Below are 71,222 nucleotides of genomic sequence, written 5' to 3'. Positions count from 1 at the left end.
ACACAGCTCAATCATTTCGGAGTATTTTGGTAGAACTCAGAAAGCAAAGGGGCCAGGATTCGCTTGCAAAGGCAAGGTGGCAGGAGGAGATCCCCAGACCAGCCTGAGTATGAAACTATGCAGCTGTGCTGCCTCTCAGAGCAGGAGATGACTTTATCTGGTGCTATTGATAACATCTCTGCTTCAGTGCCGCTCTACTTCTCTGTCATCCTTCCTCTTCAGCTCTTCAAACAGATTATGGGGTCGAAGCCAAGCCTGAAGGAAACAGCTTCAGCAATTTACTATTAATAAACTACTGTTATGTAGGGACTGACTGACTATGTCAGGCTGCAGATGTAGCATTCAATGGTGTCTCAAGGAGGACCCTGAAGAGAACATCCCAAAGGAGCCTGTGGGAGACTTCAGTAGGCAGACACACTGCCTTCTCTTCCCTATCCAACCTCTGGCTGAAAAATTGGCATCCCTGAAGAAGATATATCTCTTTTGCCTTATCTTTTCCAAAACACCCATTATCAGAGAATCAGAGAAACACAGAATCACAAAATGATTTGGGTGGGACCTTGTAAAGTCTTCTAGTTCCAACCCCTCTGCCATGGGCAGGGACACCTTCCACTACTCCTAGCTGCACAAAGCTCAATCCAACCTGGCCTTGAACACTTCCAGGGACGGGCCATCCACACTGTATTACAACCTGTTCCAGTGTGTCCCTCACAAAAGCATTATTAATAACTATAATCCTTGATAATCTTATTACCCATAATCAGCCCCTCAGTTTCACACAGGCCATAATGAGACAAAAATGGCAGCTTATGTCCAGTGAGGACTATTTGAAAAGTGTTTAGAAATGTCTGGACTCAGAAAACAAATCCACATGTATTACATATTTAAGTAGAGTAACTTTTGTCTTAGGGGTCTGTTCTTTCACATTTCAGTATGTTGGTAGTATTACTAACATCACTATTGTTACTGTCATTAGTTTGAATGAGGGTGCATATCCTTGCAGAGCACATATCTGCCAACAATGCAACCCAGTCTGCTTTTGCTCATTTGAAAGAGGTCTGCAGCTTTGGTTTGAAGAGCTAGACCTAATCCTAAACTTCAGAGATGTCCAAGTGGGATATATCTACTGGCTGAGTCTGTTGACTGAAGCAGGAGTAGTCCTGATGACTGGCTAACGATGCTTTTAACCAGATTATCCAGGTACAATTAGCTTTATTGACTGACTTTACCCCATGTTCTTTGCCAGTGAGTTGAATGCACACAGTGCTATTTGCTATCTTATCACTTTGTTGAGTGAGGCTATAAAATAAAAGGAAACTATAATGAATGCATGTCTTTAACCATCTTTACAGCTAAGAAGGGGGTCCAGCACCTGGACACTCCTTCAGTAAATCTCTGGAGATGCCTGTTTTGAAGAGGAAGGCAAGCCTGGCAAGTAGTCAGTCTGAAATATTCTTTGACCAGTGTTAATCAACTTCAGCAAAGTTCTCTTTCTGCCTACACAATATGCTTCCACTGGCTATCATAAACCAAACATATTTATTATCTTACTTGCCTGATTTCCATCACACTTCTGTATCTTGCTAATATTAACATACTTAGCATATTTCCACTTGGTAAACAAAACTTGTAGGAGCAGCAAAAGGATAGTAAAAAGCCAATAATTAGTAATCTATTTATTTGTGACAATTCTCTGCTGAGGGTGGACAATGTTTCTTTGGTTAATAATCTCTCAGATGTAAGTAGGGTTCGCAATAGAACAAGTAACAAAAAACCGAGGGGGAACATCACATCCTGTTAAAATTTCAGGGTGATTTATATTGGAACACTGTTTATATCCTACAGAGGATTTATTTTCTACTGGTAAATAAAAAAGCAACAGGAAAAAATCAGCCTAGATTTTGAGACTACAACCTCAAAACCACACCTTCAGCAGCTCCATTAACTTGAGCAAGATGTGATAGTCCACATGGAAGGAGAAAACTCTGTCCCTTTGGACAAAAGATCACTCTTAGCAGCAGAATAGTTTATCAGCCTGCAAATGTCTAATCTCCAACAGCTAGATATCACCATGGGTTATGGTCAGTCTTCCCCAGTTATTCCCTCAAAATGAAGGGCCCTCACTAATGTGGGAATAGTTTATAGCTTTGCTACAACAAGCACAGTGTTTTGCACTCACCTTCAATGTCTCCCCCTAAAGCCTCCCTGGAAGGAAAGGGGAGCTTACTTGCCAGGCTTACTTTCAGAGCCTGGCAAGTAGTCAGTCTAAAATATTCTTTGAGCAGTGTTAATCAACTTCAGCAAGCATTCTGGTGCTGCAGTGTGCAATGCCAAGGCAGTTCTTCTCCTTATCGATCCCATAAGGATTTAGACCAGGATGCAGAAACAAAGGAGCAGGGAACAAGGAGGTGGAGCTGGGAGCTGGGTGGACCCCTGAGGACAGCAGTATTCGAACGCTGTTTAGAAAGGGATTAGCAATATCAGCTCCTGGAGAGGAAAAGCCACAAAAATGCCAGGCATTAAAGGTTTTGAAAAAGATTTTTTCATAGCTTCCCTGCCACCTCTCCCAGTCAATCTACTGTAGACTTTGCAACTCTAATCTAGTGAGTGGCTTACCTCCAAGTCTCTTGACTGTGATCAGGCCTCTCTCTGTAAAACACTGGATTCCATTGTTCCTTACACATTGTTGCAACTCTTATTCCTTGGCCCAACTTTTAGAAATATAAATCAGCCAGAGATGAAGGGTGATTGAAACAATCATCGTTGTACAGTAGTGACAGCTTTTTTTTATTTACCATAATGAAGTGTCAGAGAGAACAGACTGAGAATAATGAAACTATGGGAGGAATATACCCAAATCAAAAATCCTGGAAAGCTTCTAAAACAAGAGAACCCAGACACGGAGGCAGACGTGCATGTTTATGGGACTCAGACTGACTGCACGGTGCATCCATCCTTAGAAGCATTGTAGGAAAAAGTGACACTTTGTGCAGAAAGTGTGTTAATGCTTTGGAATGCTTTGACATATTTCATGTGCCTTTATTATCAAAATAGCAAAAATATTAATGGAGGACAAGCAAAAGAGGTATGGAAGAGGAAAAAGGATTAAGAGACAGTAAATTACCTTTGATTCTCATGGAGGCGATTATCACAGAGAGAAAAAGTGAGAGCAATACTTTGCCCCACTCTGCCTATCAGCTACTTTTCTAGTCAAGGCCTGTTAGCCTTAGCTATTCTCACCAGCAGTACCAATAGGTGGGCAGACATGCACAGACCACATGGCATTGATAGATAATTGCTGAGTCTTTGTTATTTGGCTGAGTTCTAAACAAGAGCAATGAAAGGTGAAAAAAGACCATGAGATAGCAGAGCTGGGTGGATATAGCTGCAGTTCTCAGCTGCAGTCCCACAGCACAGAGAGTGCCTGATCAGCTGTCATTCAACACCATGTGTCCTCCCAAGCAGTGTACAACATGCTCCTTCTCCCTTTCTTGCCACAAGGTCTCATTCCTGCAGATTTGTTGGCGGTAGGAGGTAAGCAAGCTGAAGGTGTCAACTGGATGCATACAATACCCTTAGCCAGTTTCTTGGCCTCTAGCTATGTTGTAAATACTGTAGCAGCACAGCCACGTGATGCTTGGAGCTCTGCCAGTAGCTGAGGCTCTTACTGCTGACCACCCATTATGGACAGCTTAAGATACAGCTAAGAACATTAACCAGGAAATGACATCCAGAGCAAGTAATCCCTCCCACTCTTCTAGTTTTTGTGTAAATGTGGTAAAAGATGCCAACTGGAAAACTGCAGAGATATTTCTGAGACAGCAACTAGGCACACTGAAGAGTATATAAATTAATAGCCATTTTAAAATAACTGAAGCCAAGTTTTCTTAACATGCAGTGGTGTTTGGAGAGCACACCTCTACTCTACATAATGCTTTGCTATCTCAGTCAGGTTTAGACCCAGTAGAAATTCTATCTTTTTAGGTTTACCAACGAACAACTCCTAGCAATAACTACATACAATCCCCCTTTTGGGAGTAGAAGTGAGCTAGAACAATCATTTAGCATTTCTGTGAGAAATTATCAATTCCATCAAAGCCAGTTATTTATGACTTATGAATAAGACCTCTGTTTGCAAAAAAAAAAAAAAAGAAACAAAAAAAACCCACCAAAAAACCAACAACCCTAGCTTGTCTGGCAACAAGCCTGTAATTATTCAGAGCTTCGTGTGGGTGTGGTGAATCAGTGAAGCATACTCGCTGTATTTATTTAACAAATAAATATACCTCTAGTGTATTTGGCCGCCAACTCATGATAATAATGAAGTTTGCTTCTGAACTAACTCATCTTGCCTAAGGAAGGGCAAAAATCAAATCAAACATACTGAATTAAGCTACCCTTGCACATTTTCCAATTTGCTCTTATTTCAAACTTTGAGTTACAGCCATCTTTGGGAAAAACACCTCACACCATTCTGCATGTAAAGATGTAATCTTTGAGCAAATCTGCTGGGTTTAGTTCCAGGTGAGTTACTTTTAACACCAAGTAACTGGAACCCATGATTAGAGCCCTCTGGGCAGTAGCCACATGGCTCTGGAAGGCACACCATAGAGATTTTGCCATTGCAACAAAGTGAAGAGCATTAGCTTTTGTATTCTGGAGGTCAATAACAACTCTCTTTGTCTCCTAAAAATTCCTCTTTCAACATACCTACTTTTAGTCACTCAGCTTCAGTCATGGAGGTGGGAGGTAATGTTTTAATGTTCCTGGTCAACCTTATTCCATTATGAATCAGAGATGTTCTTCTTAAGACACAAAAAGCATGAGCAAAATATAATTACACTCAGATATAGAAAAGAGCTGCCTTATTTTTTTACCAAGCCAGACATGTAATTTGCAGAATGTGCTCACACAGTAGCTGTACATGTATGTTGACAGGTTGTACAGAAATTGTCAGATAGGTGAACTGGGGACATGAGTGCAAGTATTTCTTCAGCAGATGTTCTGTGCCTCAAAACATGTGTTGTTGCAGTTCATTAAATTCTGGACCCATGACATTTGATAGGGAGAATTTCCACATAGATCATCAAATCACAGAATTGCCTAGGTTGGAAAGGACCTTGAGGATCATCTAGTTCCCAACTCACTTCCCCTGGGCAAGGACAACCAGACCAGGTTGCTCAGAGCTCCAGCCAACTTGGCCTTGAAAACTTCCAGGGATGGGGCATCCACAACTTTTCTGGGCAACCTGTTCCAGTGCCTCACCAACCCCACAGCAAAGAATTCCTTCTGTATAAATAATCTAAACCTGCTTTCTTTCAATTAAAACCATCCCCCCCTGTATGTCACTATGTGCCCTTGATAAGGATAGAACTTTTCTTCAGACTACTGGTAATGCCTACACAGGTGTGAGGGGAGGAGTTCTGGAAAAGTTGCCCACAAGTTGCCCACATTGTGGCAATACCTCCTCCAGAGCCCCAAGGTTTTGGTGGTTTGTTTTTTTTTTTTTTTTTTTTTTTGGTATATTTTGAGAAGGAAAGTCTTTTGAAACACTTAGAAGTCACACCTCTTGAGTCTTACCCTTATCTCAGGTAACACCTATGGTAAAAAATGCATTACTTGTAGTGGGAATTACAGCTCAGATTTGCAGTCATTGTCAGATAAGGTTTATAAAGTTCAAGAATGTAACCACCTGTAGTTGTTTCTCTGCCCCATTGTTCTGATCACACATAAAGACCAATGCTGTTCACAGTGGCTTGATCAGAGAGTTTGACCTCTGCTTCAGAAAGTTATGATTGGATATGATGATACGAACGGCTGGAGCCTGTCCCAATCTCATAGCAATCAGTGTTTCCACAGAAGGAGAGTTGGCAGAACAGGTATCGTGTTCTCTTGCTGAACTGCCCCATCTACCACTCAAAGTTCAGTCAATCATTATTGACACAGACTGAGCAAGGCTAGCTGAGGAGCAAGCACAGCATCTGTCCTCCCACTGCCCTGGAGGGAGAGATGCTCCACAGCGAAGGTGAGAGCAGGCAGCTGAAGTTAGGGCCAGCTTCAACAGGGGACATTGCTTGTGCTCACGGGAGTGATGAATTTGGGCTCCCAAGGTCATACCCAGCCCGGATATCACAGAGGGGACTGCTGGCTCTATGGTTGCAACAGATTGTTTTTCCTGGCACAGCAGTGTGCTGGCTTTCCTGTCTAATCTTTTCCATTGTTTTTCTTAAAGTTTGTTACTGGAATAGGTAAGCTCACAACGTATTATCAGACACAGAGAAGACTTGAGCATTATTTGTAAGCTAGAGAATGTGTTCTGTATCAGAATGAATCTTGGGGAAGTCTGAGTCTATGTCTATTAAACGTCTCCTTTTTGTGGCTTTTTTTGTCTTGACGTATATACATATGTTTTGCTCTCAAAGGCTGACAAGTGTTGGTCTCAGACTGCTCTATCTGTTGCCAGCATGCCAACACCATAAGAGAATCCTTCATTCTAACCTACTGCTGCTCATAGTATTGTTGGAAATATATGGCTACAAAGTCACCTAGAGACATATATTATTGCCTAGCCATGTTCAGTTTGAGTTTTAATACAAACAGGGCTTTAGTTCTGCTTTTAAGAGCTGATTTCAAATTAGGACTTTAGTTCTCTAACTATTTCAGTTTACGTGTCTCCAAGGGATCCATCATTGTGAGAAAGCTGCTAAAAGTATTTAAAGACAAGATTTATTGTACCCAAGGCAGCTATGCTTTCCTTGTTCTCTTTCTGTACTGTGCCTGTCTGGCATTTTATTACACTTCTTTATTTCTTATTATCTTCTTCCTTTACTCCATCTCCAATAACTGAAATGGATATCAGGTACAGCACAGACAGCAAAGGCAGTGCAGAGTAGCTGGGATTTCTGGAATTTCTTTCTCCTCTTGCCTGTCCACCAGTTATTTCAACATGGAACAGCATTCAGAGTGCCACTGAGAGGCACGTTTGCTCCAATGCTCATCCTCACAGACCCCAGTTGTGCCATGGTCATTGCCAAGGCTGGAGCACAGCTTCAAGACAACTCTGCCAACTTCAGCACTGCAGCACAGCCCATCTGCTCATTCAAAGCTGGGAAGTTTGTTGTGGACAGGGTTGCTGGAACCAGAGCTGGGCTGTCCAGTCCCATAGATGAATGGGTTAAGTGACTCCAAATCTTCCTTTTTTTCAAGTTTGCCTCTTCTCTTTTTTCCTGAGATACTGCAGATAGTAGATACATTTGAGAGGTGATGTGATAAAAATACTAATAAGATAAACCCACTGAACAATACCGTCCTGAGTGGAAAACAACTGGCCATTGTTCAGCCTCCTCCTCTGCTTTCTTATCTTGTGTGAAAAATACCTGTGGTTCTCAGAGCACAAACATGAAGGATAGAGTGAGGCCAGGTCTACAGCAGAGACTTCTGCCAAAGGTGTGAAGAACAGTGTTCTCTGACAGACACAACTGTGCTGGTCAAGAGCTCCTACACAGGTATGGCCAATCTGCAACTTCTCTGATTTTAACCACAGAGTTTCTGACCAAATTTGGTGTGTATGAGTGCTTTAAAGTACTGGTATTATGGCTGGATTTACCAGGATTACTTGGGAGGCTGTCACCCCAGTGTAGTGCCATCAGGACATGAGGCTGTTGACTCCTACACCAGGCCCAGGAACGAACCTGGGGGGGAGGTGGGGTCTTCAGCTCCCCTACTTCTCTCTTTGAGTCTTTGGAAAGAAAGCCTTTGTGTCTGTCCTGTGTAAACATCTGTGGGAGAGAAGACAGATGAGACCTGTGTGAGAAACAGGGTGTGATTCTGGATCTGTACATCCTCCTCCTTGACAGACTGCACAGGCACATGTGTGGGGCCACACATTAACGTTAGGGTGACTGGCTCACAGGTTTACAAAGCCTAGTCCTTGATCTCACAGATCTCACCAGCTGCCAGCAATGTTCCTTCATTCCACAGAAGCTACATTTTTATCTCCTTCTCTTCCACTGCAGCCCAAAGTTCAGCATGAAATGCATCAGTTCTGTGCCAGGCACAAATCCCAGACATCTGTCGAGAGAAGCAGAACAGAAAAGCCTTCAGTGAAGGCACCGGAAAAAAATATTTATATCTTTAGCTGTACTGTAAAAAAAGAGGGAAAAAAAGACTACAGTTATGAAAAAATTCAGGTCTGAGCTTCTTGCTCAGACGTCTTGCACACCTTTCTGAACTCCTAGGACTACAGCTGAAGTCTGTGAGTGAACTTATCTTTCACATGTAAGACTTCCAGACAGATTTGGTAGCATAGTTACCTCAGCAGCCAAAAATTAAAGAGCCCTATCTCTTGTTTCTAAATTGTGTCATTTCCATAACATCTTGAAACACAATATTTTTAGGTTACCTTTATGTCAGTTATGTCCTGCAGCTGCATTCAGGAAGAGGCCATGTGTAACCAAGGAGGGAATTTATAGGGAATAGAAATATATGGAGAATTCATTTACACCTGTACACAGCGTACACCCTGTACATTCACAGTGTACACAGATGGGAGAGCTGTGTATGCTGAGAAGCTGCTATAAGGTGTAACCTGGAGCGCCTGCAATGACCACTGCAGTGGCTTTTCAGTGTTTTCTTCACCATCTGCCAAGAAGGACTGAGGGGCTGCTGGTTTCAGGGATGCAGAGCTGTAGCCCTGCCAGTTGTACCTGTCCCAGTCAGACCTCATTTCAGCCTCCTCAGCACTTCCCACTCTGCCAGTGGCACACGACCCCATTTCAGTCCCTTATAGTCCCTGCAGCAGGACTGGTCTCCACTTCCCCACAGCCCTGCCCTGCCTGGCCATGGACCTCAGACATCCCTAGGTAAAACAGGACAGTCAAAACTCAAAGCCAAGTTTCACACTTCATTTGGCTCCTCTTGACAAGCACATTCAGATTCTGCTCTCACCTTCCTCTTGCTCCCGACTGAGCATCTTCACCACCTCAAATGCTGGATTCACAGCATGTGGTGCACAAACCCTGGAACCGAACTGGTTCAGAAACTGTTCTGACTACAGCCTCATCATTTTTATACAGTTTGGCATCTGAAAAGTTATCACAATGTGGCTAACAGGAGCTTTCACACCTCTCAGATGACAAGGAGCTGAGGTAACACCAATCCAAATAATTGTCATTTTAACAAATATATAAATTCAGTGAGGCTCAAAGGATTTAGATTTAAATACCCAGAGGATTGAAAATTGTGTGCTTCAATACACTGTGTAGGTCTGGGAAGGCTCTTCGGAAGCATCACAGATAACAAGAGTTCAATTCTAGGCAAAGGGAACCAAAGTTTCAGTATGACAAATTAGTTATCATGTCTATTATTTAATTATCTGCAGGAAAAATTGGAAAGTTCTTGGGATCTTTTTATTATATGTTGTTTTGTCTGCTTTGTTACAAAATTTCAGCTTCAGTTGTTCTGCATCAACACTGGTGCAGAGCTTCAGCTCAGCTGCCTGCACCGTGAGCCTATGAGCACTCTCCCAGGCACATTCTGAGCCCAGCATGCATGCAGTTGGGTATCTCCAGACTGTGCCAGTCAGTTCCAGGGCAGAGAACAGCCCTGAGCATCCCTAATTTGCAAGAAAAGCCATAGCCCTTGAGTCTTCATTGGCCCGTCTGCCACCAGCGAGATTTTCCACAGGCTGAGCAAGGCAGGATTTCACCCAGGGGATATCGCACAGTTGTGCCAAGGGCGCTCACACTCGGCTCACTTAGGATGCATCTGTTTTCTGCTGGCAGGATATCAGTGCCAAGAGTGCTGCTCCCGACCACACACAGCCCTGACCTCACCAAACAGGTACCGAGGCTGTGAACAGCAGGAAATTTGCACTGGAGGCTTTCGTCTTAGGCTTTGAAGAACAAACAAAAGAAGGAGAACAGAAAATCATGAAACTTCTCCATTAAATAGGATCCATAGCTTAAGACTTACCTTTTGCTGTGAGGCAAGAAGAGGTTCTGTGTTGAATGCAAAGAGGGTTTGGGACAGGAGTGTTGCTTACAGGTATTTGCCATGTTCCCAGTGGTCAAACCACAGGTATTTCTTTAATTCATTACAGCTTACTTACAACTCTACTTAAAGTGTGTGAATACATAAATAATGTGCAGACCATAGCCTGGGCTCAGCAAAACAGATTTTCTCTCCAGCACAGCCAGAAACACTCATGACCCTCTTCAGCTTCACTGATAAAGTATGAATCACAATGAAGCAGCAAAAAATATCTACCTTGCTGGTTTCGAGGTTTGTGACTGTTCTATTCCACCTCTGCAGAATCTAAACTTTATACAAAAATCTTTAAAAAACAACTGAGTGACATTGACTTTTAAAACTTCATAATATTTTTAAAACATAACTTGATAAAGTTTTCAAAAATACTAAACACAAGGCACAAAAGAAATATTTTATTTATATATTTTATTAAACCAAGGTGAAATCCTTGGTTTAAAGTCCTATCATATCCCCAAGCATCCTCCAGCTCCAGGTCAGTAACAATTGCTCCACACATCTTATCCTCCATGCATTTCCTTCCTGGAATACAGCACAGCGGCATCCCTGGTCCAATCGTGTGGAGCAGGGCCAGCTGCAAGCTGATTGCCATCCTCTTGCACCTCATTTTTCCTTTTCAGCCCTCCAGTGTGGCATATGATGGAATACTCATACTGTAGTACCATCCCTGTGTCATGAGAGACCCGGCCACTGACTGAGCCTGAAAATGCCCAGCCCTGGACTGTGGTACTCGTCAGGCTCCTGGAAAGCCTTCCACCTTCTCTGTAACACCTCTTCTATCCTCACAAAAGCCCAGGAAAGTGTCGTGTACAAAACGACTGAAGGAGAGTCTTTTTGCTTTCTCAGTCAGTAAAAAAGAAAGCAGCTTTACCCATCTTCTAGGCATCAACAGTTCTTTAGCCATCTAAAATTGTGGTGTTAATCTAGTTATCTGAGTATCATCTACAGTTAGTGGAGACATTAAAATCACTTCAAAAGGACAGTTCTTCCTATATATGCTAGACATCTTTTTTTAACAGGATCAGTTGCCCTCTGGAAGGGGTTTTTGTCTTCATTGATTAAAAAGTAGCACAGACCAAGTGCTTAACTTACGGAGGACAAAAGTTAAGTAGATCTTATCCCCGATCACATATTTTCCTACCTGAAGGAAGAAGCAGAGAAGACTCCCTATAAAGAGGGACAGATTAAAACTCTGAGGAGTAAAAAAAGCAAAATTGCAAAGATGAATCTGTTTGATGACAGTGGTGGGCCAACCAAATCACTAGCAGGCATAGCTAGGTTGTACCAGGTGGGGATAGAGCAAGTCCCGGCCCTATGATAGTATCACAAACCCTGGAAGGGAAGTCTGAGAGGTAGGTGATTACATCAGGATTGCTGGGATGATTTACAAGCAAGGTAACAAGAGCATTCTCTCATTACATCATTTTTTATGGCAATCATATACAACTTCTTACATTAATCATTACAAAAAAAAATTGGAAAAGCAATTCTGTGATGTAGGAAAGGCTTTTAAGCTGGCACAGACAATTCATCACAAACTGGTATGACAGCAGTGAAATGGGAGAAGCAGGACAGAGATCACTGCAAGTCATATTGCAAGAGCTCACTACCACATCAGCTGGGATTGCTGTAGCTGCTACATTGTCAATATTCTGGCATTGGTGATGACGGCCTCTCACGCATGGATGAGGATGTGTAAGAACAAAATTTGCTTTTTAGAGATATGTTGAGGAATCTGGTCAGATGTTCCTACTCCAGGAGGGCAATTATTTTGTGCCAACAAACCCTACATGCCTTGCAGTCCTAGACAGAAATTCTGGACTGCAGAATAAGGACTTTGGCAATAGTCACAAAATCCACCATTCGTGTAGGATATTTGCCAAGAGGACAGATCACACTTATTCACACAGGTGAGGAACAAATAGTCTGAAACAAGCCTGTGATGGATCCCCACTTTCCTCCTCAGCACCATGAGAACCCTTCGCAATCTCTTCACAAAAGCTTGGTACAGGGGAAGGGATGCCTGGAATTCCTGCAGCGGGGCCAAGGTGTTCATTGCCTTTTCATCCCTTACAGGAGGTAAACACAAATGGGATATGACAGTAGAATAATGATGACAGTAGAATCATTTGCAGTCCTTGGTATTTGAATCAGTATAGCAAATTCACTGAAAATAAAAATTTGCAAGAGAAAGAGGGTTGTGGGTGCCCATCACTGTCAGGAGGAGATCTTTTTCCTGCCCTTTACTGTTCCCAAATACCACATAAACTTTTTACTCTACAGTAGAAATTCTGGAGTAACCTTTTCAAAGTGCTGCTTGGACATTTTACTGAGTATTCTTATATCATACAAGGAGGAGTAAATGCTCATCTGTACAAGGAGAGATGAATTCCAGCTATACCTTCACTCTTTGCATACCTTCCTTTCGTGCTGCATTTTTTCCCCACTGTTTGGCCATTCCCTGGAAAAAAATAATTTCTTTATCTCTCAGTCTCACTTCACATATGCTTCCCCATGCATGACTGGATTTCAGCAGTGGGGGCTGTGGTAGGGACTTGTGTGGTGGGGACCCACGTACCAGTCGCAGCTGGGTCCAGCCATTTCTGAAACCAGTTTGGGCAACCACCACACACCAGAGCTGCAGCCAGGTAGGTAGAGGATCCTACAGCATCCCAGTTCAGACGTATTTCAGGAAGACTAGCAGTCATTGCAAGCAGGAGATACACAGAGAACACTTTTAGGGAGACAAATGAAGACAGAGGTAACTGTGGAGACATGGAGCTGGGAACACACTCTTGGAAAGAAGAGCACCATGTTAAAGGGAGGCAGCCTGTGGCTTACAGGAGACTCAGAGTGGGCAGGGACAACCCTATGGGACTGTGGCAATGGGTGATCAACACTGTGGCCAACAGGCAAAACTGGAAGAGGCATGAAGGACAGAGAAAAACCAGTAAGAAGGACAGATGGCCAAAGGAATACCAGAAAGGAGCATGGAAAGGCAGCAGACTAAGCCTATTGTGTATATGGCCCCAACCTCCAGGATTATTCAGTGTAACCCACATCAAAAATATGTGGAGCTGAGACTAGGAAGGAGGGAGGAAAGGTGTTTTGCTGAATAGAGCCTGGGCAAGAAGAGTCAAGAAAGCTGGTTATCCAAGTGTTTGCTTAATGGTTCATAGTTTCTTTTTCTCAATACCCAAATTAGTGATTAGAAGCTTCTGTTAATTGGCAATAAACTAAAGTAAGTAAAAATTCCCTGAGCTGAGCCTGTTTTGCCAGTAACACCACACACTCGGCACTTCCTTCCTTTGCCTCTTTCACCTTTTGCAAATAATCTTGCTCACAAGGCCCTGGTGGCACCAGAGGACCAGGTTTTTCACAGATCCACCTCTTTTCTACCCTCTCTTGCATCTTGTCACTTCATCCATATTTAGTCTTTGTTCTGCCTGGCCTGATCAGCTCAGCCTTGTGAGAGCCTGGGCTTCCAGCTAACAAAAGACCCAAGTCACAGCAGGAGTCTGGTGAGCAAAGAGTACCTGGACATGCTCAGCTAAAGAAGGTAGCTTCATCTCTGTGCCCACGTTGTGAAGCCAGCCAGCTCCAACAAAGAACAATTTGGGACTGAGGGTAGCTTGTGGCTTCCTGTGTAATGACTGACAGCCTATTGGAGCCCAGGAGAAAGTCAGCATGATGCTTTCTTCTGAACTGAGGTATAACATTCAAAAAATACAAACAGTACTAAATACAAATAGGAAGGAAATGGTTTGCAATAATGTTTGCCTATGGCATCTCTTCTTACATTTTTCGCAAACAATTTCAGTATATTAGACTCCTGCTAACCTTAAGAAACTCCTGAACAATTTTGATCCTTCTGCTCCAGAAATATTTCATAGCTTTACCCTGAAGATGCTTGAATGTTCAAACATGCTCTTTATTTCCCATTTGAATTTATCTGCCTGCATCTTCCATTGCGGCTCACCTACCACTCTGTTCAGAAACTGGGGAAAAAATTTCACATGGTGTAAAATGCAGAATTATCTCCTTGCTGTTTAGCCAGAGAAAAGCATTACACTGCACTGTTGTCATTCAGACAAGAAACAGAACAAGCAAGAAGCTGTGGATTGGAATAAAGGGCAAGGAATGGATTTCACTAATATGCAGAAGGCTAGCAGAAGCCTAATATATAATTACATGCTGGTTGAGAAAGAGTTGGAAATCTGTTTGGGATCCAGGCAGCTTTGTACTGACTTTTACACTAGACCGTGAGTTTTACCCTCACAGCCTCTGCCCTTGAAAAGAGTGACCCCTTCCTTGTGAAAGGCCACGGGTTCCCCCTGCCTGGTGAGCGTGGTGGGTGCCCAGCCCTGCTGGGATCTGCATGGAAAGGCAGGGAACAAGGAGCAGAGTTGCTGAGTCCAGTAGTGAGATCTGTTGAAAGATATGAGAAGCCTGAGGGTAAGGAGACGCTGAGAGAGACAAGAAAACTCCTAGGGAGTGGTCGAGCTAAACTAACAAAATTCTTTCCCATGCACATGCCTAATACTTAAAATAATAAAAACACCTTTTGGGGACTACTGAGCCATGGGAAAGCCAAACAAAATCTGTTTTGGATTTACTTAAGTCAGCAGCTCAGGAATATCAGAGACCCTGCTACATGAACTGGATATTTAAATACTACAAAATTCCAGAGAGTGCGATAAAGATGGACTTTTATTTGCCAAGAGGGGATGTGCTTCTGCAATGTTCTCAGCAGCAGTGCGTTTACTCTCACCAACAGGGTAGTGCTTTTCCCAGCACCAGTGGGATTGTCTCCTTTACTCAGCCCTTCAGCCCAGTGCCGAATCCCCTAGTAAGAACTTGGCCATGAAGCAAACAGCTCAGCTATGGCCTAGCCCAGTCTCTCCATGCAGAGAAATGCTGTGACATTTACACACGCATTTAAGCAAAGCAGCTTGTAAATTTTGCATTAAATTTTGTTTCTAAATTTTGATGGGCTTTCTCCAGGCTGTCCCTACTCCCTGCAGGACTGCAGTCAAAACTGGACTTCAGAAATGCACCAGCTGCAGCAGCCAGCAGCTCCCACTCTGGGGTGGACTGCATAGTTGGACCAGCTCTGAACAGCAGTAGCTGTTTTTGCAGCAATGCATAGGCAAAAAGGCCATGGTGAGCAGAAGGGCCTCGAGCTGAAAACCCCAGTGTGTCTTCCCAGTCACTGGGGAAGATTGCTCATCAGAAAGGAACTTTGTGTAGAAAAGGTTCTCTTCAGTATGTTTGTCTCTCATTTGGCCTAGGATTAGATTTTGCCTGATGGTAACACTCAGGAAGATGTCTTCAGGCATTCCTTTTCCTTCATGCAAATATATGCTGGTTCTTTGAAAGACACCACATTTTTGCTGATTGTGGCTTAGGTGGTGGCATGGAAACATCCCTATCGAGACACGGTGTGGGACTGGCAGATGGATACGTTGGTCTCTGCCTGCACTTCGAACAGGATAAATTCTTGAGGGTGAGGGTGAAGGTGACAGGGCAGACAATCTGAGGACTGGGTTCCCTTCCCTTCTATTTGTCCTTTTGCTTTGGAGAGTGCCATGAACACTGCAAGATACTCTTTGCGTCTGCCTTCGCCCGTGGGAACAGAATCAGACACAGTGGGGAACACGATATGGGGACATCTGAAACTGTTAATTCAAATTCAGTATGGTGTAAATATCTCAGGGCTGCTTCCAGACTTGTTGTGGGACATCTGTGTACTGCTGCACACAGCCAGGCTTGGTCTCTCACTGCTCAGGAATCTTGCCATCACGGGGAAGGCAGCCTGCAAAGATGTGCAACCACTCAGCTGAGGATCAACTGGATGAAGAGATGTGTCAGAAGGCGAGGAACAATAGCAGTATTTAGTCATGATCAACATGGTTTGAAAGCACTGAACTAGAGGTGGAAGGGATTTGCTACAGATGTGTCCCCAGATTCTTCAGGGCCCCAAGAAGAATGCAGGCCATAGCTTGATGATGTTGTAAATACAGCTTTAGCACTCTGATTAGGTAAAAAATGCTGCATCTTCATGCCAAAAAAAGTTATTTTAAAAAAAGGGTGAAGTAGAAGTAAGCACTGTATCTAGTACCCAGCCTACTTATTAAGTGTAACAGATTTACAGACATATGGCACAGCGATTTCCCTCCTCAGATGCTGTGCAAAAACAAGATATAAAGAATCTCCAGAAGAAGACAGCGGGGGAGGGCAGAAATAGCTGAACTGACAGTGCATAACATCATGTTTACAAAGTAAACAAACTGGGAAGACAAAAGCAAACCTTCTCTCAAATCTTTAGTTAAAAGAGCCTTGTATACAGCATGCAGCTATTAGCACCAGCACAGCACAGATGAGACATAGAGATTTGAAACTGATGTTTCTTTAAAGAGTTTGCCATGTGGTGCTGCAGCATCAGCTGTCTCTTAAAATCCTGATTTAGGAGCAGACACTATTTACTGGATTACCACCAAGCAAAGGCCTGTCACCAAATTTATTTCCAGTAGTGGCATCAATGGGCACTGAGTTGCAGGATCTGAGAACCACTGTCAGTGGTAGACTGAACCTGCATCCCCAACAGCCAACAACTGCAAACCAGCCACCCCCCACCCCCCATGACTTCTCCTAAAGGTCTTTTTTGAACCAGCCACAGAGGGGATTTGGAATACTTCCGTGCAAAAGGATGAGAGCTGCCTTGTGCAACTGCAGCTTGCCTTATACAGGGAATGATGCAAATTTTTCTGAGTGCAGAAGAAAAAAATCCACAAATAACTGCTGCACATGGGCACCTTGAATAATTAGAGGTCCATGAGCAGGGTAAAAACCGGGCTCACTAACGCATCCTGCTAAGAGGATCTCTGCATCACTGTTCCTTCTGTTACACCAATGTGCTACAGAGACAAGGAGGCTGTGCCTTGAATTACTTACTCAGTCAAGTTCAGCTTCTTCTTAAAAAAAAATGAGTCAGGTTTGCCTTTGCTGAAGCCAGCTCTGCCCATAAGGGGGGGCTAAGGTGAGAACTCTGCACAGTCCCATACTGACGCACTCTCACTTAGTGAATCCTGAAGTAGGAAATTGTCCTCACGCCATTTTGCCTTCCTTGTTCTCACTCTTTCTTTACCCCCACAAAAGCCTTGTGATGACATCCAGAGCTACTACCTTGTAGTAAATAATCAGGCTGCTTCACTGTGGATAGGGGCTCTCGGGGCAGCCGAGCTGTGTTTTGGTGCTCTTGTTGCAGGCAGTAATCTGTCTGTGCAGGAAAAACAAAAAGGAGGCTTGAGAAAGGCAGCTGGCTGATCATGGCCAGTCAGTGTCCCAGCTGTCCCAGGTGATAACCTTCCACAGGAGGGCCTGGCCAAAGATGCCTGGGTGCCCTGGCCGAAAAGACTGTAGGAAATTACACTACAGGCATTCAACACTAAGGCCATTCTTCTCCCAAGACGTGGAAAATTCACTCCTGGATCAGAACATACCCTTGGTTCATTTCATTGGCAAAATACCCTGGAAATGAACCCCCTAGCTCGCACACAAAGGTCCGGAGAGCTTTGGTTTCAGAGGGGTGGGTGAAGGCGGTGGGGCGAGGGGTGGGGGGGGATTATGCCTGGCTGTTGTTCTGTTGAAAGTCGGTTTGTTTCTTTCTCATAAAGTATGCAAGAATGTTCCCATGCTCTGCCCGGGCCAGCCCCCAGCAGCATGCTTTGCACATTAGCAGCTGATACTGGAATGCGGCGTTCCCAGGGCAACTGGGAGCCCCCCATGGGGCACAGCCAGCCCCCACCATTGTGCAGCCCTGGCTGACGCGGCTTTGTTGGGTGAGGTAATGCCGTGTGTATGCAAACCAAGCCAGGGGCACAAATGGCACTTGGAAACTGTTCCATGACTTCAAAGGGCAGACTGCCTGGCCCCCAGGAAGGCTGCCTCACTCCTGCCTGCACCTCCGCTGCTGAATTTCACCTCCCCTCCCGCTCTGCTGCTACTGTCACAGTGACAGTATCCTGGGCTGATTAATTTGCACAAACCTTTGGTATGGTTTAGTGGACACAGTGGTATTTGGGTCGAAGGTTGGGCTTGACGATCCTGGATGTCTTTTCCACCCTGAAGGATTCTATGGTCCTATGGAAAGAAGTGTAACCAACAGGCTGAGGGAGTGCTGTCTACTCCACTCTGGTGAGAGCCTACCTGGAGTACTGCATCCACCTTTGGGGCCCCCAAACATAAGAAGGACATGGACCTATTGGAGCAAGCCCAGAGAAGGACTGTCATGGTTTAACCCCTGCCAGCAACAAGCTGTACTAACCACTCTGAAGAAAATTAACTCTACCCCAGCTGAAACCAGCACACTGGGCCACATTAGTTGATCACAGGGCTGGAGCATCTCTCCTATGAAGACAGGCTCAGAGAGATGGAGTTGTTCAGCATGGAGTAGGGAAGGCTCTGGAGACATCACATAGCAGCCTTCCAGTACCTAAAGGGTACATGAATTCTGGAGAGGGACTTTTTACAAGGGCATGTAGTGATAGGCCAAGGGGGAATGGCTTTAAACTGAAAGAAGGTATATTAGGTAAGATCTAAGAAAGACCTTTTCTTTACAAAGCCGGTGGTAAAACACCAGAACATGTTGTCCAGAGAGGTGGCAGACGCCCCATCCCTGGAAACATCCAAAGTCAGACAGGATGTGGTTCTGTGCAACCTGATGTAGTTGAAGGTGTCCCTGCTCATCGCAGGGTTGTTGGACCAAATGTGCTTTGAACCTTTCCAACCCAAAATATTCTATTCTACAACAGCCCTATCAGAAGTGTGGCAGGAGCACTGCAGTGGACAGGTGTTGCTATCAGTTTGTCAGCCCATGTCTCCCCACATGGACCTCTAGCACACTGTCAGTAGGCTTTTTTTCAAAATATTTTCATTTCTTGATGCTGGAGTCCCCATCAGTATGGGACTGAAAAGAGTGCTTCACAGTAAGAAAAAAGAACTGTCTCTCAGATCCATATTCCAGCTATGGACACAGCTGAATTCTTACCCACTGCCTTCAATAATTCAACTAATTTTACTACACTGCATCCTCAAGAGATACAGCTTCATATTGATTAGGGGCTTAGGCTGCAGCAAGCAGTGCCTTGATGTATATCTAATGCTGTGTAAATGTTAAACATTATTCTTGTCCCCAAAGCTTTGCTGCATCCTACAGGTAATGAATATTGAGAGAAGAATTGGAGGTTTGCCACCAGATACAAAAAGAGAGAGCAATGTTATTGTTACATTTAAAACCCTGTCATTAGATAGCTGGCTAAATTACATGCAGAAACAGAACACATCAGGGCATTAAAGGGACAAATCAATTTCTTAACACCACCTTGAGTTTAACAAAATGTTGGCATCAGACCATTCACTTTCCAGATTGATTGAGAAACAACAGAAATCTGCATGTGAGCCTAGTTTCTGTTTTCAACAAGAAAGTGGAGGAGGTATTTCAAAGGATATTTAAAAAAAACTGCAAGTGGAAAATAGGCAGTGATCAAAACAATCTTTATGATATTCTTTGGTTGCGTAACAGCAAACCAATATGTAACTACAACTAGGACTGAGAATACTGCCTGGGAACCAAAGGCATCCCAGTTCCACACCTATCTGCAGACTGCAGAGTGCTTTAATACTGACATCTTGTCCTAGTACAGTTTGGCCCAGTTTTTCAAATATACATAGGGTGCCAGGACATGCACATATGCATCAGTGACTTAAGTGTCCAATGTTTTGGCCCATGTGTCTTCCTATTTGTATCTTTCACTACTGTGACTTTGTCAAATTCGCAGACATTTCTGTAGCACTTGTGAAAGGCAGGCAAGTTAAGTGCACCAATGACGTTTTTTACCCAGTGCAAAATCAGCATGCAAAATGGCTAGCATTTTGGTCACCGTCAGTGACAAAACAGGGACAAGAAATCCTCTTGATCCCGGGAGGGTAGGGGCCAATGTTGCTCCCTCAGCTTTCTAGCCCACCTGCCATGCATTGAGGTGATTTCCTGATCACACAGTGCTTCTGATGGGAATGAAAACTGAATTACAATGTTCTTTGTAATAAAGATAAAGCAAAATCATATAAAACTACATTCTTGAAAGCCAAGAAATTCGAAGATACTCTTAGAGAAAGCTTATAATGTGGAAATAAAGATTACTATAAAGCATGTAACTGTCCAATGTGTTCTTACCAAAACTGCAGCAGGAGGGCTTCCATGTCAGTTATCCAGCTCCCTAAAAATAAAGCTGAGTAGAGAAACTTCCTGACCTGCTCTCTGCTTCTCTTCAGCTTATACAAAGCTTCCATTACTTTCAGTGGGAACAGCTTAGCAGTTCTAGTAGAGTGAATGGATGCATTATAATGTCAGTAATAACAAATGTCATGCACATGATTAGCTAGAAAAATGATTCCAGGGTTAAATAGGCATGTCTTTTTCAGATGCATGTCACTGAGCTGGGCCCATCACCTAGGTACTGGATGCCATCTCTCTATTTCTCCTTCTCCTATAGCTAAACATGCTAATCCTGGGCAGCAACCAAACATCACTATTGCAAGCTTGTCCAAAAATTATGCAGAGACAATTAGCCTCATTGAAAAAAGGTATCAAAGACCTCACAGTATCAATTATCTGTTTCTCAGTGCACATGCACACACACAGGCATCCAAGGGATTTTAAACATAGCTAAAGACAGTTCCCTGTGAATGGCAGTGACTTCATGCACTAAAAACTCTGCATCTCCCCCTGTGGTGTAATGCCTGTACCCTGAGATGAATGGCTTTGCTGCAGCTTTTTGTCCTGAAAGGCTAGGAGAGAGATACTCCCAGTCCCAAGGGAGATTGCAGCTGAATGTGCCCTATTACAATCACACTGGCAGCATCTATTGATCACAAAGATCAGGTGACAGCATCCCCATCAAAATAAACCCAGGGATGAATCAAAAATCTCAAGGTGGACAACATGGAAACTGGTAAAGAATAACTTAGAGGAATACTACTGTTGTAGCATCTTCTGGGGTATAGTAGTGTTCAGCAGTAGGAGTTTGTACTTGCAGACTGCTTTACTAGTATGAACAGCCACAGTGCTCCTGAAAAGTAGAAATGATATCCTATGTCTATCTCCTTTATATTATAAAGGTAGGAAGCAGGAGGTGTGTTCAGTTAAGATGTTCCCAAATGTAACTCTCAGCCCCCGCAGAGGCTGAGGGGTCAGAAAGATGAAAAGTTAGGCAAGTAGGTGCAATAAGGATCCAGATATTTGCAGAAAACTGAAAGTGGTCTGATGTGGCTATAAGGTTTGTGCAGCAGTTTCCATATAAAATGTTATTATTAAAGGAATATTTCTTCCTTAAAAAACACTTTTCATGTACTTTGAAACTGGTTTTTATGACCACAATGATTATATTCTGTGGCCTAAATTAATTATTTTCTTGTTCAGCGCACATTTATTACAAGCATGTGCTGTAACACAGTTGTGACAAAATGCCTGAACCACACTTCATCGTTGAAAGAGCTTGTCAACAGAGAATGTGAAAAAATTCCACAAGTATGGGAAACTATTACAACTGTAATTTTTGTTGAGGACTTGGCAGAGCAGCCACAGCTCCACCACGTCGTGGAAGCTGAGCACTCAAGAGCAGCTGACTCTCTGCAAACCAGCAGAAGAGCCTCTGGGTCCAAAAGCTCACTCACTTTTTCCAACTGTATGAGCTCTTAATGCCACATGATAGCCTTTCTCTGGACCACGGAGACTGCAATGGTTTCAATGCTGGAGCTTTTCAAACAGGTGCCTTGATGATCTGAAATTGATGGCCATAAATAGGCACAGCCATTCTTAAAACTTAGCTCTTAAGTCTGCTGAAAATAACAAGAACGAATTTTCCCAATTTCCTTTAATAAGAATATTTACATGCTCTGAAATAATTTACAGTCTACTACCAGTCCCATAACAACCCTCTGGAAAATCACTGTTATACCAGATAAGTACATTTTTACACTGAGCTACTTTTTAAGGGCAAATTAAACCACACTGAAGAGGCTGTCCACAGCCTTTAGGAATCTGCTGCTGTTAATAATTAAACTACACACCATTTCCTAAAGGTGGTGCTGCAGCCAAAATGCAATTCATAGGTGGGCAGTAGAAACCAGGCAAAGTAACTGTTCTTCTAATAAAGAATGATTACTGCCTTCAAGCATAATGCTTTTGACAGGCTGGTCTAAACTCTTGCCGGGGTCACAAGGTTAATCTCACAGCAGCCACAGGCCCCCTCACTGCTGAGCGTGAACAATATGGTTAACATTTTTGGAATGAAGTTAAATTTCTTTGTCATTCCTAGCCTACACCTGACAGACACAGCCCTCTTCTCTGCTTTCATAACCTGCCATCTGGAAGATAACAAATTCTTATCTAGCTGGTTGATCTCTCCTTCAATCACTACTAATGTTTCCCACCACCGACCAAAAGGCCAGAAAACAGAGTTTACCCACCTGAAATAAACTCTGAGCTTTCCTGAGGCTAATTCCTTCAGATCCTGCAAAATACAGGAATGTGTGACACAGCAAAGAGCTCTTAATACCAGCAGCATTCCTCTGGCTCATCACCACAACCACCACAGCTCTCATTCCTGGGCTACTGACTAAACGCAAATAAATTTTGACATTGTTTTTTGTTCACTATCTCATTGTATTTGGCTTCATTCACCAGTTTATCCCATGTAAGGCTAAGGGTAAATTAATACAGGATTGATGATGTTACTTAGTTTACCTCCTAACAAAGAAGAGATTGCACTTTGCTTGAGCACCGGCAGTGACAGTATAATATTTGCCTTTAGTAAATTAGCATGAACAACTAGTTACTGACAATTTCAGTAAGGGAATATACCTGTCCTCATGAAGACTTGTGTCTCAGTCAGGAGGAATTCTGTAGATCAAACATCTTGCAAACATCTGCAAGTGTTATTTACAGAGCCAAGTCTTACCCAAATAATACATGGCTCATGATTTCCTCTTGCACTTGGGCAAGCTTCTAGTCCCCAAAACTGAAGATGTCACAGAGAGTATTTCATATCCAAACCTCTCTCATGCCACCTACAATTAACCAAGAAATTCCAAATTTTTCTTTGCTAGCAGTGCAATCAAGTACTTAAGGTCCAGACAACTGCATGGTCTTATTTACATGCCCAAATTCATTAAAATAATTGATGTCAGGTGCCTATGCAGACCCAGACTATTGGGAGCTATTTATGGTGCCCAATTTTAGGTGGGATGATCTGTACAGTAATAGAAGAAAAAGGGACCCCCCCCATGGCCAGTCAGAGATAGAATTTTTTGTTTCTTTATTAAACTGGCTGCTGTGCTACACCCAGGGAAGAGGGAGAGAGAATGTACACTAGGAAAGGCAGGTACATATGAAGCCCCAAAACTCTTCCAGAAGAGGCATGGTATGAGAAGTTGGAGAATTCCCTCTGCTAAGTAGCTGCTCTGTCAAAAACATGGATAGACTATCTCCCAGTTGCAGCTACCCCAGCTATCCACTGCCATTCTTCTGTTTCACACCAGATCTAGAAATTTTAAGATTTAGTCCTTTTCTTTCTGTGAGTTAGGTGCCACTTGACTTTTCAGTAAACCCTATTAAGCAGTGGGTTTCTGCTGAAAAGGTTGTTTGCCACTGCAGCAACTCCAGCTGCAGTCCCTGCCATCCCTCCCTGTATCTTGTTGGAGCAAGGTTCTTCGATTCAGCAGAGTTAGAAAAACAGAACAATTTTTCTAGGGTAGGCCAAATGGACCAATTCACCCTGCAGCTGTACCATCACTAGGGTGCACTCCAAAGTAGCAGTAGAAGAAGACAGAGAGAGGGAGAGGAGCAGAACATTCCTTTTGGCTGGACCAGTTTAGCTGTAACCTGAAACCATATCATAAATTAGGTGCCTTAAACACAGAGAGCAGGAATTTGCCCCTTGCCACCCAGGAGCTTAGACCAAAAGGCAGGGACATAGTCAGCCATGAGCCATGCTCTGTTTGCCTCCTCAGCAGGTCATGGTGTCTCTGCTTCCAGGTTCTGTGCGGGCACACAGAGCAATTTTTCCCCTGGGCATCCTCAGTGCATCAGTGCCAATGATGCTCCCCTCCTCTGAAATGGAAGACAGGCCTGGATGCACACACATGGCTATTTATGGATGAAGTGATCAAATTCAAACACTTTTGGGAATACTATTTTCTGTCTCAGGGAGGTAAACTTGCAGGGGAGAGAAGAGCTAGAGAGCAAAAATGCTGTAGATATCTGAAATGACCTTATACCTGTCAGTCCAGGGACGCTGGACTGGCTTTCTACACCTGACATGTGACGGAAAGCATGACAAAGGTATCTCAATTTACTTAAAAGTACTTACCCTACTTATTTTTACCCCTGCAGAGTCACAGTAGTGTAAGTAAAAACCAAAAAGAAACTGATGAGCATAGATGGCCATGTAACTGGCACATGCCTGGTTACTGGAAATTACTACCTTTTTCTAATTTCCTTATAATTCTTTTCAACACAAAAACTGAAGAAAAAATGTATTTGTCACCTCAAAGGAAGTCAAAAAAATGAAAGAAATATGGGATGGGCATTATAAAGTGCTGCATATCTTAATATGATATTTCTCAGTGGCCTGAAAAGGAAGATTCAAAAGCATAGGATGATGCCTTAAGTTTTGGCTTTCATATTTTCCAGATTCTGTACTACATTAGCATATAACTCTGATAAGTATTACTGCATTAGTATATAACTTCATATAAAGTGTTTGCAAGGTCTCTTCAGAGTTTAGTTAGACAAAACAATCCTTTTCCAGCCCGAGAACCAAGGACACCATTGCAGCTTCTGGCCCAAAAAGTATAAACAACAGCAAATTGAGGAGAGCAAACTGGGAGGATGGGACTTCATAACCTGAAGCTGTAATTCGACAATTAACCCCAATACATGAATGGACCCAAACTTATAGAAGAGTGAAAACATGTGATCCGTGGTCCATCTCGGGTGTAGCCTTGGCCAAACTCTTTTACTGCCCAAGGTGCATCCTTTGAAGGCCTTTTTAATAAATGCCTACTTTATTTCTTTAACACTGTCTAGCCTCTGTTCTAGGTAGCCTCTCAAGGTATCAAGGATGCCTGGTTGAAGTGCTTTGGCCTCTTCAGAAAAGCCCTCTTTCGGCAGCTTGCTCATATCTATATGACCAAGTGTTGTGTTTGGAGAAGTGTCCAGAGCCCACTGCACCCCTGAGAATGAGATCCACCCCCAAGGAACTTCTGTGCCAGCAGGACTTCCCTCTGCTAGAGCTCAGCTTTACCACTGGAGATGGCCAGGGGTAACTCTGAAAGTTGCTTTTAATGTTACTGAGATGAGTATTTCTTCTGTCATTTTAATGGAAGGAAGAGAAACAGCTATTTTTAAAAAGTAGGACTCCTTTATGGGACCATTTCCAAGAGGCTGTGGACATCTTCCCCATGGAAAAAACAAACAGTCATACAAACCCCCAAAATTCAATCCTCAACCTTGAATTAAAAGATTTAAAAAATCGATAATGGGAAAAGTTTTTATGGTACAAAGAATTAGAGAACACTTCTTACCTTTTACAGATTTTGAATACATTTTGGAAATAACTTTAAGTGAACCAGGCTGACTTGTGTTTCTCATCTTTACTTGATGTATGATGACAAAGGGAGATAACCTTGGTATAGATAGCATGATTTATTCAGAACTGAAGTCAGTGAGACATGCTTAATGTCATTGCAGATTAGCAACCCCTGTGTGTACATTTTTTATTACTTTTGCCTTTTCTCCACTTACCAGCCATCATCTCCAGCTTTTACTTTGTCTTTGCCTGTCTCAAAGTAATGTCCTTTCTAAAGGACAGAAACCAATCCTACCAGGGATTATATGTCACAGCCACATTCTTTATTTACAACGGGGTTTCAGCGCTCAAGACTTTTTATACTTATAAGATACCGAGGTTGTTTTTTATAACTTGATGAAATGTTTATAATGTGATGAAATAGCTTTCAATACAGGAATACTTTATGAGATGAATTGCAGAAGACATTTTAACACTTCCAGGTAGCCTCTAGAACTACTGAAGTTTGGTGAAATGTGATTATTATTTCTTAATATAAGCTTTCATATCGGCTCTGCTTATTTTCAGGGAGAAGACATGTTTTCTTCTTGAAGAATTTCAGGCTGAAACACTCAATTCCAGGTAAACTGTTTTGTTCTGGCACTAGAGGACCCACCACCCCCTGCAGAGACAAGAAAAACACAAAAAATAGGCAAGAGCTCTTACAACAGGCAAGCAAGCCTCTGACCACAGTGGTGCTGCTGAAGGGCAGGGGCAGAGCCCTATCTGTAAGAAAAAGGAGGGCTGTGTGGAGGTTCTGGAGCATCTTTAAACCTCATCCCCATTTTCAGAGGCCAGAGCAAATCCTGACTAACTCCACCCTTGGGCACCCACCCAACCGCTCAGAAGGAATTTATCAGGAATGAGGGGAGACCTAGATGCCTCTTTTTCTAATATACTTAAAAGTATACTCTCTGAGTGGAATAAATCCCATACTTCAGGCACTTTTCCTAATGTCACCTCTTGTATGGACAGATATCATAGCAATTTTCCTGGTCACCTCTTGGCTGTGCACAGGAGGTGGGAATTCATTCAAACCTCCTCCTTACTCTGTGTCAGGTAATGTGATGAGGAAAAAAGCTGACAGGACCTACACATTAGTAATTTTATCCAGGACATGGTGGAGAGAAGAGTATGGAATGTGTCTGTGCAGGAGATTCACACTGTACAGAAGAAGATAACTTTTCACGAATTTCAACAGCATTGTAAGTCAGGTACAGGCAATGACTTTTATTCATGTTTGGATCGGTTTTGCCCCAAGTAATGCAAAAATTGGATTTTTTGGCATTTTAGCCAAACTTACCACATTTGGCTTCCATTTGCCTTGACACAGTTGTAAATTCAAATTATTTCATTCTAAGATCTTAATTTGCTAGAACGTAACTGACTCCTAATGACCATTTTAACAACCCTTTGTTTACAGATTTCACTGGTTCTTTCCTGTCATATTATATTCTGCTTCTGCTGCCTAATTTCAAAGCTCTTGCTGCTTTGACACAGCATACCAGTGTTAATACATAACTGATGCATTTACTAAATGGGCAGGGGGGAAAAACAGATGAGCAAGAGCACGGTAAGCACTTGACTGTAATTATCTGTGAATAGGCTTAAGTTAGCAGTGATAATGGCAGAAATAGATTTTACATGTCAGGCTAAATTCATCCTGTGGGTAATTCAAATCATCTTAGTGCCATTACTTCATGGAAATTTTCAGCCTAAATGTTTTCTCTTTGTATCCCCAATTTCTCATTTAAGAAACAGGATGACACAGCACATAAAGGTATCCCTTTGCTTCCCTTAAACGTGCAGGATTGTATGCTTATTTTTGGCTTTCTCTCCTTTTTTTTACCCCAGTATTCTCTTATCCAGGCACAAGATTTCCCAAGGTAGGGAAATCTGCAGCGCTGCCTGGGAGCAGAAGGTAGAGAAAGGGCCGCCGGGGCATTTGCAAGCGGTGCCTCTGTTCAGCCAATTGTTTCCTGCACGTAGGATTTCGGAGCTGGTGGAGCTGCTCCCAGGCACGTTTCCCTCCCCACGCACTCCAGCCCCCTCCCCATTCCCCCTCCAGAAACACCAGCTCTCCTTTGTGTAGCAGCACAAGGTGCTCCCCGGGCAGGGGGCTGCAGGCAGGACCCCAGCAGCCAAGATTACATTTCTTCCACATCCCAGTTTGCTGGGGGGTGGGGATCAGAGGGAACATACAGGATTTTCAAGAAAGAGGAAAGACCGATGCTTTGGGCATGAAAAATCTGTGGTTTTGTGGAAAACTCTTTCCTGGCTCCACTGCCTTTGTAGATGGATCTTTCCTGACTCTACTGGGTTTTTTTAATAATACTCTAACACTTTATAATTTTAATTTATTATATAATAAAATTTCTATTATTAGATCTAGGGAAGAACAGAGAAATACAGATTTTAAAAATAAAATCTCCATTTAATATTAGAAAAAAAGCTTAATCATGGAATAGTTTCCCAAATATTTCCAAAGTTGATTAGTTTATGTTAAAAAAATCCACTCTTCCCCATTATCAAGTGGTGTTATTCTTCCTTTTGGACCAAGAACATATGTCAGCTAGAGAGAAAAAGTTAAAAACAGGAAAACAATATTACAGACAGTAACTCTAATCAAAACAAAAATCAAAACACATAGCTAAAAGGAAGTAAAATGAAATGAAAAGTCTTTGTGAAACCCATGTTCAGAGATGGCAGAAGCCATTTACTCCTTTGCAAGGTATGTTTTGGCAGAATTGTTGTCTCTAGGGGCCAAGAGAGGAAAACTTGCAGGGAACAGACAGCCAGAAAGAATTCTTTATTAAGCAGTGAATGACAATGTGTGCATATGTTTGCCATGCTGAGGACATGAAATTATTTTAGTGTTGTGATGGAAGCCTAGCAGAGACATGATAAGCCCTGTGAAACCCTGGGCAGGGATTTAACAGCTCTGGCACGGTTTCAAAGTCGTCAGAAAGTAACCAAAACTTCACAGTTTGAGTTTCAGTGTATGGTGAAATCAGTAGACAACTCCTGTCTCCAGAAAGGAATTTGTACCAGCAGCTCATGCACTTTCTGTGTATTTAGCTGCAGATACCAACTTGCTAGAGCACCTCCATAGGCAAAGAAACATCGAATGGGTTCTGTCAGAGAGAACATGACAAACTCATGGCCAGTGGCTGTGCCACCACCAGCTGGGATCCCAGGAGGCTGTGTAATGAATGCAGGTTTGGGCTTGATTAGAGCCTGGGTTAGGAAATCTTGAAACCAAGGGCCCTGGGAATTTGGTCAGAGTTAGAATAAAATCATAAGCCTATAATGATGTTAAATGATTTTGTGTTACTGAAAGATCCTGTTTCTCTTTAGAATAAAATGTGGATCGTGACCATTTTAGTAAATACAGTCCCACAGAGACTCTGCCAAGGGTAAGAGGTAGAACCTCTGTGCTCAAGGGCCAAATTTGATTTATGAACCCATTATCCCTACCCAGATTACCCACCTGGTTTTCAAAGGCTGCTGACGGAGCAACATTATGCAGCTGTTCCCTTACTACCTGAAGGTGTCTCTGTTGAAATGTCAAATGAAAAACTTACTGAAAAAGTACATCAGAATCCTCTGGGATGAAAGATACAATACACAGTGACATATATGGCACCAGAGACAATAGGGTATGAAGTAAAATCTCCCATGTCCTCCCCAGTCACATGGCACATCCCTGGCACAGGAGCCATCCTTCAAGTACCCACAAGCAGTTTATGGCTCCAGACCTGTACCTTGGCCTCACTTGCAGAGTAATGTGGTCAATGATCAGCATAACAGCATTTGGCTTTTATTTAATGTAAACTAGTGTCTTAAACCTGACCAATTATATCTATACCTTGTATATGGCATTTGGTATAATGACTAATTATTATCAATAATTTGACCAATACTGTACTAGCAGATAAGTCACACTGCAAGCTTATTTTTATTGTTTACATGCTATTTTACATAAATTTGATATTTCACATTAAAAAAAAATAAAAATCCTGAGCTCAAAATTGCCCTGAGCTCAAAAACCCCAGAGCTCAAAATTAAACCGGGTTTTGCAACAGGTTAATAATGAAAGCCACAGCATGATGAATAGTCCCACTGAAGCTATTGATCATTTTATAGGGATAAGGCAAGAGCCAACAAAATCAAGCTGTAACATGCACTGAGAACATCACCAAACATGATTTTGCTTCAGCATGTATGCTAACAGAAAGCAGATTATTATAATTTCATGTGTAATACCTATGATGACTGTATACACAATGAAAAATACACAAATAATTATTATTTCTGCAAGAGCTGCATTATGGCTGGAAAATCTCTGTATGCAGCTGATTAAATCTGACTCTGAGAACACAGTTCTGCAAATAGCCTTTCATGCAAGACATTCAAGTAATTTTTTAAGGTTCCCTGACTGCCAGCTCACTGCAGACACAGTTAGTTCAAACTTTTCTTTAGGATTCATTTCATGCCCTCCCTTCCGCTAATATCCCTGAGATCAATCCTTTCTCTAATGAATAGCTGACCTATTCTTCTTTGATTTGCCATTGATTTCCTCCGATTACCTCCTAACGCTTTGCCTGTTGATTAAACGCTAGACACAGGAATGCCTCAAATTTCTGACTTCTGAGTCATCCTCTCATGACTTGAACAGCTTGAAGCCAGCTTCAGCTCCCCGACATCATTAGTGAAAACTCCTTTTGTTTTTAAACTCTACAAGCAACCCGTTTCTCTCCAAGCTGAGGTACTGCTTGTGAACTAGACAATAAATAGTAGCAACAAAATTATCTCCTACATGCACTGCGATAATTATCGTAAGAAAAGGAAAGGGATACTTTTTCCGAGACAGAGAAGGCAAGCCACAGCTTTCCCTTTTGCACCAGAAGATCTCTTTGTCTACATGCAATGCAGACAAGACCATGAGTAAAGACATCTGCTTATGCAAACTTTTATTTCTGCATGGGGTCTCTCTGACTCCAGCATGACTCTGCATGAGACACTGGCTTACAAAAGCCGCTCCTGAAAACACCAGCTTGTAAGAAGCAATCCACAAATCCCCCTCTCCAGCTTCCACTTTACAGAGCAAGCTGGATGAAACTGCTTATCAGCACCGCAAGAAGGAGACCTGGAGTTGATGCTTTGAAAACTTGCAGTGGTATTTCCTTGAAACACAGATATCTTCAGACTCCAACACTTTGATGTCTCCTTCAAAAACAAACAGGCTGACACTATCTCAATTTTTCTGCAGTCCTGATGTTTCTCAAAATGCAGCTTGTTTTCTCTATGGTGACACACAATCCTAGAAGACCAGCTATGTGTGATAATTACTATACTTCCAGTTAAGGTAATGGTACCTGACATTCTGTACTATATTCCATTAGGGTCACAGCTACATTGGGAACATCACCTGCACGTGACTCATACTTTTCTTACTCTCCTACTCAGGTTCTGTGTGAAGGAAATCACCCTAGGGATTCTAGTGTGAATGATGAGGAGAGCAGGTTAAGGTGGTGTGCCACGGAGCACACCCCTGTCTCCACAGGCCAGACATGGTGCTTCCCTCCTGTGATAGCTAAAGCACCTTGTCACAGAAACTGGAGCCATGAGTTTGTAAGCCACTGTAACATTTTCTTTTTCAAAGAATGCAGAAACTGTTCAGAGCTGTTTGCTAACATTTCAAGTTGTCCACTAGCTGTCAGAGCATGACAGAAAGTCCCACTGTGACCAGACCACTGTGCTGGCTCCGCTGCAGGCTTTATGCATGGTACAGGGCAGGTTAAATAAGAACAGGTTCAACAACAGAGCCTACACTTGGGCACTAGATTCTGTGCCCTTGCACTCAATCCTGCAAATTCATGCTGGAAAATAAGTGAGGAAGAGTAGGTAATATTACAAGATGCTGACTCCAGCACTGGCTGGACCACTCCATGAGACAATCTAATCGACTAAGACAGCAGAATCCTTTCTCAGAGGAGAAAAAAGAAAAAAAAAGAAAAAAAAAAAAAAAAAAAAAAAAAGGTCGGGATTTTCTGTCTATTTAGTGAGATTGACCAGTTTAGCAACTTGAAGTGCTCCAGTGCTGGCTTAAGGAAGGTGCTACAGCCATGAACAAAGGGAGTGAAGGAGACAGAAGACAGTAGAGAATAAAAATGGACAGTGTGACATGTTTCTGTGGACAGAAGGAAGATGTCATGCCAAGTCAGCTGCCTGTGAAACCACACACTAGGCACCTCAGAATAGCATAAGAAACAGCTGGCGTGCTGAGAGGGCAACTACATAGATGAGACTCAGCTTAACAAAAGGACAAGCCAAGAAACACTTCAGCCATTGGGAGTTGCCTCTATTCAGTTAGGACCCACAGTCCTGAAACCATTCTTGAAATGAGGTGCCTATCCAATTGCTCAGATAATGAGTAAGACACCAATATTTTCACTCAGAAGGTTGTTGTGGAATGAGATGTTCCCTCTGCTCACAGAGCAGCCTCACTGTTACAGTCCAGCTGGAAGAGGCAAAAGTAAGCTGTCCTCTTTATTATCCATGCCAGCAAGGCTGAGTTTTTAGCCAGTCTCCTGTCCAACCTCAAATGCAAGATTAAAACCTCGGGGTGAGTACAGGTGAGTACAGGTGACCTGGTGCCCTGCTCACATCCCCCTGTCAGGTGGCCACGTCAGACCAGCAAGTCAGGCTCAACTTTTGTAGTTCCTCCTGGGCAATTTTTTTTTTTCTATGGAGTTGTGCAACACTGTGCAAAAGCCTTTCCACCTGCTCCCCTTGCAGCCTGCTGCCAGCCCAGCTCCCATGCCGGCTGCATCCTCACATGCAACTGGATATGAGGGGAAATTGAACAACAACCTACTCGTGAGGGAGCAATTCAACAGAACTTCAGCTGATATGCGTGTTCTTTCATAAAATTTCTACATTAAAAAGCAGATTATAACACAGAAGAGGGAAACAAGAAGGTATGTGCCATGCGTGCAGCACAGCACGAGCACTGTGGCTCCCAGCACCTGAAACTCCAGGCGCGGAGATCTCAGATCCGATCCCGACTCTTACACTGCACCTCTTCAGGCTTTCGGCCATCTCCCCCTGCCAGCACCGCCCAGCTAACCTGGCTGCGGCACAGCCACCGGCACCGAGTCCCAGTAACTTGCTGTGGTCACCCTTAATTGCAGTTTCCCCTACGCAAACTTCATTGCTGCCAGTACGGTGGACTGAGTACCCACCAAAACCAAAATCGCCTCGCAGCCCCGCCAGCAACCCCTCATCACCATCACCGCACGCAGGGCCGACGTCCCCGCAGCTTCCCCGGCGCACACCGCCCGTCCCGTCCCGCCCCCGCAGCTTCCCCTCCCCGAGTGCCGCCCCGCCCGGCCCCGCCCCGCCGCCGGTCCTGCTCCGGGGCTCCGGCGTGCGCCCGCCGCTGCCTGCCTGGGCGCTGGATGCTGCACCGGATGAGCTCCGCGCTGGGGGCCGTCCCGCGGTGAGTCCGCGGGCTCCGCTGTCCGAACAGCGGCCGGGGGCTGTCCCAGGGCTCCCGCGTTTCCCCGGGACCCCCTCGGCAGCGGGGGGCAGGCGGGCGCGGTCCCGGTGAGCTGCCGGCGGACAAAGGCGGGGGGCACGGGTGCTGGGTGGGAGCGGCGCCCTCGGGGAGCGGTGCCGGCGGAGCCGCCGGGCGCGGTGCGGCTGCGGCCGGTGCTGCGAGCGGAGAGACCCGCGGGGCGCCCGGCTGTGCCCGGGGCCGGGGAATGGTGGGGGCCGGGGAATGGTGGGGCCGGGGCGCTGGGACGGGGCTGCGCTGCCCGCGGAGCCGGCAGAGGCTCCGTGCTGCGGCGGTCGGTCCCGCCGCGCGGCAGCGGCTGCGAAAGTGTATTTACAACTTTGTGGCTGGATGGGCGGTGCGAGCCTCGGCCGGAGCGGTGTCCGGCTGTGTCACGTTATCAGGGTGTTTTCCCATCGGAGCCGCCGCCGTGGGTGTCTCTGCGTGCTGGTGGCTGCTGCTGCTCCCGGGAGGAGGCAGCGGGAGCCGGCAGGCACAGGGTGGGGACAGGAGGGAGTGGGGGCTCTGGAGGAGCCCGGGGTCGTGGTAACTTATCCGTCCCTCGGTGTCGTGCACCGGGCACCGCCGGTGGGTCTCGCCGGTGCTGGATGATGGGGTGATGCTGGGGCGGGATCAGCAGTACGCCGGCTGCGCGGCGGGAGACACCCGAGGCGGCTGGCTGTGTCCCAGAGAGCTCCCGTGGGGCTGTACGGCGGCACGAGTGTGGGACGCGTCCCAGCTGTGCTCGATTGGCTGCCACCTGCCTCGCAGATGCCGAGGGACGCGACAGGGACACGGTCCCGCGGGTCCCCCGCCCGAGGTGCATCACCTGGGCCGTCTCCTTCCGTGGGGCAGCCTCGGGGGCGAGGGGCTGGAGGCATCTCGTGGGGCTGTTCTGGGTGGTCTGACAGCCGAGAGGGACGGGGCGGGACTGGGAAGGAGGAGAGTGTCCCAGCAGGTGTGTGAGCGCGGGACAAGGGGTGGGCGTCAGAAAGGCGAAAGTCTCCATGCCTCGTTGTTTCTGCACCTCTTGGAATTCTTTTTTGGTAACGATTTACGGGGAAAGGCTTTGGGTCTCCTGTGCTGGGAAGCCGTCATCGTCTGCATGGAGAGATGTTTCTCTTGCTGTTCAGCAGTGACAGGCTCTCAGGTTAACTCCCCTGTGGCATTTAAAATGCACATCTATGTTTTTCCACCGCACCAGAAAACTAGCACACAGTCTGAACCTTGTCCTTTCTTTAGAACACTGCTGTGATGCCTGGGCCCTGACAATGAATTCTTCAAAAATGTTTTAAAAAACCCAGACCAACAAACCACAACTGTTTGAACGTTGATGACCCATTAATTTGTTTAGCTTTTTTAATTTTTCATTTTGTTCCTGGAAAATTTAGAATGACAACAGAATGCCTTGGCCTCACTGTTCTTTATTCTTCCCATGTAATTGTACAATTAAACACTCTTAATCAAAGTGTTCTGGTTTCAGCACTGGTGGTGGTGGGAGTCTGTGTTTTGGCTTCAGATAAGAAGTGCCAAATCAGAAAAAATGGAATCTAAGAGGGGGGTGGGGGTTTGTGTTTCTTGTAGAGATCACCTTAAGGAAGAAAAGAGGGGAGAAAGCAAAAAAGAGTAAAACAAAAATCTACACAATGCTGTTAAAGAACACGAGTTGTAGTGATTCTTTGCAGTGGTCTACCAAAAAATACTGTCTGTGCTTTTTGGACAGTTTTTTTTTTCCCCTTAGAATTTTTGTTGCAGTTAACTAGATTTTTTTATACGAACTTGATAAAATGGGATAAACACCAGTAACACCAAATCCATTTGGATTTACATGTGGTTTTCCCATGTAAGTCTTTTTTTGGTAGAAATTTTTAGACCCAGGTGAGGGCCATATAATTTAGGGTTTTTATGGGTGATTTTTTTGTTTGGTTGTTTCTTTGGTTTTTTCTTTTTTTTTTTTTTTCTTTTTTTTTGTTAAATTTTAGTTTGTTTTTTAAAAAAATTAAAGCTGATAGTACTTTAAAGCTACAGCACTTTTCCCAACACTGCAGGTAAAAAGCCTGTGAATCCAGTGATTAGCTCTCTATCAGTTGGCTTTTGTAGTAAAGTCGTTGCTCTACTGTTCCGCCAAAGTGAGACAATGTAAATGACTTGCATGCTTACTGTGCTCCAGGGTTACGCTCCTTTTCTTGCAGGAAGTCCCCTGTTAGTGCGCTGCTGCTTGATTATCTCGGTGGTGTTGAGCAGTGGTACCTTAATTCGTGGTGTGTGGTTAGTAACTGTGCGCAGACAAACGGTGGGCTTGGCCCAAACAAGATCCTCTGACAAGGAGGAGCTGCTCTCTGGAGAATCGCAGGCGATGGTAATTTGCTTCTTGTTTAACCATTTCTTGTGTTTGCCTTTTCTTTTTTCGCCCTCTATTTCCTCTTTTTGCACAATACAGCAATGCCTCAAAAATGCAGCACTCTGTAAGACTGTTTGGGGGGTTTTTTTGGTGGTTTTTTTTTTGTTTGTTTTTTTCTCTTTCTTTTTTTGTCTGTGTGTTTCCCATTGCCTTGCTGAAGTTGATGTCTGGCCATGCTGTGTGCAATGTCTGAAACTGCATCTAATCATAAAGACCCTGCTGTTTGTGTTAATTTTATCCAGGTATTGGCAGATTGGCATTTTCCCACTTGTAACAGAGGCAAGCTGTGTTCCAGGTGGAGTTTTATCTATTCTTTTCGTCCACTTCACATAAATCAGTATTCATTCCTCTCTGCTCTGAATATTTTCAAGACTAGCTGTGCACTTGAGGGGGGGAAAGTTAGAAGCAAACTGTTGCAGAAGCTGCCTGGCTGGTCTGAATATTTAGATAGTGATTCAAATGCAATGAGATCAGCAGTGGACTTTCTCCTTCCTCAGGGGAAGCAAGCCAATTTATTTTTTTTACATGGTTATTACTGGTAGCAAAGCTATTCCTACTCAGAAGAATTTGTTACATTGATTAAAAAAAAAGGCATGTCTCCTTATTTGTCCTGCAACTCAAGGTATTGCTTGTGAAATTATAATTACTCTTTGCTCTTTATATATTTATTTAATGAAGACTTTGTAGTCTGCTGCTTCTATAACTGTTAAAAGAGCTTGGTGAGAATAGAAATGAATAAATTTTTGGACAGTTCTGCAACAGACTTCTGGAGTCTTAGGGATGCATTCCAAATCAGTCCAGCCTAGCTCAGGTAAAATAAAATACTATCCCTGTAAAATAGCTTGTGCAGAGACTGGCTTGTAGAAGAGTATCTCTCATCTATTGTGCTTGAGGCAGGAGTATAATGGATCCCCTTGGGAGAAATCCTGTTTATAGCCTTGGTAGACTAAAAATGGAATATGTTTCCAGTTGGAGAATTAATTGATAGGCTTTTGGGTCAGGAGGTCTCGTGTATTTGCCATTTGTACAGTAGAGGAAGGTGCTTCTCTTCTGAGTTGCCAGTAGAGAGGGCAGGTCTTGCTGCTGCTGTCTGGCTCTTCCTAAGTTTCCTGACAGTTGCAGTGTTTGTGAAGGAAGCCTGGCTTTCCCTTATTGTGAAGATCTTTCTGCCTGTACTTCACCTCTCCTGTTTCCCATAGATAGAAAAGATGAATGGTCTTCACTAAAGATCTGCGATTTACAAGGCAGAATTGCCAAGCACTGGAGTGCTAAATTGAAGTATCTCTGTTTCTGTTCTTACACCCAGGTTCTGGACCTGCCTTGTCTTTGCTGCACTCCTGGCTGTGCATGTGTATGCCCATAAATGAGATTTCCCCAAGGGTCCACCTCAAAAGAGACTGTGGCGTGTTTGAGGGGCGACAAGGTCGCTGTTACTGAATGGCTATTGCAGCAATTCACTTCTCTTAACTTTTGCAAGATCTCATGTGGTCTGTGTTGGGGATCCAGCTGAGAAAATGGAGCTTGGCATTTCTGACCAGGCTTCCTTTGCAGCTGCTCTGTGTGAGGTGTAATGCATACTGTGGCTGGCTCCTGTCCAATGCCGTATTTTGCTGATTCTTTCTTGTGCTTCTGCAATTGCCTAGGCTAATTGATATCTTAAATGGCCACTTACTCTTAAACTTGAATTAATGCACTTGATTTCTGAAGTATGAGGAAGACTTATAGGTGATTGGTATTCAATAAACAAGTCCACTAGTAGATTATGCAGCAGTAATGAAATTTGTTGCAATGAGAAACTGTGTGTCGGTAGTCAGATGCAATAGGGTACACGCTACTACTTTTACCAATCAGTGAAAAGGAAGGATCAGTTGATCCACTGATCTTGCCACAAGAAGATTGTCTTCCTAAGTAAAAAATGCATGCCAGAAAGGAAATGCATGCTCTAGATGCAGACTTTACTGTTTGTGTGTTCTTTAAAATTCATACATTGCTAAGTTTTGCATGTAGTACTGATAATGTATTTTAAAAGGCTGCCTGTTTTTGTGTACAAAAATTCAAAGCCACTTTCCATCACTTAAAAGCAATGGAAAAACATAATCCCTATGAGATACTAATTCGTCCCTTTTTGCCTGAAGACTTTAATGCTCACTGTCTATTTCTTTCAAAGAGCTCCTGAACTCAGTTTTGTTTCAGCTAAATATTAAGTTCATAAAGTGATTAATGTTGTGCTGTCCTCAAAGGGGGCAAACTGCTGAGGAGCTTTTTTCATCCCATGGGAGAGGGGGATGGAAGCGTGGCAGCTGCCCTGTGTGGTCCTGCCATTGCTGCCCTGCCCTCACGCTTCCATGTTCTGCAGGAGCACCTCCTTTGGTGCTCTGTCCTTTGTTAAGCATTTTTTCCTCTCCTTGAGGACTAGTTAGTGCACCCAAAACCATGAGTCACTTTAATTTGGCTGCAAGAGAATGCCACCATCCCTGGGTTAGGAGAGTTGTCCCTATCTTTGAGCATAAGGACTAGGGCAACCTACAGAGTATCATCGCAGCATGGTCCCAGGTTAGGAATGGGTGTCCACAGAATTTTGGGAGATCCCTTCTTCCTAAGCACGTTGTGCAGGGGTGCAGAGCAGAAGAGTTACAAGCACTGGAGCACGTTTCCTGTTCTAGGATTCACTTGTGCTGCTTGATGTGGGGCAGGAAGACTTTATAGCCCAAAGGTGGGGAGCCCGAGCAGTCATGCCTAACTAAGAGCTGTATCTAATCCTGCAATGAAGACTAACGAGAAAGCATTTTCCTTGCTATTTTTAAAGCTCATTGTCACTAAGGAGTGCTGGTTGTACAGGAAGAAAGGAAAAAAGGATGTTGGCTTGTATCTAAGACCAATGCTCAGTGGCTTCCCCATCTGTCACATCTGCTTGAGTTCACAGCCCTGGAGTTTTTGAAGGCATCTTGCATTGCACCGCTTGATATATCCTAAAGGAAAAGTGGGGGCCAGGCCCCCACATCCCCGCCTTGTGAGAGGACTGTGGTCACACCTGACCAGGTGCAGAAAGCCTGCTGTAGTTGCATCTCCCACTGCCTGTGTGCCGAAGCCAGTTGTCTCTGCTGTTAGTGTTGCACTCATCCACAGCCAAGCTGCACCAGTTCTGGAATCCAGTTCTTCAGAGCACCCAGGTGCTGGGAGGTGTCTTGGTATTCCTCATTCGCGAGCTTTCAGTAGGGGTTTCCTACAAAGTAGTGTGCAGTATTTGAAGACAGGTGTGTATTTTACCCCAAAAGCAGTGTGTGGACACCAAATTTAGTAGCTTACCTCCCTGTGAGCATCTTTGCTCTTGGATGTGTTGTGCTAGTTCTGGAATGATGCTGAGGTAGACACATTTGAAAAGGTAATGTGCTGCTGGGAATTTGCTGCAGGATGTGACCTAGTTGTTCTGACTGCTGGTCACAGGTGGCACTTTTCACATAATTTTACAGCCATGACATAAAGCTATTTAGCTTCAATCTTGTTTTCTGTCCTGACAAGCAACTTTTTTTCTGCTCCTTCCTGGTTGATGCATCTTCTCAGAGAAATTTTCCTCCTTGTAGGGGTTAGTCAAAGGAGGTGGGTGGAGTTTTTTAAAACTGCTGAGAAAGGCTTATACATGCCATCATGACATCTTTTACTTGCTCAGGCTCATTATTACTCTCTTTTGCAGATAGTACTGGTGCCCTGCAATGTGGATCTGAGGGGACAAAATACCTGGAAGGTGAGGGGGGTTTTCAGTTTTACAACTGTGTTTCATCATGAGTACAAGGCAGCCCAAGTGTGGGTTGCTGCCAAAGGCAGATTTATTTCCAGGCAGTTGTCTGTCTGTCTTGCTGCAGGACTGCCTTGATTAAAGCTGCTTAAGCTGTTTGTGAAACTGCAGCCTAAGAGCCTAGTGTTCTTAGAAGCCTAAGACATCTCTGGATGATGTCTGGAAAATATTAAGAAGAGTCTTAATGTTTCTGTACAATTTTTGCTGAGAGGCCGTAGGGCCACTGTGGTAAGGTTTCATCAGGAAGATGCTTGGTGCTCATTCTCTATCAGCTCTAGCAAAAGCAGATGTTTTACTGTAATAAACCCTAAGGACCATGTTTCCAGGGGAGAGAAGCACTGAATTACCTGTGCTTTTTTCTTGGTAGATAAGAACTTTGTTCTGCTTTGCTGCTCTGAGTTGTGAAGTTATGGCACATTCATCTATTCCCTTTATCCCTTGAGATGTGGTTGTAGCTGTCCCTAGAGGCTGAATGAGAATTAGGACCCAATTCACTGTGGTGTTAAGCACTAGTGTGTAAAATACAGTGTCATTCACTACGAGAACCCACGTTCTGTCTGGATGAGACCTGCTTCCAGGCAGGCTGGTGGTGGCATGGCCCCAAACTCAGTGGTGGCAGGACATCCTTGTGTCATTGGGTATATGGTGAGGTGTGAGGTGTTTCAGTGAGCCATCCTGCTGGTACCTGTAGCAAGCAGCTCCTTCCTTCTCATCCAACTCCTCTTCCTCCTGTGGAGGGCTCTGCTGCTCTTATCTGCCTTGCTGGGGCAAACCTCATCCATTCCTGCTTTGCCCCAGCAAGTGCTGAGGTTCTGGCCCTGTGCGGGTCTGTGGAGAGCGGGGGGAAGATTTAATTGAGTTTTTATGGCCATGTTTGAGCTGCTTAGTGAGAGAAGGCTTGAAGTCAATGACAGGCATGTTTTCCAAAGATCCTCTGCATGTGTGTTTAGGTAAAATAAACACTGCTAAATAAGCTGTGCCACCACTCCGGGCGCTAATAAGCCTCCTGTCTGATACCAGAAGAATACAAATAAATAGTGCCTTTGACTGTTGTAATTGATAGACTTGCTGGGCCTTTGACCAAGCAGTTACATCTGAAAATGCACTTCTGCAGGAGCTAAAACCAAGTGATGTTAGTTAAAAAAAAAAGCAACACAACAAAAACAAACAACCTGTAGGGTGTCCCACAGGCTGATGATTGACTTCAGGTTTTATTAATTCATCTGCAGTGCATTTGCTGGAGCTTTTATGGTTTAATTGAGGTTAAGAGGTTGGAATCTGTGGTAAACAAAAGAATGGCATATGGGCAGTCTGAAATTGTGTATGTTTAAGTAAGAGCATTCCTTCTGGTCACTTGTTTTCATTGGGCAGTAACTCCTGACTCACAACTTTTTTTTTTTTTTTTTTTTAAGGAAAGGTGTAAACATGCATTGCTAGCAAGTTAATGATTCATTACATTTTATCACATCCTAACATACCTCTAAAGAAGAGAAGGTTGAGCTGGACTTGTGTTTGACCTCCCCCTTCAGATTAAGGACGTTTTTTCTTTAACCCCTTACCTGTCGTGGGAGGGTCCATAAGCTCACTTGTTTTGAATCATAAGAAGGAAAACACCTTCTCTTCTGCCTTTCTCACTTCCCTGTTCTAAGAGTCCACAGCTGTTCTCTTAAAAATTCAAATGGAAAAAGCAGGCGTGGGAAAAAACTTTCCAGGAACTTTTTATTACAGAGGCTATGGGGAAGTGGGAGTCAGTTACTTCAGCTGTCCAAAGGAATCTTTGTGCATGTGTTTGTTTTTTTATGGTCACTTGTTTGTCCTATTTTCAGTTCTGTTTTGAGCCCCATGAATGTCTTTGCTGGCTGTGATATCCCCTTGTGAGAGGGAACGGGTACTGGCCAGTGCAGCCGTTTGGCAATTAAGATAAACCTCCTCATGTTGAAAAGTTCATACTCCGAGGTCTTTATGCTGTTGATAGAGTTTATGGCACGAATTACATCAGCTGGTAATAATAGTGGTGACCTGTTGCCCTCAAGTCATTCTGTAGACATCTGTAATTTATATACAGTTGTTAATAGTGTGTAGTCCGGAGCCTAAGACAGCATGTCAGTATAATTATTTCAGTAAGAGAAGATAAATCAGAATTTTCCTCTTAATATTTCAGTTACTAGCAGCTTTCACATGTTCCATAAAGTCAAACGTCTTTCTCACTTGCTTTTAGTTTAGAGCAATCTTTTTAAAACCCCTAGGTCTTGTTAAATGAAATACTTGTTCTGCAAAAATACTTTAATAACCCCCTTGTCTGCATTTTTTTGTGTACTTCTGTCTTATAATGAATGCTCTACATAACTTGAATCAGAAATTGCTTTATTAAGAGGCATTGTATATGCTGGCTCGGGGAAGGAGGTGCATGGAACAGCTTCTATATTTGCCAAAGGACACTCCTGGATCTATCTTGTATTTGCTTACAAAAATAATTTAAATGAATGATGCTTGAGTACAGAGTTGAAAGGAGAGGGATAAATCCAAGTTCTATTTGCTGTACTCCACATTATTATTTGCTTTTCCCATCTCTCTCACAAGAATTTGATTCTGCCATAATTTTCTCCTGTACCAGGACAAACATGATTTTAAACACAAAATGCTTTATAAACGGACATGTAGTGCACACACACACACATGTACATGCATATATGTGTATGTGTGTTAGCATAACATGGCCTGCTTCCCTGCTGCTTTTGGTCCCTCCTCTTTTATGTGTTGTGGAGGGTGAAGGAAAAGCCTGTGGCTCCCTTCACAGTCTATTTCCTGAAGGTGGGCTGGGCTGTGAGTGGTGGGAGAGGGTGGCACTGCCAGACCCAGTGCATTGGGCTGCCCCTGCTGGGGTCTGCACCTGTCCCCAGGTGTGTGGGGACTCAGGGGGCAGGGATCAGCCTGCAGCACCTCTGCTGCTGTGCTGCTGGTGAGTGCCCAGGTGTTGCTGCTGGAAGGGAGTCAACCCCTTTGTTCAGGGCAGCTGGGGGTTGACTTACATGAAACCTTGTATGGGGATGGAGTGGACCCCATGGTTGGTATCTTGCTGGCATTGGTACCTAACCCACCCTAGAGGAGCCTCTCCCCTTTCTGGTGGATTCATCAGGTGCCACAGGATACTTCCTGAGATGAATGCTGAGAGCATTGGAGAGGAGAGGGCTATACATAAAATGGTACAAGTTGCTGAGGAAACTGTCTAACCTAGCTGTAAAGTCAAGGTGATGTTGGCTACTCTGCGTTTGGCTGCAAAGAAAACTTCCATCTGTTATTTCTGTCAATATCTGAACTTCAGTGGTAAGGTGTTCATGCACACTGGGCTCAGTCCTTGAGAGGAGTTTACCTCACAAAAGGTGTTATATAGTGGCTCAGCCTTTTGAGTTTGTGTTTCACCTCCTCCTTTGAATTGAGGTGTAGAGGGTTTCAGGCTGTGGTTTCCCAGGGAGTAGGGATGGAGTGAGGGGGAGGAGAGCACAGATAAAGTCCTCTGCACTGGCATGTGCCTGTTGACAGCCCATTGAAATCTCTGCTCTGGGAGTGAGCAAGGTGCCTAGCTGAAGGATGGGGTGCTCCCCCATGTCATGGGTGTTTTCAGGCCCAAGGTGCCACCTGCCTTATCACTTACATGAGTCTGGAAACCTTGAGTCTGGTTTGTTATTCCAGGGAGACATCATTGCTTTATGGCACTCTCCTGGGACTTCAAGCTGTTTAAAAGGTTGACGCTGCCTTGTTTTTGCTGTGATGCTGGTGGAAACATTGACTGGCCCTGGAAAATGGATGACTGTTGGGAGTGTTTTTGTTTTTAAACATCTCACCACATGCGTGCTGTGAACTGCTCCCAGTGCCAACAGAAGCACGGCACTGACGCTCTCGCCTTTTCAACAGGTACATGGGATGAAGGGAGCCTGACACGTGTCCAAAGAGGAGACCCCAGCTGCTGTGGAGCTGCCCACCATGAGCAGGACACTGCTGGCAGGCAGGATGCAGCCAGAGATCCGGAGTGTCTGCGTGTTCCTGCCCACCCGCGAGCAGCTCAGCCTGGCCGTCGGGGTGAGTGGCCGGGAGGTCGCTGCAGCCACGGTTCAGTTTTGTTTGCTCCCTTTGTTCTCCCCAAAGCCTGGTGCTGGTCTGCTGACCGAAAGGCTATTAGCCAGCTTAGGGTAATTGGTGCCCCGTTTTCTAATTGGGCAGCTTCAAATCATTTGCAGAGTTTGTTAAAAGTCATGGCTGTGTTGTAGGGTGGGGGTCTCCTCTGCTCTTTTTCTGTTGTTATTTACTTTTTTTATTATTTCTGAATGGTTGTGCTGCTTGTAATAATCCAACAATTTTTTAAAAATTGTACCTGAAATACTGTGATTACTTAGCAAGCGTACCCAACATGTGACTGTTTACCCTTGTAAAGAGTCCTGCTATCCCTTGTTTTGATAGCCTGCAGATCCCTTCAAAAGGTCTAAGGCAAACAGCCATTGAGGGTGGGTTTTTTCTCTTCTCTTGAGTACTCGTACACACAAAAAAATTGAGGTAAGTCGCTTCATTTCTTTGATTGCTGCCTCGAATGTCTCCAAGTGTGCATGACTGACAGCAGGGCCAGCTCAGCTGGCAGCCCAGGGTGGCACGGTGTCTGCACAGCACGGTGCCTCTTTGTGCAAGGCCGGCTGCTCCTTGAACTTGTGAGAAACTGAGCTGACAAGAGGCACTTGGCGTTCAGAGGACAAGCGAGTCTCAAAGATAAGTGCTCTCTTGTGAGTGTGTGCGTGCACTCATGTGTGGGCTGGGAAGATTTGGCTTTGTTTTGGGTATGTTTTTTCCCCCGCTTTGGGATGAGGAGGGGGAGAAGACAGTTGAGGTGAACTGTTATTTTAAGTACTTGATTGAAACGGTAGCTTTTGAAACTATGCGTGCTAATCTTCAAAATCCATGTCGGAATTTTCCTACCTGCTGTGTGTAAGTGTAGCGTCCTTAACTGAAACAGCCTCAAGGGCTGGACGGCGTAAAGCTTTAAGAGCAAAATCTGGGACGCTCTGCTTCTAGGTTACTGGTTCAAACCCAGCCCATCCACTGCCCCAGAAGGCTTCTGCAATCTGCTGGCTTTTGTGCAAGGCAGAAAACGATGATTTAATTAAGTTCTTGGCAGCAGGTGTACAGGCCTGGGTAATGGTCTGTTGCAGCTGACCCTAAATCTCACCTTCTTATACCTCTTATCAGGGAGGCTAAAGATGGGAGATAGCAGAGCTGGCTGGCCATGGGGAAGGTGCAGGGTGGTGTGCAGGAGGGCAGTGTGCCAGCAGGGCTGACACTGTCATTGCTCCTCACTGTGCCTGAATGGCGCACACAGCTGTTCCTCCTCCACTGGGTCACGCTCTGGTAAATCACAAAAACCTGCAGTTTATCGTAAAATAAATTTGGGGTGAGAGAGACTCTTAAGAGTCCAACCATAAACATGACACTGCCAAGTCTGCCACTAAACCAGGTTCCTAGATGCTACATCAGCATGTCCTTTTTAATAGCTCCAAAATATTTCATAGGCATAAGAAATGGTCTTTTGCATTGAGCGCTGACAGGGACAGAGGTAAAGTGCTGTATCCCCTCCTGTTCCTCTGTCCTGTCCCACCCTGCTGCCCCTCCAAAAAGCTGGAGTGCCTTGTGCAGCACTACGTTGTCCTGCAGAAGAATCCTCTGCAGCACCCCTTTGAACTCCTTTTAAAGACATCCACTCTTATCATTTCTGATATCCCTTTCGTTCATGTCTGGGAAATTGGGAAAGTATATACTTGGAGATGCTTGGTGTGAAAGGGAATAGCTGCCTGGGCCAAAACATGAGACCTCCACACGCAGTTGTGTCCTAATTGCATAGAGAGTGAAACATGACCTGTTACAGCTGGGCAAGTCACCAGAAACAGCTTTTCATTTGGCTCCTGACTTTACCACAACACTCATTCAAAACAGCAACAAAAATTAAGATTTCCCAGCTAGAGAGATCTTTCTTTTTTAAAGAAACATCAAGGCAATTTTCTAGTGATGTTGGTAGAACCCAAATGTAATTAGCACAACCACAGATGATACTTTGTGCATTTATTAGAATAATAATGCCACTACTAAAGATTTCCAAAGCCTTTTAACCTCTTCAGTGTGGAATGCAAATACTAAACAAGCTTGCAGCTCAGTGAGGTAGGTAGGAATGGTTATCTTTCCAGCAGAATAAATTATAGATCCTTCCCATGATAAGCACAGTGTTTATGCAGGTAAGTCCTCTCTCCCCCCTTCCATATAAATTCCACCCTTCCAGATAAGAGTTTACCTATATTTGTTTTATGTGGTCACATATAGGTTGAAGCTTGCTCTTTTAAAATGGATTTGTCTTACACCATTCACAGATAGTGCTGTTGAAGAGGGAAAAGCAGGAGCTATTTTAAATTCTCTTCCCTCACAATCAAGTATCTCTTAATTAGCTTCAATGTCTACCTTTCTGAATGTACAATGAATCTGGGGGGATGGTGAGGAGTGAAACTGCCTTCTTGGGACCAGCTGTGAACATGAGGAGAAGCAGAGCAGTGAGGGGAACTAGTGGATGCTGCAGCTCACCTGAGGAGGGCAAGGCTAAGTGGAAGAAGTTTTTGGGTCAGAGGAGGTCTGGTGAGGTCCTTTTTGTTGGTGAATGGCAAGCAAAGGTCTGAAGTTTTTCAGTTGTTCTGTGAACAGGACAGCCATTGTTTCAAAACATATGTACCAAGAAAAATAGATATAGCTAACTAATGCACGTGAATATCTGTACACAGAGTGACCTTGGAGTAGCAGTTAGCTTCTGTAAACTTGCCCTCGATTTCGCTTTGGACTAAATTTCACGTGTAAAGAAGCCCTGAGCTTGACATGGGGCAAAGCTGAGTATCCGTGGAAGGAATGAGTCATTTCTGAGATCAACCTTGGCACAAGAACCATATGCATAGGGAGGAAAGTCCAAAGAGAAGCACCTAGATGAAAAATGCAAAGGGAAGTATTGGTTGCTTTGTGCAGAGGGGAAAGTAGGAGGAGGGGACAGCAATTGCGAATGTAATTGGTGCTGCATAGCCTTTAAGGCTGGGAGTAGAACTTGATACAGAAGGGAAGTGTCCAGAGGAGAATGGACAAACTGGTAGTAACATACCTGCTGTGCAAGAAATCTGCCTAAATCAGTGTTTAGAGCTGAATGCCACAAAACTGTCACTTGAAGTGCTAAGTTCCCTAGAATTAAGTATCTTAAAGCAGGATTTTCTTCCCTTAGGTATGAAAGCTTGCCACTTTAAAAATTCATCTCATTGCATAGTGTTTACAGAGAGTCCTGTGCTGCCAGTGACTCTTGTATGCCCATAACCATTCCGACTAGAGGTAGGTCACATCTTTTTTAGAAATCCTTTCCAGGTAGGAGAACATGCTCAGAGCTTGCTTATTTGGCAAAGGAGACTGCTCTGTGCCCAACTTTACCTTCCAAATGTGTTCTGGGTGTTTGACCAAACACTGCATCTAGGTGTTAGACGGAAAGGATGCAGTCTCACATGAAGACTCATAATATAAGACCCAGATGTGGTTTTGGGTCTTATCAGAACCGTGCACTACCTCCTTCCTGCTCAAGGCTTACACATGTTTGCATTGGTGTAGTGCAGGCTTCAAAGCTCCTGATAAAACAGTAGTATCTGGATACTGATGCCTTGTCAAGTAAAAGAAAATGAGTACTTAAATGACCTCCTGTTTCCCATTGTCCATGTCTAGTGACATGGTACATCCTGGGGCAGGGAGGCAAGTGCAAGCCAGTTTCTGGGGTGTGTGGCATATCTACACTAAAAGAGCTTGAAAAATTAGGATGGTGATTGGTTCCTAGGAGAGTTAAGCAGTTGACTGCTGCCCTGTCATCTTTGTTGCTCGGTGGGTAGCGCTGTACTACACCCCTGCAGGCAGCTGCTCCTGACACTGCTAATCTGCATCATCCTGCCGTGGGGTAATGAAATTCCAAGCTCCTGGCCCATTTTGCAGCTGTAGCCGGCTGCACCATGGCCTGAGCTGAGGTTGTCTGTGTCAGTGTTGTGCACTTCTCCCCATCTGCTCTTTCTCTGAACTCCTTCCCCTGTGCCTCTGCGGGCTGGGGGGATTCCGTGTGTGCCTGTGATTTGTCTGTCAGTACTCCTGGGACGGTGCAGTGGGACAGGGGGAAATGAGGCTATAGATGGGGGGACGTTTAGTGGGGGAATCTTCCAATCACAGTGCACATCCAGGTCTGCACATGCAGTTAACCAGAACCATGCTTCTTCTGGGAGAGTCTGTATTACAGGAGGCAGGGGTATGGGAAGGTCTCAGTGTGCAGGGAAACAGGCAGGGGCTTACAGGCTTTTGGTAACAGCTGCCAAAGATGAAGATGTTAACGGCTGAGTGACTGGAAGTCAGCAGGAAACAGAACAAGCTCTTTTGTGTGGGGTACAGAACAACCACTTCTCTAACCTGTGAGCTACCCAGAGTCTTGTGTTTGTTTGGATACTTTTGTTCCTGGTTCTCCTGAATGAAAACTTCTGGTTTTGGTTTTTCTTTTCCCTGAAATCTGCTAGAGAGCAGTATTTTCATTTCTGTAAATATTAATGATTATTATTCTATGATAATAGCAATAATACTGAAAACAAAGCATGTTTTTGATGTGGTTGTGTTGGGATATTTTGGTACCCAAAAAATATATTGGCCTGCAACTCTTTGCTCCATCCAGGTGTGTGAGCCATCTGTAATGTTTGATTGGTTGTGTCTTTCAGGTCAAAGCCACTGGACAGGAGCTCTTTCAGCAAGTTTGTGATTTAGTGAAGATTAAAGAGCCTCACTTCTTTGGCCTCAGCATTGTTAAAAGTAAGCAAACCCAATGCACGAGCAAGTGACTTGGCAAACATCCACAGACCCGCTTGTATATTTACAGTGTGTGCATATATACACAGTGGCTGTGCCTGCGAGGGGAATTTGATTGTAATAAGGTCACAAAGTATGTAGATTATGCAGACCCTTCCCAGAGCTCTTTTGATCTTTGGTATGTGGGCAGACAAATTGAGTAAAGGGGGGGCTTTTGTTCTCCACCTTTGTTCTTGGATTCCACCTCTTTGTGGGGCTTTCTGTCTCTCCTGTAGTGAGAGTTGCTAGTCAACATATTTGTTACTATATTCAAAACTGTAAGTATTGAACAGGAGGTGGATTTTAAAAGGACTTTGGGGCTGAAAGTGTTGCTTATCTTCTGAAGTCACACGCAAAGAATGTGGCACTGGGGAGGAAACTCAAATGATTTTAAGGGACTGAATGCATGTGTGGGACACGTTGGGTTTTGAAATATCACACGGAAAATACAAAGCTTCTTAGCCCATGAATTAAAGCCAAGTTTGCTTGGTCCTACAGCTTAGTATTGGCCAGGAAATGGTGTTAAGATGATGCCTTAAAGAAGCAAATTGATATGAGAGATCACATTTCTGGTATGGTGTAAGCATTGTCATTCCCTCCCACACCCCATCTCTTAGTAATTAGAAGTGGATCTGTTGTGTTATTTATCTTGCCTCCCCACATTTCCAAAACCACTGAAATACTTGTCTCTTCTCCAAAAACTTTTCTCAAGTGTGTTATTTGCTATTGCAGTTCTAGATATTTCATTGCAATTAGAGTAGTCTTCTATAAGTCCTTCTAAATAAGGTTTCTTTTGCCTCTTTATAAATACGTAGGATAAAATAAGGGTTTTTTTCTAAGTTGGTCTCATTTCCTTTATGCTCTCATTCTGTAAGAACATCTTTTTTTGAGTGCAGCATTCAAACTGAGAGGAACATAAGCTTTTTATCTCCATAAGGTTTGTAGAGTCTCCATGAGATTCCTTCAACCTAATATACCTGTGCTTTAAACCAGTGCATTTTTTTTTTAATGTGAGGAGACCTGAATGCTCTTAACTTTTTTCACAAATCATCTGTGTTTCTGAGTTCTCCCCCTTGTGACATTTTTTCAACACCATGTTTTGCCTGTTCCATTTGCAGGACATCTTGACTGAAACTGGAACCCTCATCCCCTCCTGTAAAACAGGGCAATTTCATTCCTATTTTCTTTGAATTCTTCTCCTGTTCTTCCCATGTTTTTCACTTTTTCTCTCCCTTTACATGTTTTTTGTTTCATATTTTCCATACCCTGCTTTTTCCCTTCCCTCACACCTTTTCTGTGAAGCAGTTTCCTTCACCCTGTCAAGCACAGAGGTTCTGGTCCCAAAATCCCCTGTTGTGGCAGATGCCTTTCAACCTGTTGGAAATGCCTTGTAACCACTGCATCCCAAAGAGCATAATAAAGCTGTTCTGACTAGACTTTAGAGTATATTGTCCACAGCTTTAAGTGGAACAGTCTTCTCACTTCATGAAAGTATTCTAGTATCCTGTTTTAGTAATGATATCTTTCCCAGTTTCTTAATGTGTATTTATTTTTGGTGGTCTGACACTGCCACATGCAAAACAAGGTATTCTAATCCACCTGCATCCATTACTTTGCTGCTAATTTGTCAACAAAACCCTGACTGTCAGCAGTAGCAAGAGAATGAAAATTAAAGGATTTCCACAGAACTGTAGCCAATCACACTGCATGGATTATCTGGATTAGGAGCCCATTTGACCTGCAGACGTTGTGCAGATACGCTAATGCTCAGCTGGTCTCATAGTAGGTATGTGTGTGAGGGGGAGAGGTTGGGGTCCTTAATCATAAACAGAAGCTTAATCCCTAAATGTGGCAAAAAAGGGAAACGGCACCGTAAAGCACCATGCAAGCTGCAAACCATGAATGCTGTAAGATCTAAGTTGTAGGTAGGTCTTGGAGCGAGTTTCGCAGCATTTGATGCCTAAATATGTTGCCTTCTCTTCTGGCTGTAGCAGATGCTGAGGGCAAGCTTCAGGATTGAGGGTAACAGAAACAGTGTCAGGGTAGAATTTTTCATCTCTTCTGTTCTTGAACTGTTTTTTTATTCTCAAGAGGAAAACCACTTCGACCAAATATATCTGAGGTGAAAAAAAAAACCTTGTATCTATAAGAAGTTGATCACTTTGAAAATCAAGTTCAGGAATGTGTATTAATGGGAGGTCCTACAAACCTTGGGACGTGTTGCTCTTCTAGTTTCGTTATGGATCATCAAGCAGGCTATAGGTTTTTTTTTTCTTGTAGTTTGCTCTGTGAAAGATCCTGCAGTCCTTCCAGGTTCAATCTGGTTCCATAGGCTTCAGCAGCTGGATCTTATATGGCAAATCCTCCTGTGGGGTCAGTCTTATCTAGTGCCCTGCGGGAGGTTTCCCTCTTGTTATCAGAAAGTGTGTGCAGCAACACATTCAGTCTTCCAAGCCAAAATAGATTGTCAGCAGACAAAGAACAGCCAGGCTTCCTTTGTTGTTATAACCCAGATCCCTTCGATCCCAAGTTTTGGGTGATGCCTTTCTAGGAGCAAACCTTGCTTGATCTAAGCAGATGGAAGCCTTCAATTGGGAAGGAGCAAGACTGCAGCTCCTATGCCCTGCCAGGGTCTCCGTGTCCTCTTATGAATTTGTCAGGCTGGCTTTCTTAGCTTTGCTTCAGCTCCCCTGCCTCAAGGATGGTACTTTGATTTTTAAAGCTATGGCTGTTCACCTTGCCAGGCCCACACTTCCCAGCACATGCTTACCAAGGAGCTCAGTGATTAACTCTGCCAAAACCACTCTGCCTCCAGTTAACTCTTCTGCATCTGTATAGCCTCCGGTCTGAACTGAAGTTCACAGACGGAATATGCTACCAGGTTATCTTTATATTACATGAGTATCTCTTATAGCAAAGGGTCTCTTAAGAGACAAATAACAAAAGTTCTCTGAAATACCTTATGATGATTTCTACACACCAGTCCTTCCTCACTAATCCATGCTTCTTGCCTGTCCTTTCTTAAATCTGTTTGCATAGTTGAATCTCCTTTATGAATTTCTCCTGTGTTCTAACTTAAGGTACAACTCTATTACAGTGACTTTGGTACCTCCGTCGAGTTCAATGCAATGTCAGAAAAACATGTGCAGAAATGTACCACCTAGAGGGAATTGCAGGGGTTCAGATGTCCAGAGAGTATAAAGAACTCCTTGTAAGGACTTACATGGTCTCTTCCTATGAAGGCAATTTTTTGCCTGAACCTGCTGTCAATCGTTTCTCCTTTGGTATCGGTACAACATCCAGCCGTGCTCCCCTGCCTGAGAATTGCAAAGGGTTTGTTTGCCCCTGGATGAGTAGTGCTGGAAATGATTCTGCAGCTCTTCTTGTGCAGAGGAATCCCCCGTGACACTGCTGAAGTCTGAAGATCTTTGCCTGGGCATGCCTTGTTGCTAAATGTAAGATGCCAACATGAAAGTCTTGCAGTACCTCTCCATTACCAGGAATGATTGAGCCTTTAGCTCAGTGTTCAGACCTCAACAGTTCCCAACACCACATGATCTCAGGCTTCTTGATACTGTTTTCTTGAGATTTTCTCCTTTTCTTGCTGCTGTCCTTATGCCTTGTGTCTATACCAGGTAAAGTGACCTTAGCCAGGACTTCCCTTGCTGTACTCCCAGCCTCTGTTGTGATTCTTCCCTTCACTTGGGATACGTGTACTTTTCAGCTAAACCTAAAAACACAAGGTTGTCCTGAACGAGGTTCTTTTAGACCCTTTAGTGAGCTAATCAACCACGTATCAGAAAATGGACAACATTTCTTTCTATTTGCTTGAAAGGTAACACCAGGAGCATTGAGAAATTATGCAGAGGTGGTGGGGGCAGGTGCCATGTGAGTAGTGATTTTCCCAAATCACTAATGCTTGGAAGCTTGGGGAAATCCACATGCAAAAGGAGTGTGTAGCCAGCTCTTCTTCAATAAACAAACAAAAAATTCCATGCTGGTGTTCAGGTTATGTGAGGTCTACAGCATGTGTTGTGAGGTACTTTTTTAGTGTGGGATTTTGTTGTTTTTTGTTTTCTTTAAACTTCAGCTCTCCCCTAACCCTAGCATCCCTCTGTCCTGCTCCTGCTCTCTTTCCTGTTGCATCTCAGGGGACGTAGTGGTGTTGCCATAAAGCTTCTTGAAGCATCTGGGAAAAGTTAAGCATAATAGCCATGGGTAATTTTTTCCCTTCTCTTTTAGGCAGAAAATGCTTGCTATGTGGAAATTTGGCTTTGCACTAATTCATAATTTATTTCAATCCTATTCTTCTGGACTGTCTAGTTACATTGCTAAAATATGCATGACTCAGCCAAATTTGTTAATGGGATCTTCCTGGCTGCCTATGGGGCCTAAGTTCTGACTCTTGGTAGGACACCTTTGTGGAATTTCTTGGTGCTCCTAGCCCACAATGGGCCCAGGAGGAGAACAGGTTTTTGGCATTCACCATTACTTAGCTTTTATGCAGAGAACTTACTTTTCATAAAGAATGAAATGAGGAGGAACTGGTTAATGCAAAATAATGGCCTTTAGGTTAGCAATGACTCAGAACTGATTTGACCCTGTATTGCAGCCATAATTTTCTATTCCCATTTTTCCTGCAGTGTAAATAATGCCTATTGTAAGTCTGTATCACTCACTGGAACTGTGTCACTTTTTTTCTAACTGGGGACCTGGCACATTATTTTTTTGCAACAATGCATGTCCTATATATTTTTTAATACTTAAAATGTGCTGAGCTAATTTTGCAGAGTAGAAGTGGTTTTCGTTTCTGGTAATTGCTTATTTTGAAATGCGATTTTTACGGCGTAAACTTTCACTCTCATTTGAGAATTCTTAAAGGTGAAATTGGGAGACAAGTGTAAATTGCTTTACTGCAAAGGAACTGGCTGTCCAGATGCAGTTCTTGGGATTGCAGTGTAGTATGCTGGTGAGTTGTGCCAGGTCTGGTGTCTGTACATACATACATGGGAGAACCTTCCAAGAGAGCTGATTTGTAAGATCACCTACAGTGCTGAGATGAGATTCATGAACTCTGTGTCAGTAGCTGCAGGTGGATTAGAGTGTATTTTTATATGTACATGCTTCTCAGTCAGCTTCTTAGTACCTTTCACTTGTCCTTCAGATGAGGCCAGTGAAGCAATGACAGTTTGTACCTGCTGAGTATCCAGCCCTGTTTGGATCCACAGATCAAATTTATTCTTCCCTGGAAAGGGGGCCATCTGTGCATTCCTATAGTGTCCTTTACATCACCGCTCAGAGCTGCTGCAGTTTGGTGCCCTTCTATCTGTTGGAGATGTTTATTTTCAAAGCAGACAGTTTTAGCATCTGGCAAAAAATCTCATAGGGTTTCATCACTAATCCTGTGTAAGGAAAAAAAAAACCAAAAAAAAACAACAGTGCCATCCACCAAGCAGTAGGGCTGTAGGGGGAAATACCTCTTTGTTTTTGTAGATGAAGGCTTACATTGCAGGTTGACATTCCAGTAATATGAACTTCATTAAGGCAGGAATGCAGTGCTGCATTCTTGCACAAGAGGGAGGATGCTGAACTAGGCTGGGGAGGAGTGGGACCCCCAAGAAGAGGTGATACATTGGAGTATCCTCCTGTAGCCTGGCTTATTCTTGTGGTTTATGTGTATTTCCCAGTAGGCCTGATGATAACCTGGAATCCTCAGGTATAACATCTGTGCCATCACAAAATCATCTCTAACCTAATTAACATTGCAGATAAAGAGGGGGTGTGGGTAACAAATGGCTTTACTCTAGTGCAACTGTTCTTTTCCCTTTCTGACCTAATATTCAGGTGTGATGGGATGGTTTGGGGTATGTCACTGTGCTTGCAATTATTCCCTCTTGACTGAGGAATAATTAATGCTTTTCTCTAAATGCCTCTGGGTATGGGATCATTCTTGAACTAGAAAGGAAAGCTGGCCCTTCAACTTGTTACAGCCTCTTAGCAAGGTGTCAGCTACAGACCACGGTGCTGGCAGAGCCAATACAGGCTTCACTCAGCACTGCTGTGCCATGTGGGGACCCTGTAGTGGAGGGTCTGACCTGTTCCAGGACTGCCAAAGCCCAGGGAGGGACTGGGTGGGATGCTCATGTTATCCTACTCCTGTCACTTGCTGTGTAATTGATTCCCTAAATGGCCTTTTACTTACTTTTTAGTAAAAGCTTTATGGAATGATGACTGGCAGCTGACAAGGAACAGAGACAAGCCTAACATGAACAACCCTTTCCCTTTCTCACTGACTAGGATTTCTTTCAGCCTCTCCCAAGCAGCATTATCTGATCTTAATGGACCTTCCTGAAGAAGGGAAGGCTGGGGCCAGTGTAGCCCCCAGCCACCCTATCTTACAGACAGAAGTGAAGAGGCAGGTACAAGATGCAATCTCTGATGATAAAAACTCTTCTTTTCCTTGTCAAAACAGGAAAAATAGCTTCCATATAATCTTGTGTGCTACAGCAACTAAATTCACACCACAGACAGTTTCAGAAATTCCATACAGCCATTTTTTTTAATGGTGCTGTTAAATACTGGTTTGTTTCTGAATGTGATATATCAAGTAACAGAGTAAACAGAAGTTTAAGTATATTAAAAGTACAGCTGCAAGCAGTACAATGCAGGAAAGAGCATGGAGACAGAAACAGGACTTTTTTGGGCATTGTCCTTTTTGTATCCAGTGTTACTACTATTTTACAGAAGGTTTCCTAGTAGGATGATGTGTGGGCCAGTTCTGGATAGCACCAGATGTGGTTTCTTTAACTTGAGGTGCGAGATGAAGGAAATGGTGATAGGAAGTTGTTTTGCTTGCTTGTTTTTTGAAAGCTAGCAAAGAAAATATTTGTTGTATCTGCCCCTGTAAGGATCAGGAATGCTTTGGAAGGATGGCATTGAGGTAGCCCAGAGCCCCCTTCAACACCTACTGTGACATGCCAGGCCTGCATCTGCCATAATACAGACATAAGTGCAGGCTCTCGTTTGGAAGTCTGGGCTGGTCTTAAGGGGCAGAAGTTTGTTTTGGGAAAGGTTCTTTTTTTTTGTCCCTCCCCCTTTTTACTCCTGCTCCTTTCATGTTTAAGGAGCAAGCTCTTCGTCTTGGCACTTGTGTCACCTGTCAAAACACTGTCCTAAGCAAGATCAAAGAGTAGAGGGACTGGTCAGGTGAATGTGCTCAGCTGGCATTTCTGCTGCAGCCTGAAACACCTGTCAGGTCTTGTCTTTTTTTATTTTTTTTTCTTAAGCGAGTTGAAGACTCAGGAAAAAATCTTTCACTGGCTGAGTTGTTTGTATTTGATAATTGGTAAGCAGTGTTATGAAACATCAGCTTTGAAAGCAGCACAGAGCTCTTTCAAGATGATGTGCCATTCAGGCTGTGTCTTGTTCACTCTCACTAGGGTGGAGAGCAAGTCTTGGTCCTTTAGTCTTTTGAGGCAGGCTAGGTCTCCCTTCTTTTCATTCATCTTTTCTCTATATGAAAGAAGTTGGGTGTGAGCAGGACACATCAGACCTTCTGAGGAAGGCGTTTGTGTTTGGTCCTCTTGTTTCTAACCCTTTCAGAGGATCCCTTTCGCATGCAGAGGATGAAACCTGCCAAACCCCCACCTCTGTTTACTTACTTTTGCCATGTTGGAGCATGGTGCTACATGATGGCAGAATACAAGCTTGGGTAGGGCTTGGTTGTTTAATAATTATAAAAAACTGAATCTGGTAAGCTGACAGTACAATTAGCTGGGTAAGATGATGTTTCTCTTTTTTGTAAATGGCTTCTTGATTATAAAGCAAGAATTCTGCATTTCTGGCTAAGGTGTTTGGGAACCTTTAGCTCAGAATCTCTTGAAGGCATGAATGACCTTCCTCCTGTGCTGTCTGGAGTAGCATATGTACTTAGGAGTACTTTTTTTTTTTCCTGCCCTGCCTATTTCCTGGTCAGCAAATGTATTGCTTGGAAATGACTTGTAGAGTCATCTAAATGTTTAATGACTAAAAATTTCCAATTATTTTACATTTAATTCCTTTCTTCTTGTCTTTCAGATAATGAATATGTTTTTATAGACCTGGAGCAGAAGCTTAGCAAATACTTTTCAAAGGAATGGAAGAAAGAGACCACCAAAGTAAGAGAGGTGTTTAATTTTGGAGGCTCTTGCTTTTTTATTGATACACAGTGAAATGAAAGCTCTTAAACTAAGGTCCATAAAACGTTTGTTGAAGATGGTCTGCAGAATACTTTTCAGTAGCAAGATGCAGTGATTTTTGCGTAGTTGTACAATTAAACAAAAGAGCTAAAACAGCCGTTTATACAACTTCACCTGAGCAGTAGTGCTTGGCCGCTGCAGAAGTGGAGAAGGTCAGATGGTCAGTTTTTCATTTGAATTTAGTCTGGATCTTAGTCTGGAGACATCATTTCTATCCTTAAGCAAAACAGTCTAAAATAACCTTTTGTGACTTGAATCTGATACAAAGGAAATAACTGGAGCTGTGACTCTTCCCAGAGTGTGCACAAAAGGATGGTGGAGAGGGAGGAAGGATATTTTGTTTGAGACAAGTCCTAGTTCCTAAAGGCTAGCTAATCCTGACAAGGGAGAGAAAAGCTACATGAAATAAAGACAAGCTTATGTAATTGCTTAATACTGTTCATTCAGACATGATAATGCCTGTTTGTGTGTGTCATTAATAAAGGAGCCATAGTCTAGAACAAAGTATAGCATGCAATTGCTTTCAGATATCTTAACTGGGTTGTTGTAAAAGTTGTAAAGGACTTTTTCCACCTTGCTTAAGGGTTTTCTTTTGCAGAGTAGGCACACTTGCCATTTCTGCTGCTTAGAGAAGTTTGTAGATAACTAATGAGGCTCTTATCCCCAAGCATGTGCTCTGCTTTTCCCAAATGACTGAGAGTTACTTCAAAGACAGCCAGAGACATGCAGAGGGCTGTCTGTCCAGCCAGTGAGAGCTTCCCAAAGCAGGTGTTTCTGGTCTCCTCAGGATGGGGTGGGTACACTTTGAGGTTGCTCTGTGACTGAATTCTTGCTGCAGTTTTCTGGTCAGGATAAGTGTTGACCTCCAGTGTGATGCGAATCATAAAAGACTGAGTAAGTTGCCGTTGGCAGTGCTACAGTCTGAGATGAGTTAGCCTATTGGACTGGGTTAGGTGACAAGGATTTAATTCCTATGCAGAGCTTTCAGGTGGAAAGCCCAATCCAGCTAATAAAATAGGGTGACTATGAACAATTTCCGGAAATGAAATGGAGATGTTTGCATGATCAAGGACCTGTCTGCATCAGATGTGGAGGGCATGCACTGTACCTTGTCCCAGTGAGATGGGTCTGACCAGCAAAGCCTTGGAACTGCCTGTGGGAGCAAAGTTACCTGTGTGAACATTAAAGTGGCAAAGTAGGAAAGATGAGAGAATGATCTCGTAAGATGTTCCTTTCTTCTTTTTCCCTTTTTTTTTTTTTCTCCTGTTCAAACAAGCCTGTAAGTCGGAAAGATAGGCTGTAGTTAAAATAACAAGCCTCGTGTTGGCTTTCTTCTAACAGCACTCCTCAGTGTGAAGCAGACACCAGCACTGCCTTTTGCTGTGTGGCTACAGGAATGTGTGAATGGCTAACCAGGAGCCCTGCCAAACAAAAGGCACGGAGCTGGTACCAGGCTGGTGCACCTCAGCCCCAGGCATTGACTGCTGAAGGTGGCAGTGCGTGTGTCCGTGCTGAGTGATGTGACGTTTTGTGGAGCAGGGATGGATGGTGGCTCCAAGGAGTGCCCTGGAAACGCCAGGGCTGTGCCAGCGTGGCGCTTTGAGGGAGGCCAGGTTAAACTTGCTGCGTTCAGCATGAATGCGTTTGTGGTGCTGCCAGGTGCTGAGCTAGGTAATTCTGGGCCAGCCTGGGTGTCCCCAGGCTACACTGGGACTCTTACACCAGCTCATCCCTCCTATCCAAAAATCTTCTGCTCTTCCTAGGATTTTTTGTTGTTCAACCTGTCTGAATGTTTTGTGATGCCTCATTGTCATGAGCCTCCAAGGCAGTCAGACTCCCCCAAAAACTTGCCAAGAGCTAAGAGCAGAAAATGAAAAGCAGTATGGGGAGGGAATTTTGGAGGAGAGAACATTACCAGATAGGATAACAGGAATTTTGTATGCTGATCATAATTTAACTCATCTTCTGTATTTGCTGTAGGGGACAGAGAAATTTAGCCCTCCATTTGTTGCGTTCTTTAGAGTACAATACTATGTAGAAAATGGAAGAGTAATAGGGTAAGTTCTCTTCTGTGGTAATTACTGTGTTTTGAATTATTCAGTGTGTTCTTAAAATGAAAGAAAACTAATGTTTCTTTAAGCTCATCTCTGTGAGCTCATTGAAATAAGCTTTAAAAATCTGCTTGAATTTTTTTTTTAAGACCTTCACAGACTTCCTCACTCAGCTATGAATGTTTTCTCCCTGAATCATACTCCATATCCCTTGGAAAATTGTGACTGCTTTTCCATCTGTGTTGAAAGAGCAGGTTGAATGACGACATTATCAAAACACGATTAGCACTCTTGCTTGTGTCTTTTGGTTGTATGAAAGGCACCGGATGAATATACCAAAAATAGTTATTTATACTCCAAAGCACATGCTTTGGATCTGTTTTTTGTATTTGAGCAGTGCTCTGTGCAGTCTACTCCTGGAAATGGATTTTCATACATGGACAAAAGAAATTACTTCATAAGTTAGAGTTTTTCATTTGTAGTCCATTCACATGGAATATGTGCTGCACTCAAAACAGCACCACCCTCACCCATGGTACAGAACAAAGGATGAGGTAGTTAAAAATGAGCAACTGACAGAGTTAATTTACATCAGTGCTTCTGGTGTGGCTCTGTCCCTGGGGGAAGCCAAATGCTGGGATCATTTTGGTGGACTAAAGTCTTTACCTAATTTCTGGCATTTGTTCTCGTGTCAAACAAAGCTTATGGTATTCTATGTTTTCTCTCTCCATAGTCTTTCATTTTTAGATAGAGGGGACTCCTTCTTATGGAGTCTGTTTGGCTGATAAGTGTTCTTTGTTTCATTTTGCTTTTTTTTGTAAAAGGAGAGATTACCTATCCTTCACCATCACAGGCATATTTCCCTTGCACTAGTAGTTTAATTGGAGAGGTTTGTAGAGCCATGCAGAGATAGTTATCTGACCCCTTCAAACTATACTTGCACACTTTTACAAGCAGACTGTAGTGTCCAGCACTTCATCTACATGTACATGTCAGCAGCCTGCTTCCCATGATCTCTGAGGGCAGGGAGTGTGTGGGTTATCAAGGCTATGCCACAGTTATTCCTTATCAGACAATCCCTGTTTAGCAGCTTAAGGAAGAAGACAAAAACAAGCCCAGGGCTCCCATGTCTTTTGATCTACCTTGCAGGGAGTTAGCTGTTGAAAAGTATCATGAGCCTAAGGCAAGGTGAAACAAACCAGCAGTGCCAAGTTTAGAGGGGAAAGGAGGACAGGTGTGCAAGAAACAGGACTGGGAGTCCAAGGGAGTTGACTCTCCTGGCTGCTACAGGCTTTCCAGGGAAACAGAAGTCCTTGATTGTAGTCAGTCTCCAAAACAGGTGTGATGTGATTTTTCTTTCATCTACCTTCTGCCCTAACTTCTTAGATCTCATGCTCCTCAAGGTAGAAGCTACCATTTTTCGTGTTTGTACAACACTTAGTGGGAGAAGACCTTGATCTTGGTTTGGTGCTCCTTATATGCACAACTGTATCAGGGTGGCATTGGCACACATCAAACATTTCAAAGTTTAATCCTCCTCTTAGCAGGATGATGTTTTTGAGGGGCCTTATCTGAACTTTGTTCTTGAAGTAAATTTGCTTTTGTCTTGCAGCGATAAGGTGGCACGGCAGCTCTACTACTGCCATCTCAAAGAGCAAGTACTTATGTCTCATTGCAACCACAAAGAAGAAATCTACTTCTTGCTGGCTGCCTACAGCTTACAGGCAGACTTGGGCAACTACAGAGAGAAGGTCCATGCTGACAAATATTTTGAACCTCAGGCTTATTTCCCACAATGGGTAAGTTTGGGGGAAACCATTCTGTCAGCAGATTATGCATGCAGCAGGAGCTGTACCAAGGTGGTACCTAACTGCAGCCATGCAACTTCCCCATCTCCCACTGCAATGATCAGGCAGACAGGCAGAGAATCACCCTGAAGGTCCCTCAGGAGATATCTCTTGCCTTTCCACGGGCTCACTCACCAGTGAGGTGGGTGGTACATCCTTCCTTGGTGACGGAATGTGTTGGTATCACATGAATAACTCTGACAGTGCACATGTCTTTGTTTAATTCTTCTATTGCTTAAAGGGTTGTGTGTTTCCAGTGGTACATCAGCAAGATCTGCACAACCCAAGCTGTCTAGAAAACCTAAGGGCTGCAAAGCCAAGTCCATTTTCCTTTATTCTCACTTCTGTAATGCTTGCCTCAGGATGGATAGATCCAAACCCCATGGGCTAATACTGCTGTGCAGTGCCTCTGGTGCTTGCTTTGTCATTAATCTCTGCCTCATGTGCAGTAAGAGGAAAGAGAAAGCATTTGCATATTTGTTTATAAGCATGTGCATGGGACTTGTGCCCTTCAGGACTTACAACCAAGAGTTGATTTATTTATCAAATGAAAGCTAATTAGCTAAGACTCTGTTAGTTGGCTGCTTGTCCCAGGCAAGTTGCATTCCCCCTGTAAGATGGCACTGTCCCCTGCTTTGGGGAGAAGGTTCAGATCAGTGACAGGACTGATCTTGAAGATTGATGGTCTTTTATGCACAAATCCTAGCCTGCCCACCTTGCTGTGCAGCAGTGTGTCTTTCTCCCAGATAACAGGCCCTCTTCCCATGCCATTCCTTGTTATGGGGTGCCTGTCAGGAGGAAGCTAACAAAGGGCTGGAAAAGGTAGGTCTTGTGTGCTGTTTCTGTGGCAGTTAAAGGGCTTATCACACTGTTGCTCACCTGCGCTGAGCCACAACCCCAAGCAAGTATGTGGGTGATTTATTACATCATTACAAACAGTAAAATCTGGCAGGCATGGGGACGCTTCTCTCCCTGCCCCTGGGCTCCCATGGGGAGATAGTGAGTAATCTCCTTCTCCAACACAATTACTTCCTTCAACACGTGCTTCGTATCTTTTGGCCAAGGGCTGCCCCAAGTCTCGTGCCAGTGAGGAGAGGCAGTGCTGCCCTGGGCTGACCCACCCAGCTTTGAACTGTGGAGCTGGCACATCTCTTTCTGCTGACATTGCACAGCTGATGGCATCAGTACTGTCCTCCACCAAGGCCAGCCTTCCTTGTGGGAGGGCAACTAATCTGGCAGGGCATGCAGAGGTGTTAGCAAATAGAGTAAACAAGGGGTTTAAATAAAATGTCAGTGGGAAATGGGTGGTGATGGGGTCTGGTTGATTTCAGTCAGGACAGGTTGTTTCTGGCAGGATGTTCTCAAGTACCTGGTGCAATCCAGTTTCGAATGCCCCTGGTGGTTGGGGGATGTTGGCAAGTGAATTCAGCCAATCAACCCTCTTACCTGTCCCTGCCCCTCACAGCATGAAAGGAACCAGTTGGGCATGGGAGAAGGCTGAGCTGTCCAGTAGGCTTGTACAGAGAGGGTATGTGGGCAAACATGGGAACTGGGCACCTATAGGGCAGGAGCAAAAGGCCTTGTGCAGGTTTTTCCACTCCTCAGTGGAGCCACGTGCCTGCTAACCACTCCTAATAGATTAAAAAATACCTTGAGATAGTGTTATCCACCCCTTTGAGAATGGAAATGCTAAATAAGCCTAATGTGTAGTTTCTGGTCTTAAAAGGAAAACCTAGTATTTCTGCCTCTTAAGAGATGTTGCTGCTGATTGTGTTGGCATGCAGAGGAATATTTGTTATCTGCCCATAAACATTTATGGATGCCAAGAGTTAAGAAAAGTTATTCCAATACTTAAAAGTGAAAAAGGCTGACATGACCTCTGTAGTCATGGTCTGTTACAGTTCTGCCACTAGGATCTGTTCAGACACATTGTTGTAGGGGCTGCCTTAAATGCTTATCCTCCAGGGAGGTAGAGGCAAACACAGACTAACATCTTGAGGGAATGTATGAACCTCCTCCACCTCCAGCCACTGCTTTGCTGTTGATCACAGCTGCCTCTCCTGGGGATTGCTGAAGAGTTGCTGACCTGTTTGTTTTCTTTGCGGTTTAGATAATTGCGAAGAGGGGGAGCGACTACATCTTGAAACATGCCCCAGAGATGCACCGAGAGCAGCAAGGGCTGAGCGCGAAGGAAGCAGTGCTGAAGTTCATTAAGGAGTCCTGCCTGCTGGAAGATGTGCCCGTCCACTTCTACAGGCTGCAGAAGGTTAAACAAAGAGCTTCTTATTTTGAACTTCTCTCCCATCATTAATTGAGTGCACCATGGCATTTTTCTCTTTCTGTTTGTTTGAGGGACGGTTGCCTCTGATTCAGAGAGGCCAAACAAATCTAAAATGCTCAGCCAATGAGGCCTGTCCCCACAAACAAATCTGTTGCCAATATGCAGATATAGCTGGAATTTAGTTTTGTTCCTTGGCCAAGAAACTGGCCACAGGAATGGCAAGACTTCATATTTGTCCCTGCCTGTCAGTAGAATTGCACCAGGGAAATCACTGAAGCCTCTTCTTTTCTTGTTGTAGTTCATTGAAATAATGACAAGAGGTCGGCCAGCTTTCACTCAAATGTCATGTAATAACTGAAGGTGACATTGAGTCATTCCAACTTCCATATCCCATTCCTTCTCCAGCCCTGCCAGAGTGGTTGGTGTTTATTTCAGCTGTATTCTTTCCTTGGCTGTTTTGGATTCCTACATTGCTGCTTGTTAGACTTCTTTACCCAAACCTGTTTAAACAGAAGGTGATTCATTTTCACATGCTGAGTGTTTAGATCTAGAAACAGGACTAATGAGAAGTTTTATGTTCCACTTAGGTGAGTGAAACCTGCCTACGCAATTAGCAATGGCTTGAGCCTTTTTTCCAAATGGAGATGCTCTACTTTGTCAGACTCATAATTAAACTTTTTGGGGTTTTGTGCTCAGTGGGAATTATGTCTGGGAAGTATCCATGTCCTTTGAACATATCTAACAGCTCTGGTTAGAAGAAGAAGAAACGTTTTCTAGAGAAGATAAGTTTTGATCAGTAGTCCAGGCTTAGTTGCTTGCAAACCATAGATGCTCACCTACCTCTCTTCTGTTCTCTGTTTTGATTCTTAATGTTGTTAATGATGCAGTCATGAGAGAATTAGTTACAGTTGAATGCCATAAGAAATCCAGCTGTCAGGACATGATACATTTTATATCCGAAAACACCAAGGCTGTGAAATTGGTTGCTCTTAATATTTAAATTCCTGTCTGACTTGAACTTAGGCATCATGTACTCTTGCATGTGTTGTTTGATCCTTAATATGTCTTACTCCTGTGACACAGTTATCTCATTCTGTGGTGAGAGATGCTCCTCCTTGGTGATGCTTGGGTCACAGATCACCTGATCAAGCGCAGAGGGATACCAGATGAAGGTGTTGGTGTGCTGGCTGCCCTGAGATTTCAAAAGCAGTCACTTTTGTCTTAACACCCTCCCCATGGCTTCTGCTGAGTTTGGGAACTGCAAAAGAAAACACAACACACCCCATATCTCTCATTCAGACCAATAATGTTTTTCAAAGCTCTTTGTCCTTAGGAGGCAGAAAATATTTTAGTGACTTAGAACTGAAGACATGCCTGGTACCAGGGGCAAAGGGTGAGATAATGTGATGGCACAAGGCTTACATCTTGTAAGCCAGATGAGGAGAGAAAGTTGTGATGTAAAGTTTGAGCTCTGTAAGCCCATACATTTCTACCTCAAAATTTTCTTTCTGCTTTTCCTCCTAACAAATAAATGCATGTGTTCCCCTCCCTAACTCTGCTGTGTTAAGAGAGGCTGAAAGAATTAGTTTATGATATTTTTTGGTCTTCAAGCAAAAGAATCTGATTAGAGACCAAGTATGTCATACCAAGATGAAGCATGAGTTAAAAGTCAGACAGTATTTCAACTCAGGTAATAAAACTCATGTAAAACCACCTACTCCCAACACCAAGGTCAAATGTTAGAATGAAAGTCCCAGTAACTGGGCATTGATTAGCTCCCCCCAGCCAAGGGACACCTAAGATCTAGCAAATCCTTGGATGGCAACAGCAGTGCCATGGCAAGGAGAGGGGAGTGGGTTCCCTTGCTGTTTTGGGTGCTCTGTCACCTGGAGAGCAAGAGTGGTGCATGTTCATGGGGACAGCAGAGACAGCACGTGCTTACAAAAGAGCTTACAAGGCACCTCGGAGAGCTGTAATTGTCCATACTCTCAAATCACTAAAGCTACATAATTCCTGTCCAGGGCAGCTAGGACATATGCTGGTAAAATGCCTGAGCCTCCCAGCATGAAGGGATTTTAGGTGTAGGTATTTCAGGGGTCAACAAGGCAAGGTGCACTTTACAAACATAATAAAAACCAAATGAGCTGATGGCATGTGTGTGATGAGGAGTCCTGCTACCTCTCCTGCAGTAGGTGCCAGAACAAGAGCATGGTCTTTGTAGATTAACCTTTGACTCTTCTGTTCTTTTAGGATAAGAAGGAGGATCGACCGACGGTTATCCTGGGCCTGACCCTGAGAGGAATGCACATCTATCAGGTAACAGACTTCTGTGAAAGCCTTCTGGTGTAGCATTAACTCTGCCTAGTTCCCTGTCCTCCCCCCTCACCACGGCTCCTCTGTGAACACCAGGCTCCACATATCTCAAATTCCTGGTTGTTTGCAAATTCTTTGCACATCGCTGACTCCACCCTGTACCTGCCAGTCCCTGTGTCACTCATGAGTTTGATGTGTTACAGGAGGTGAATCACGTTCGACAGCTCCTCTACGACTTTCCCTGGTCACACATCGGGAAGCTGGCCTTTCTGGTGAGTATGATGGAATGGAGGCCATCTGCCAGTGCCTGCCAACCTGGGATGTGGCAAAAGCTGTCAGCCTGCCTGTGCTGCTGCGTCAGGTCCTGTCACTTGCACGCACAAGACCACAGTGATCTCTGGTAGCTGTGTGGCTGAAAATGTGCTCTTGCTCATTTCTTTGGCATCTTTCCTCTTTGTGCAGGGGAAAAAATTTGAAATCCAGCCAGATGGTTTGCCCTCTGCACGAAAACTGGTTTACTACACGGGTTGCCCGTTCAGGTCACGCCATTTGCTGCAGCTACTCAGCAACAGCCACCGGCTTTTTCTGAATATTCAGCCAGTTTTGAAGCAGATCCAAAAACTGGAGGAGGCTGAAGGTATGTTAGGGAAAACCCAAGTGAGTTCGGTAAGAGGAAGAATACAGTGTGTTAGTCCCTCATGTTGTTCCATGGTGCCTACTCTCATCTAATTAATGGTGTTTTCTGCCTTAGCAGGGAGCCAGGGATAGAAACAGACATGTTAGGTACATTTCAAGTCCGTTCCTAAGAAGTGTTTATGGCTCCCACATTGTAGACTGTAATCAGAAAGTGTGCTTGTGTGAGAGCAGTAGAGGGTCTCTGGGAAAGGGGAAACCTTTCAAGTGGTTTCTGTCTTTCCCTTCAGTTACAGCAGTGGCCTTCAGCTGTGTGGGTGCAACCAGTGGCATGTGCCAATCACCTGTACAAAGACTCATTGATCAAGTGCCTGTGGGCAAAAAGCCCTCAGTTGTTTTGTCTCTGTTAGTGTCTTGTGGATTTCTCAACCACCCTCAGTACATACAAGCCATGGGAGAAATAATAAATCAATAATGAATAACAGCCACAGGAGTCCTGTTCTTAGCTGACTTCACACAGTGGTGGGTATTTCAAGAAGCAATCAGTGCATCTGATTGTAAAGACTGAGCACTGAAGTTCACTAAGTAATTTCCTTTTTTTGTTTGCTTTTGTTTGTTGTTGTTGTTATTGACCTTCACTTTGAAACCTACTGTTTTCTGGATCATAACTGCCTCTACCTGCCTGTTCTAATTTAGGAGATGCTGTGTTTACTGCAAGTATGACTAATTCTTTTACAACCACCTGAGCATCCATCTGTTGAGCAAACAAAATACAAAGCTGTCCCTGTATTTGTTCAGCACCTGCAGCAGTTGTTTCTTAGCTGTCGGCTGGTGCCAACAGAACTTCCTGAATATATTTTGTTACCCTTCCTTAAAGTTCTCCCTTGTTTCTTCCTCAGAGAAGAAGCGCTACCGGGAGTCCTATATCAGTGACACTCTGGACATGGACCTGGACCCATGTGACAAGAACTCACGTGGCAGCGGGAGCAGCGGGGGCAGCCGCAGGGATAACCGCCTGTCCCGCCATTCCACAGGCAGTCACGGCAGCTCCCACACCTCGGGCATCGAGGCTGACTCCCGGCACCGCGTGTCTGTGGAGATGTCCGTGGATGAGCCCTTCGGCATCGACCGGGTACACAGGAAAGAGAAATCCTGCAGCTCAACCATCAGCTATGGGAGCTCTGGCATTGACAGCGGCAGCAAAGGGCGGGCTGAAGATGAAGCTCAGGATGATGGTAAAGAATTTGGATGTGTGGAGCAACTTCTAAGCTGACTTTTGTCTTCTCCTGCAGGAGGGCAGGGAGTAAGAGACTGTACAGCAGCTTGGAGCACAAGTGTAATGCTAACAATTATCCTGCTGCTCTCTTCCTCCTAGAGCTTGAGCTGGCAGTAGATGAGCCAGAGGAGATGCCTGTAGATGTGCCTTTAGAGGGAGACCAGGTAGAGGAGGCCACTGTGGGAGAATCTGTTGAATCCCTGCCTTTAGATGCTGCTAGCTGCCAAGGTGAGATGGCTTTCTGCTGCTGCTGCTGCTCATTGCTGTTTTTCAAGGCTCTAGCAACAGGCATAATCTGAGGGATCTATGAAAACTCTTTATCTCCTTCCAAACAGCTGCCAGTGCTATTTACTGCCCTACTGAAGCAGGACTTTCAGGCAGCTCATCTAGAGTTTGCAGGCCAGCATTCTGTATTGTACAGTGGTGCTCTCCTCTGTGCTTCTCAAAGTCTCCCTTCTCTACATGTGCCGAGCTTATATTCAGTTGATGACAAAAAGATAATTGAGGTAAACCTTTTGAAGGGAAGGAATATGCTTCAATATCTTGTATGCCACAAAATAGCCAGGGGGCTCAACCACATAGTAATGGGACAGTCACAGGAATTGTAAGGTAAAGTTTTGCGGCTTGGAATACAAGGAATGCTAGGCAACAGAGTTATGCAGGAGCTATCTGGCCTTAATATATACAGCCTTTATAGCAAAGCAAGAAGGGTGAAAATGGGACAAGTTGGCAAGAAATTGTTTTCTTGAAAGTTTTCAAACATTGATCTTTGGGGCCAAAAATGAGTACTTCTGAGCAAAACTCCTGGAGCACGGAGGGTGCTTAATGATGCATATTTATCGTAAGAGGATAGCACTGTTTGAATGTGACCTATGAGAACAACTTCCCTTTTCTACAGCCCACAAAACCTCAAACTTGCAATGCTTTTCACTTCCTGCTTCTCCTTTGCAGCTGTAAATCAGGAATCTCTGTCTGTGGTGCAAGTCACACTAATCAAAATGAGAGGCCAAAGTGTGGAATCCCTTCACCAGGTAAGGAAGAGGTTGCTCAGCCGGTGGGTCTGTGTGTGAGCATTGAACTGAGGTCTAGTGTAATGGGGACAGCTATGAATCAGGACACCTGGATTAGTTTGGATTTGACTGATTTTTACATGGTGTAATCAAAACCAGCTGCTGGCCAGCTACTGCTCTCATGAATAGGATAAGAGCAGCATTTGGACTTAGAATAGTATAGAAAGGTTTGGAGCAATCAGCAGGGAGATCCTGCAGGCCAGTTATTATCTACCTTAGTCTTCTGGATGGGACATGGAAAATCAACCACTTCCAGATTTTTAGTGCAATACAAAGACCATCTATGAAGTTTGGATGTGAGTTGCAAACTTGGTCATCTTGAAGCCAGAAGTAACTTACATCAGAGCAAAACCAGATGCTCAAGCTCTAGTTGTTAATATCATTTGTGTGATTATAGTCTGTGTGTGCTGAAGTCTTTGTTGTCAAGGCTTTCTTTTCATTAAACACTTGAGAAAGGGAAACTATATATGGTAAAGTACGTCACAGAAGAAGTTATATTTGGAAGAAGCTTATTAAAATGTCTTTTTAAGACTCCTTTTCAAAGTATAGCTGTACCCACTGGGGTAGAAATGTTGTGGTTTCTTGAAAAAACCCAACGAAATAAAACAAAAACCACAAAAAAAGCACCTCTACTCTTTCTTTCCTCTCATAATCCAAATCTGCCTTGTCTGCTGAGAGAATTCTAAAACTCTTTACAAGGATTTCAATCACTTCTTACAACTTCCTTTTCAGATTTCCATGTTTTTTTCTGGACCCAGTCAAAAATGATAAGAAATTTTCATTTTTCAGCAAAACAGTCCATAAAATGCTGTAGGAGATTTGAATAAAATCTTGGTTATTTTTTCCAAAGCTAAAGACCATACATGCAGAGCAAATCATAATGGATTTTTTCCTCTATTTGAGTGGAAGACTTAAGAACTCATGGCTGGAAGTAAGCATCTTGCTTAAAGCTGTAATCTTTCTAAAGTTACTGCTGTTATCATGCTTACACTGTTAAATGATCATGAGGCCTCTGTTTTATAAAAGTGGTTCAGTTCAACACAGGACTGTCTATATGATTGCAAAGACGTGGCTGACACTTTTGTGCATCATGTATTTGGTGCCTTCTTAGAAAACTATCAAAATTTCCTTACAAGGTCATGTAACTAAATGCTGCAGGGTTTCCTTCGCGTTGACCAGACAGTGCAACAAATTCCTTTTTCTGGGAGTAGAGCTGAGCCAGCACAGGATTTCCACAGGGTAGTTTTTTAATTCCCCTCCTATGGCAGTGGGAGAAGTGATACTGGGAGGAAGTTTTCTGTGGTGCCAACAGAATGTCTTGGTTTCAGAAGTATATTCTTGAAATTAGCCTTAATATTAGTATATAAGAGGTGATTATTAAAGAGACAGAGCAAGAAAAAAATACAAGTGTTGAATCTGGAAATACTCCTTCACAGAGGCTTGTGTAGCAAGATGGTGCCTCTGGGAATTACTGCTGATTTGTTGCTGCTCTTTATGGAAGTGTTACATAGATGAAACTGTTTGCTGCAATTACTGGACACTGTAACCCATTAGTTTGCATGGTTGCCTTCTGAACCTTCCTTTCAGCTCATTAGATTTAACTCAATGTGCTCAAGCACTTGGAGTGGTTTTTTGTTAGTTGCACTTTGTCCATTTGAGGACAACTGTGTGGATCTGTCAGGAAGTGTGTGGTCACTCAGGTGTCAGTGTCTGTCAAGTGTTTCATCCATTGTACTGGACACTGAGGACACAGGGCAGACAGATGAAGATCTGGCTCAGCATGGCAGGGCAGCTTAATGCACTCGTAATTTCTGAATTGTTCACAGCTTCTTCTTTAAGCCAACATCCTTCAGAAGGCTGGTGGGGCTCTTTTGAAAGAGGGGAAGAACAACTTTGGGAAACTTTTAGCATGCATAGCCAGCATCCTTAGGCTGTGTCTGAGCTCCTTGTTTTTATTCTTGTGTGTGTCTTGCTGAACTGACAGGTCAGATCGCTTAAAAGCCGGAGCTGCATGGACCAGCACAGCCAGAGTTTGGATGACATCCGCTTGTACAAGCGCCGGCACCCGTCCCTAAGTGCCACGCTGTCCTCAGACACGTCCCACAGCTACACCTTCGGCTGCAGCCTCGAGGACAAGCTGTCTGTCTACGGCTGCGTGTATTCCACAGCGGACTGCAAAACCAAGTCTGCCCTTTACGGGAAGAGATCCATGAACTGCCTCTCCTTAGATCTTCTGGGAGAGGACCAGTTCCCAGAGGAGTTTGTGGTGTAATGAGATTGGAGCTTTTCCATACGAGGAAACAGCTCATCACGGAATTATATACCTCATTAACACATGTGATGTCACTCTGGTTCTTGCAGGAGATGGTGAGCGGCTTTGTTATTCAGCTACGTATCAGTAAGTGGCATCACCTCCGCAGACCTGGCTACAGGACAAATCAACTGGAGTGTAGCACTTAACACTGGCATTGGTAGTGTCTGTCTGAGCAGAAAATGGACGTGGCCTGCACACTTGGCAGTGACAAAACCAACATAAAAACCAAAAAAGTGGACCAAAACTGACACTGAGCTAGCAAAGCAAACTGTGTCTAAATGGATTAATCAGAAATTTAAAGTCTATGTCATGTTCCTGCCTTTTTCTTGTGATCCATATCTCTTAATTTTAGTGTACAGATAGTTCGGTTGTCTTCAGTTTGTGCTGCTGCAGCATTGCCAACAGCTGTCAGGCCAGGATATACTCTTAGCACATTTGGAGGGCTGTGTATGGAAGTGTCTGGCCTGCTCCAGTTGTAATGAACACAAGTTGCTTATTCACTGCACTGGGAGCAAGACCTGTCACCTTCTTTTGTTGTTATTTTGTTGTAAGCATCCAGCCAAATACAGAGTGTGGTTTGTTTCTTTTTTTTTTCTTTATTGCAACAAATGGAACTGACTGTCAGCTGTCTACTACTGCTGTGATGCAGATTGGCATTATATCCTTGGGGAGATAGGGACGAGATAAAGCAAATGACTTGACCGCTTCTGAAAGTACAGAGAGCAAAAGCATTAATTGACTGGATTTTGAAGAGAGGAGTGTGACTGGAGGATTTGTCCAGGCATGATCA

The 71,222-nt window shown here is 43.9% G+C and overlaps 1 protein-coding gene and 1 long non-coding RNA gene across 5 annotated transcripts; one reads left to right on the top strand and one right to left on the bottom strand.

The window, feature by feature from the left end:
- Positions 1-26,277: 26,277 nt before the first annotated feature.
- Positions 26,278-33,070, bottom strand: LOC136287680 (uncharacterized). 2 transcript variants are annotated; one of them, XR_010720256.1, is made up of 3 exons: positions 32,984-33,070; positions 29,227-29,292; positions 26,278-26,358 (listed from the first exon to the last, which is right to left on the bottom strand). It is a non-coding gene; the product is annotated as an uncharacterized lncRNA (long non-coding RNA). The 2 variants fall into 2 exon arrangements; XR_010720255.1 differs by lacking the exon at positions 26,278-26,358 and adding an exon at positions 28,256-28,308.
- Positions 33,071-33,152: 82 nt separating this feature from the next.
- FRMD1 (FERM domain containing 1) lies at positions 33,153-71,014 on the top strand. Of its 3 annotated transcripts, XM_066178702.1 has the most exons (15): positions 33,206-33,240; positions 39,390-39,440; positions 43,404-43,568; positions 48,284-48,374; positions 56,487-56,566; positions 58,628-58,704; positions 60,311-60,497; positions 62,656-62,811; positions 65,077-65,142; positions 65,343-65,411; positions 65,602-65,776; positions 66,672-67,007; positions 67,148-67,276; positions 68,000-68,079; positions 70,103-71,014. In XM_066178702.1, the coding sequence occupies exons 3-15, from the start codon at positions 43,473-43,475 to the stop codon at positions 70,388-70,390; spliced, it is 1,830 nt and encodes a 609-aa protein (XP_066034799.1). In that variant the 5' UTR covers positions 33,206-33,240; positions 39,390-39,440; positions 43,404-43,472; the 3' UTR covers positions 70,391-71,014. The 3 variants fall into 3 exon arrangements, with proteins under 3 accessions (XP_066034800.1, XP_066034799.1, XP_066034801.1); XM_066178703.1 differs by lacking the exon at positions 39,390-39,440 and having other exon boundaries at positions 33,153-33,240; XM_066178704.1 differs by lacking the exon at positions 67,148-67,276.
- Positions 71,015-71,222: the final 208 nt, after the last annotated feature.

The sequence above is a fragment of the Chamaea fasciata genome, unplaced genomic scaffold (assembly GCF_029207755.1).
Source record: "Chamaea fasciata isolate MVZ Bird 193981 ecotype frontalis unplaced genomic scaffold, bChaFas1.0.hap1 SCAF_3, whole genome shotgun sequence".
In the NCBI taxonomy this organism is placed as follows: domain Eukaryota; kingdom Metazoa; phylum Chordata; class Aves; order Passeriformes; family Sylviidae; genus Chamaea; species Chamaea fasciata.
This window is presented reverse-complemented; position numbering and strand designations above follow the sequence as displayed.

Coding starts and splice junctions, on each gene's coding strand:
- FRMD1 (XM_066178703.1), top strand. CDS start 43,473: ATGAGCAGGACACTGCTGGCAGGCAGGATGCAGCCAGAGATCCGGAGT. Junction 56,567..58,627: donor GGAAGAAAGAGACCACCAAA/GTAAGAGAGGTG, acceptor TATTTGCTGTAG/GGGACAGAGAAATTTAGCCC. Junction 65,412..65,601: donor TCGGGAAGCTGGCCTTTCTG/GTGAGTATGATG, acceptor CTCTTTGTGCAG/GGGAAAAAATTTGAAATCCA.